The 71,842-nt window shown below is 40.4% G+C and overlaps 3 protein-coding genes and 1 long non-coding RNA gene across 11 annotated transcripts; 2 read left to right on the top strand and 2 right to left on the bottom strand.

The window, feature by feature from the left end:
* The first annotated feature begins 6,637 nt into the window (after positions 1 to 6,637).
* LOC105040283 (probable sulfate transporter 3.4) lies at positions 6,638 to 14,644 on the top strand. The gene is made up of 13 exons (XM_010916745.4): positions 6,638 to 7,052; positions 7,684 to 7,732; positions 7,871 to 8,078; positions 8,291 to 8,462; positions 8,534 to 8,599; positions 10,643 to 10,756; positions 10,870 to 10,986; positions 11,451 to 11,577; positions 11,746 to 12,032; positions 12,233 to 12,423; positions 13,854 to 13,939; positions 14,067 to 14,143; positions 14,257 to 14,644. The coding sequence occupies exons 1-13, from the start codon at positions 6,720 to 6,722 to the stop codon at positions 14,425 to 14,427; spliced, it is 1,998 nt and encodes a 665-aa protein (XP_010915047.1). The 5' UTR covers positions 6,638 to 6,719; the 3' UTR covers positions 14,428 to 14,644.
* Positions 11,311 to 26,249, bottom strand: LOC105040282 (MAR-binding filament-like protein 1-1). 3 transcript variants are annotated; one of them, XR_012140264.1, is made up of 8 exons: positions 25,858 to 26,249; positions 23,368 to 23,490; positions 22,367 to 22,632; positions 22,130 to 22,273; positions 16,819 to 18,658; positions 16,577 to 16,717; positions 16,026 to 16,165; positions 11,311 to 12,412 (listed from the first exon to the last, which is right to left on the bottom strand). XR_012140264.1 is itself a non-coding variant. In XM_073254875.1 (5 exons), the coding sequence occupies exons 1-5, from the start codon at positions 26,108 to 26,110 to the stop codon at positions 16,946 to 16,948; spliced, it is 2,499 nt and encodes an 832-aa protein (XP_073110976.1). In that variant the 5' UTR covers positions 26,111 to 26,249; the 3' UTR covers positions 16,774 to 16,945. The 3 variants fall into 3 exon arrangements, 2 of the variants coding, with proteins under 2 accessions (XP_073110976.1, XP_010915045.2); XM_073254875.1 differs by lacking the exons at positions 11,311 to 12,412; positions 16,026 to 16,165; positions 16,577 to 16,717 and having other exon boundaries at positions 16,774 to 18,658; XM_010916743.4 differs by lacking the exons at positions 11,311 to 12,412; positions 16,026 to 16,165; positions 16,577 to 16,717 and having other exon boundaries at positions 16,774 to 18,658; positions 22,130 to 22,270.
* A 12,761-nt stretch (positions 26,250 to 39,010) lies between these two features.
* On the top strand, positions 39,011 to 52,454 carry LOC114913970 (uncharacterized). 4 transcript variants are annotated; one of them, XR_012140263.1, is made up of 5 exons: positions 39,011 to 39,317; positions 41,419 to 41,589; positions 42,638 to 42,735; positions 45,973 to 46,018; positions 50,634 to 52,454. It is a non-coding gene; the product is annotated as an uncharacterized lncRNA (long non-coding RNA). The 4 variants fall into 4 exon arrangements; XR_012140262.1 differs by having other exon boundaries at positions 41,475 to 41,589; positions 45,962 to 46,018; positions 50,634 to 52,453; XR_012140260.1 differs by having other exon boundaries at positions 45,962 to 46,018; positions 50,634 to 52,453.
* A 4,673-nt stretch (positions 52,455 to 57,127) lies between these two features.
* Positions 57,128 to 60,414, bottom strand: LOC105040284 (FCS-Like Zinc finger 10). Of its 3 annotated transcripts, none has more exons than XM_010916747.3 (3): positions 60,173 to 60,414; positions 57,841 to 58,950; positions 57,128 to 57,686 (listed from the first exon to the last, which is right to left on the bottom strand). In XM_010916747.3, the coding sequence occupies exons 1-3, from the start codon at positions 60,397 to 60,399 to the stop codon at positions 57,533 to 57,535; spliced, it is 1,491 nt and encodes a 496-aa protein (XP_010915049.2). In that variant the 5' UTR covers positions 60,400 to 60,414; the 3' UTR covers positions 57,128 to 57,532. The 3 variants fall into 3 exon arrangements, with proteins under 3 accessions (XP_010915049.2, XP_029118966.2, XP_073110975.1); XM_029263133.2 differs by lacking the exon at positions 60,173 to 60,414 and adding an exon at positions 59,619 to 60,062; XM_073254874.1 differs by lacking the exon at positions 60,173 to 60,414 and adding an exon at positions 59,841 to 60,062.
* Positions 60,415 to 71,842: the final 11,428 nt, after the last annotated feature.

Raw genomic sequence — 71,842 nt, 5'->3', positions numbered from 1 at the left:
ACGTGATCTCCGTTGACCATGACTTCTGATAGGTGCAAGTGCAACCTTCCAATCTGACTCCTGAAACGTCGCCGGTAAGTTTAATCCCTGACGCCCATCACGTGGTGCGCCCCATTTTAAATGGGAGATTCTGATCCGACGGCTGTGGTGAGGCGGTGTGGGCCCAGGAAAAGGAACACCATCCAATGGAATGGACGGGGGTGGACCACATGGTCCGGTTCTCGGAATAATTGCAATGATTGCGGAAGCTGGTGCCTGGACCAACGGCTACCACTGAGAGATTCCAGGCAGCTCTCGAAGCGTATCTACGCGCCTGTCAGCGCTCGCCACTCGCCGCGTACCAAGGAATCCTATTTCTTTCGTGTCCTCTCCTCCTATCTCATGTCTGATCTCTCTCTCTCTCTCTTTTTTTTTTTGCCCTTCTTTTACTCCGTTTATTCGCTTCCTCTTTTTCTCGATTCTTTTGATCAGTTACGTTACGGCGTCTTTTCTAGTTGGTGTTCCGTGGAATGGAGTCGATGGAAATTTGAACTCCCTTGGATTAAGGTTACGTGAACCAGCTATTTGAGATTAAGAAACGAAACGTAGAACGTGGAATAAACCAAAAGAAGAAGGGTGGCCATTTCCCTTCTTCAGTTGTAGAAATTGCCTGGGAACAAACTCTACTTTGTCGAGCCTTCTGTCTAATAGGGGAAGGGGAACAAAAAGGACAGAGGAACATCGAAGCAAAAGGGCTCCTTTGTGGTTGAATTTTACAAGCAGTTTCTTTTTGAGGTTGTTAGTTCTTTGCTCATGGAGGTTACTAGAGGCTATTATAGCTTCATGCGACAGCCTTGGATATCATTCTACTTCCACAATTAATATTTCGTATTGGAATACAAAGCATTGCATGTCTTATAGAATTGTTCCTGGACATTTTTGTTCACCAATAAATATGCCAAGTAATTTATCTAATGAAAAAGCTTTCTGCTAATAGTTGCCACGTTGTGTCTGTCATGTTAATTGAGGTTTGTCCCGGTGGTCACACCTCCCTCAATTTAGCAATTATAGGTTCGAATTTTGGATCGGACATCCTCGGCAATCAGCCCCAGAAAAGTTAAAATGTGCACATACAGGTCCTCTACCTTTCTCTTAAAAATAAAATTTTCTACCGACTTTTTTTTTCCAAAATCAAATGCTTATAGGGACAGGGCTATTACCAAACTAGTTCTTGGTCACGATAGAGGATTGTGCCATCTAAAAAGCTTACATGGTGATGTCGCAGAGTCTGATATGCCAATTAGTAGATCGTTCTGCAAATCAAGCACAGGTTGTATCTAGAGATGACGGTCCGATGGATTTTTCGATATCTAATCCATCCTAAATACTAATAAATCCATTTAGTAAAACTATAGAATTTAAATTTAAAATTAAAATCGATTAATATTTGAAATTTGCTTCTTAGGCACCCACTATTCGAACCCGATTATACATAATATAATATTATATATATATATATAATATTATATTATGAGGGAATTTGAATCCCAAATTTCAAGAATATCTAATCTCTGTCATCACCACTTAGTTATAAAATTTATTTTTATTTATATTGTTTGCCAAATTATTTATACCTTCTTTTTAGTTGATATTTTTCCTCCTCTCTTTTTGTTTTTTTGTTTGTAATTTCGGCCTTGAGTACTCGATCCAACTTGAATAATCCAATCCGAATAAAACTTGATCAAGTGGGTTCAGATACTTGACAAATTTACTATTTTTTGATGGGACATGTTTAAAATATTTTAGATAAATTTTTACCAGATTTGGAATAGGCCGGATAAAAGAATTTTAAATAGGTTCGAACATGGGTAAAGCAAATTTTGCACGTACCATATCCATTGCTTTTTGAGTAATATCTTATATATATATATATATAAAGATCCATCTTTAAATCTACCATTAGAACGTGCAATGATCGTTTTAAGCTTTATACAGATAGATAATGAAAGAGTCTAAAATATTTTGAGATTTATGCTGTCCGATGACCAAAATCATGGAAGATACAACCCTAATTCTGCAAATAGGATGCTTTTTTTTTGGGCAGAAAAAGTCAAATATCAAGGGCGGTTTTCCATCTCGATATCTTTTGCCCTTATCGTTATCACGGCAACGTGAAGACTTGAGCAACAGCCCAATAGAATAAAATGCTTCCAGCACCAGATATAGGTGTCTCACCCACACAGAGCATCTCCCTCATCCATGCGATTTCGATCTTTTCATAAGTCTTAAAAGTCCTTTTCTTCCTAGTGTTCTCTTATGGGCGTATATTGCTTGGTTCGTTGTGGTGTTGCGCACCGGACATAATCACATCACAGAATATAGCTTTATTCTAGATTGAAATATTCTAGGTTGAGATATCAGTTTGCTTTGTTAATGGGTGTAGTCTATGCAATGGATATATTAACTATGAATAACTTGGCCAAAATAATGTCTGAGATGCTATTTCGATATGTCGGCCAAATTTTTTAATTTATTTTCCCTGTTCTACTAAATATACATGTATCTATTTACTAACTTGATTTTGACGGTATTAGCTAATATTATATCCATTTACTAATCATACATGAGCTGATATTTCAGAGAGAATCCGTCAACCTTTCATCTACGAGGCAGTATTTTAAGTTCATATCGGTCTCGGTCCCCCTTCAGTTGCGAAGTTATAGGTGTTCAAAATCATTGCATCATACCAAATGGTGCAAGTCAGTTCCAATATGCAATGACAAGAAGAACAGCTGGATTATAAGATTGATGCCAAAAACGTGATGGAGATTCTGATGGTTCCATCACCAAGTCCATTGGCATGAGGCGTCTTGCACAAATTCTGAATTCTGAAGCCTTTTGTTTTATTGTCCATTTATCTATAGTAGAGATCAGGTGATCCTTGCAAAGGAGCGAGAAACTTTGTTTACCAAAAAAGAAAAAGAAAAGAAAAGAGAAAAGGACGGAGAAACTCGTGATGAACACCCTTTAAGGTCCAGAATGCCACGCTTGGGAGATCTTGCAGGAATTTGGCCGGCAAGACTCAAATATCGGCATTCGTAATCATTGCATTTACCATATGGTGCCAATAGTCTAAGTATGCAATGCAGCGAAGATTTAGGACTCATGTCATTCATAGGAAGAATTTTATTTCATTAAAATATTTTTTTTTAAAGAAGCTGATATTTGGATAAATGATATCTAGAAAAGTAATTTTTATATATTTAGTTGATCATGAAAACTTCACATAGGAAATGCACTTTCAAAAGTAATTTATATTCGATTAAACATCTATTTTTATGAAAAAAATTATGTAAAATTCTTATTATCCCTCAATAAAATTATGTAGAATCTTTATAAAACATTACATACATAATCTTAATAGTTAAATTTTTTAAATCTAAAAATATTTTTCATATTTAAAAATAGCTATTGGTATTTGTTGGGTTGAGCTTTTAGGTTTTAACTAACTAACAACTTTATATTAGGTTCGTGATTCAGAGATTAGATTCGAGGTTGTAGCCACGGATGGCTGTGATCTTTTTGACTCTATCATTTTGACAGCTGAGTTGCGAGCGGCGTGGCAGGTGTCACTCATACAGTGTTGATCTTGGGTATGGTTTACCTTATCATTAAGGGAGATTCAGAGAAAAAATTTTTATAGTCGGACCAACCATAGAAGGCATTATGGTCGACTGTCATCATTTGCCACGTGCATATATTGAGACATCTATCAAAAAAGGAATGGTTATCTGATATTTATCTAAACTATTCAAATACTTCTAGAGTTTATCTTTTTTTTTTCTTAGTATTTTAACGTGCACGCGGTCATCCATCTTCTGATCGATGTTTTCGAAACATGTCTGATCATAATTTCTTTCACGATCGGTCCAACTATAGAAATTTTATCTGAGATTCAGCCATAATGATGGATTGGATTTAGAGGCAAGCTACATCTACAACCATGCATCCGTCTTTTATGATATTTGAAGATTTCTTCAAGGTTGCACATTTACATCCTCCATTTCCTATGTTGTAGAGCATTCTGAAAAGATGTTGTCGACGAATATGAGAATTGTTCTGACTCTTTTATGCAATATTTTGTACTCTAACATTTTTGGATATGTTTATACTAGACTTGTATAAGTGATCCATTGTATTAAAAAAAACTATGAAAATCATGATGGCCCTTGGTACTTTTTGTAAAAAAAACTACTACAAAATTTTGCCCATGGAAAAATAGCTTTTGCATATCCTATATAGTTTTTTCTTTTCCATAAAATTTGAAAATTTATTCTTATAAAAAAAAGCTATTTTTCTATCTCACTCGTTCGAAACATCTAACCAAATAGAAGGCAGTTTTTTATTTTTGGTTGACCATATTTTCTCCCCTCTTCTTCTTAAGAACCAAGTGAATGCTTAGAAATTTACACTAGCCATTAATGAACAATAGCAAGATTATAAGATATATGCCAAAAACATGGTAGAGATTTTGATGGTTCCATGACCTAGTCCCTTGGCACCAGGCATCTTGAACAAATTTTGAAACCTTTTATTTTGTTTTCCATTTATATGCAATAGAGCTAATATATTCCTTGTAAAGTTGATCAAAAAATAGGCTCAACCATGATGAATATTTTTTTCAGTGTGAGGACTTATATGGTCATGTATTTAGTCTCACATTAAATATATACTAGATAGATCTTAAATACTTATATAAGGTCAAAGAACCAAATAAATCTTTGCTACTAGCTTTTTTTAGGTAAAGTTCTAGGTTATAAATAGTATCAAAATAAATCTAACCTACCATTACGTAGATTGGGAGACATTAAACTGCAAATACATTGAAGATGACTATAGACCGGTCATGATGTTTATGATTGAATTTATGATACTTGTAAGTAAATTTGCATGGATTTGAATCTTTAGCTTGGTAAGTATACTACAATTTAAATAGAAGAAGTATATGAGGATCTATACAAACGTATGTTTAGTCACCTATAAGCTATAAATTATATAGATTTTAGATATTTATATAAGATCAAAGAACTCAAATATATAATATCTTTTAGTTAATATTTTTGGATGAAATTCTAAGTTGTTGCATGTAATCTTTGGATGATTGTGCCAAAGACCTTGGATCCGATCAAGCTTTCATTTAGATTTAAGGGGTTGTTTCGTGTGTTAGCAGAGGCGACTCCTATTAGGTAGCGTATCAAGTATCAACTCATGAAAAATTCTTTGTGCACCGCATGCGGTGCGGAATGCATGCCCTGCGCGCTAATTGGCTCACGCATGAGGCCGGCAAAATTTTTTTTTTTTTCATATACTGTTCGGCTCCGTGTGTGAGTCAATCACTGTACTATACGTATATTCGTGCACCATGTGCAGTGCACAAAGAATTTTTCATCAACCCATTGCCAAAGGAAGCATGCTCCGAGAAAACCTCATGATTTTTTTTTTTTTTTTTTTGTTAAAAAAGAGACCCTCATGTGATTCGATGTGAATTGACTTATATTTCTGGTATCATTTTTGTGTACGTTTGTTTTAACCGTTGATCACCCCTCTCACGTAATTGCTACACCGCAACTCACGCACTGGAATCCCTGGTTGACCCCGAAGCGGAGCCAATGGCAAGGCACAAATTCTCCATGAGTGATACTTACACACCGACTTTTGATTACACCGAAGACCAGGTGCTTTCATTAGGATGTAAGCCCCAAATAGCTTGAGGCTACAAAAGCTTGAGGCCTGCATGTGAGTGGAAGGATGTGGTGTTGGGCGTTCCAGGAAGCAGAGAAATCGAGTACTTTATGCCAATTTTTGTTGCACTTACTATTTATATTTTGGACCAGCCCCTATTGAATGGCCCACGTCATATCAATGGATGTTGGGCATATATTTTTAAGTGATAATCTATACAAAGAGAAAAAAGAAAAGAGAAAAATAGAGGAAAGATAGGATTTTGAGTTTCACACACAACAAAGATTTCTTATATAAAGTTCATCTTGGATTGAAGTTCTAGGCACAGGAGTTTGATTTTATTCACTCATCTCATCTACAAGAATATTTGCTACTTTCAAAAAATCAGAGATTTTTCTCTTTGAAGGTGTGTCTATAAATTTTATAAGTTAGAAGCTTGTTGATACTTTTTTTATAAAGATTTTTTTGTCCGTTATTGTAGACCTCTTGTACTCTTTATATATTGAATAATGGATTCTCGCTTGGTACTTTAAGATTTTTTTTTTTCTTGAAAAATTTTTCATGTAAAAATTTGATGTTCCTATCCTTTGGCTGCTTGTTTTTTCTACTTCCATGAAGTTATTGTTTATCATTGTTAATTATATTTTAAAATATTATCCATAGTTTGTTTAGGAAAAAAAGCAAGCACTTCTTTTTAATAATTTTTTCAGTTTCTTCCTTGATCAAACTACCAAACTTCCCGGGCCCTTATCCTACCAAAAAAAAAAATATGGTAGATGTTCTGATCTCCTTTTTCTCAGTATTCTCATAATTGTCCCTTCCTCTTCAGAAGAACCACCAGACTATTTGCCAACTCAGACAAGCACTCACCCTCCCACCACCCTCTCTCTCTATAAGTAGTAACACCTTTCTCGTATTCTTTCCTCAAGCCTATGCGCCCTATTCCATTGCCCTTGGCCCGTCTTTAACCTGGTTTCCTGCTCCCTCCACTGCCTGCAATGGTCGGAAGCAGCAAAAGAGTGGAAAACTTCCCAGATGTCGTTGACCTCGAGTCATCTCTGCCACCTTCAACCATACCACCCATGGAGATCCACAGGGTCTCCTTGCCACAGAAGAAGACCACTCTTCAGTCTCTAAAACAGAGGCTGAATGAGGTCTTCTTCCCAGATGATCCCCTCCACCAGTTCAAAAACCAACCTTTCTTTAGGAAGGTGATCCTGGGTTTCCAATATCTCTTTCCAATCTTCCAGTGGGGCTCCGAGTACAGACTCAATCTCCTCAAGGCTGATGTAGTCTCTGGCCTCACCATTGCTAGCTTGGCAATTCCTCAAGTATGCAAACTTGCCATAACGCCCTTTCTATCCATCTTTCTGTCTGTCAATTTATCAATATATTTATTTTGTAGCAGTAGTAGTACTCGTTTTTATCATTCCTTTGGTTTTGGGAGGCAGCATCCCTATCTAGCATTTGAATAAGCTGATAGTTTCTTTTGGTTATGTAACCGTTTAAGAAATTAATTTGGCTTTGAACAAAAATTCGTTACTTATGTTAATAGGTGTTTCTTTTAAAAAAGTTCGTTACGTGATGCAAGAATACAGGGGCCTTCTATTCTTTTTTTTTTTTTGGGGTTGGAAATTAATTTGCAAAAGAGAGTTATTTTAATTACATTATAAAACGGGAGCTACTGTGAACTATTTTTGGTTTACCTCTCATTCTGTAAATACTCTGCTTTTGAATAAAGGGCAGCTGGCCGCTTTTCCAGCCACCCTTATCATCGGGGAAAAAAAGAAAGAAAGAAAAAACTCTATTTGCTTTACTTCCCAAAGGATCAAGCGCCAAAGTAGATGGGACAAAAAAAAACTCTTAAATTCCTTTTGTTAGTTTAATTTTCTTGAGATCACTGATTCAATACTATCAGTACTACCGGTTGGTAACCTTGATAGCTCTACTTGAATTCAACAGGGAATCAGCTACGCAAAGCTTGCCAATTTGCCCCCCATCATTGGCCTATGTGAGTCTTAACTTCTACACTCTATATATGCTATAAAGTGTTGTGATGGTGGAAGCCTCACAAGAAATCATTCGGCACCCTTAACCATGTATTGCTAAGAGATTTACTAATATTTTTATATTGACTATGGTATGACAGATTCAAGTTTTGTGCCACCACTGATTTATTCTATTCTTGGAAGCTCGAGAGACCTTGCTGTCGGCCCCGTATCAATTGCATCTTTAGTAATGGGATCCATGCTAAGAGAAGAAGTCTCTCCTGAGAAGGAGCCTGGCCTATATCTTCAGCTAGCTTTCTCCGCCACTTTCTTCGCTGGCGTCTTCCAAGCATCGTTAGGTTTTCTAAGGTAAAAGGTTCTCTTGCACTTGAATTATTCTCAAGCCACTATGATATCCCATAAACGTTACTTTATTAGACGCACTTAATTTGATATGCTGCATAATTTGGTGCTCTTGGGAATATAGATGATGTAAGAAAAAGAAAAAAAAAAAAAAACTTGTAACGCAATTAAAGTATTTCTTTTGACCAAATTTTGTTATTGGGTATCATGTCTTATAGGCTGGGCTTTATTGTGGATTTTCTATCAAAAGCAACCCTCCTTGGGTTCATGGGTGGGGCTGCGATCATCGTATCGCTGCAACAGCTGAAAGGATTGCTTGGGATTGTTCATTTCACGAACCAGATGGGATTCATCCCTGTCATGCTTTCAGTTTTCGAGAACAGAACAGAGGTAGCTAAAACTTTAGCAGATGTCATGGCGTTTTAATGGGCTTAGCTAATATATAAATGTTAATATTGCAGTGGGCTTGGCAGACAATTGTGATGGGCTTCTCGTTCCTCGTTTTCCTATTGGTAACAAGGCATATTGTAAGTACTAAGTACCCGACCCTCCTTTATTTGACTAAAGCTTCTATTTTGTTTTATTTTTTTACGAGGAGACTTAAGCTTTTTTTGATCTAAAAGAAAGGACGAGATTTAAACCCAAGGGTGCTTAAATTGTGGTGGGTTCAAGTTGCTTGCCACTATAAGGAATCAAAAGTTCATCACGAAGTTCCCCTACCACTAGAAGTAAATAAAAAAAATAAAAAATAAAAAACCCCTTCCCCTTACGTGGAGATAGAGGTATAAATGGATTGGATCAAACTAAATTGTGAGTGACCCTGATCTGACTCATCCTTTGATTGGATCCTAATGTTGAATCTAGACTCAACCCAATAGAGGATCAGATCTGATTGGGTCGAGCCACAGACAAAATTTTCAATGAGTCAGATCCACTTATAAATTTGCCACAACTCAAAAAATTCAAATCTAGGTTGGCTTGGATCCCTATATTTATCATCCAACTGACTAAATGTTGGAATTAGTTAAGCTACTGTAACAAATATGTAGGAATACTTTGACAATGGATAAAGAGTACATATGTCAAAATATTACATGCTCAACAGGCCTGTAGAAAGGAGTAATGCTTAAGCGTCCAAACACTATACAAATTATGAATTTTTCTTTTAAAAAAGGTCATACTGCTTATGACTTTACACACTATTGATTAGATGATTCAATTCATTAGATGATAAACTAAATATAAATGACTGGTGTTCTATAACTGAGATGCAACATTTACCATCAATTAGACACAAGGATCCCTGAGATCCACTGGTAGCTGCAACTTGGACTCCCTCTGCTTTTTTCTGTCTTGATCTCTTCCTTCAGCATCTACTTTGGTGACAATGAAGTTCAACAATCAATAACATAAATATATTAATTATCACATAACCAACTACTATTAATCATATATATGAAGTAGATAATGAACAATATAACTCTTAGAATAATTAGGATATAAAAATAATTTTAAATCTCTTTTTATTGCTCACTAAGGGTGCAATTGAATAGCTAGAAGCTTAAATTTAACTTGATTCAAAACACTCGGGCTCGAAAATCGACTCAAAATCGACTAGGTTTTGATATGTCAAGCTTGAGCTCAATTTAATGAAAAACAATAAACTCGAGATTGACTCGATTTGACTCAAATATCAACCGAGCTATACTCAAGTTCGAATTTGAATCTTAGCCTACTAACACTATAAATATTAATGTATGTATATTATAAATAAAAATAATATTATTAAAATTGTGTGGAAACTCAAATAGGACCGCGAGATTTCAAGACAAATATCTTGCTACTTGAGGTCAACTCGAAAAACTATTCGAACTATTTGAGCTTGAGTATAGCCAAGTCGAGTTGTGCTCAAGTAGTTGATGGGTAACTTGACTTGTTTGTACCTCTATTGCTCGTATAAGTCTAGAATCATAACTTAGAGACTCAAACAGATTCAGATCCTAACAAACCCAACCAAGGAACGGACTAGAGGGAACCGCAGTATGAAGAATATCTATGTCTCGTCAATAGTATAGTGTATTTATGTTTGGATCAAGATGGATCATATCATAGAAGATTTAAAATTGATTCAGAAATCAAACGAATCCGAATGGATAAAGTCCAATCAAAATTTAGTAAATCAAACTCGACACCAGAAATAGAACGGGTCCAATTTAGAACCCAACCCAGCTCCACAGGTTCTCTAAAATGGACAGATCAAGTCTAAACTGGTTGGGTTGGGCCATGGATCAAACTGACTCATTTGCAGTCTTAGGTGGGGACCTATTCTAATCGGCTATTGGTCCTCCCAAAAACACGACGGGTGATAGAACGCACCAAACAAAACTTATGGATCAGAATAGCTTAGGTTGGGCCCACCAACAACCAAGAACGGGTCTTAAACATTTTTCCCCCTTCCATCCGCATTGCCTTTTTATTTTTTTGGGTATATTAATTATTTTTATACGAATTATAGGTTATTGTTTTGGTTTTGATATTTTTGAAATAAAGAACCCGGTAATGTATAACAGAGCCAGAGCCGGCCGAAGCTCTTCTGGGTATCAGCAGCAGCTCCTTTGGCCTCAGTGATTCTCTCCACCATCATTTCCTTCGCCACTAAAGCTCAGGACCATGGCATCAGCATAGTACGTACTCAAATTTTTAATGCATACTTTTTCCTTGGCATTTCTCTGCTGAAATTTCAAGTTCTTTCACAAGCGTGCTTCATTAATCACATTTCTGTGTCCCCGCCAAACAGATCGGGCAACTGCAAAAAGGGGTTAACCCTCCTTCGGCCAACATGCTACTTTTTGAAGGATCTTACTTGGGTCTTTCCATTAAGACGGGAATTATCACCGGCATCTTGTCTCTCACCGTAAGATAGCATAAAAATAATCTCTCTCCTATATATTTTTCAGTCAATGCTACACCACGGCTACGTTTGGAGGTTAAAAATCTGAACATCACGATTTTTTTCCCATAAATTTCAAATTTCAAAATTCGAAATCTGAGAATTTCTTTTTCCCCCAGAAAGGGTTTGGTTGTTAAAACCAATGTTCACAACTGGAAACTTTTGCATACAACTAAGAGAGAGATGAATTTGAAAAATTCTACTGGAATTAGATCTTTTCAATTTCATGGTTTTGGAAGTTTTTTGAGATTCCAATTATACAACCAACGATGCCACATTGCAAAAATATAAAGCAATTTCAAAAGATTCATTAATATCATGATTCTATGGTACACTTAAACGCATACCACGTATTTTAGATATATACAACAGAGTGACAGACCATGCCAGTGCCATAAACAAGAACAAATTCTACCATGCAATTACAGGAAGGTATTGCTGTTGGAAGAACATTTGCCTCTCTAAAGAACTACCAGGTTGACGGAAACAAAGAAATGATGGCCATTGGAATCATGAACATGGCTGGCTCTTGTGCATCATGCTACGTCACGACAGGTATTTGATAAATAAACAATAAAAGAACAAATTAATAACTCAAGGCAGATCTAATCATGTTTAGTATTTGTTTATAAATATATGCTCCCAAATTCCTCCAATGAATCATATTATACTTAATCATGCTAATATTTGTTATCTAATTGTATTTTCTCTGACTGAATGCAGGATCATTTTCTCGGTCAGCTGTGAACTATAATGCTGGGTGCAGGACAGCACTCTCCAACATAGTTATGGCAGCAGCTGTGCTCATAACAATGCTATTTCTCCTGCCGCTATTTTACTACACGCCCAAAGTTATTTTGGCTGCGATCATTATAACAGCAGTCGTCGGTCTCATTGATCTCCATGGCATGATCCGGCTGTGGAAGGTGGACAAGCTCGATTTCCTGGCTTGCATATCTGCTTTCCTTGGTGTTCTCTTCATCTCAGTGCAGATTGGCCTTGCGATCGCTGTAAGCCCTATTCATATTTCATCAGAGCAACCGAACACCATATAGCACAGATTCACTTAAATGTTTTATCAAATAAACTAAAATAGGTCTTCCAATTTGCTTAGTGGGAGAATATAAAAAGAAATGTGCACTAAGAGAACCAAGTTTGGGTGTGAAACTGTGAGTGAGTGAGTGAGAGACTTTTCCTATTTGATCTGCAGGTGGTGATCTCCATATTTAAAATTTTGGTACATGTAACCCGGCCAAACACTGCAATCATGGGGAATGTTCCAGGGACTCAAAGCTATAGAAATCTAGCACACTACAAGGAGGCCACAAGGGTTCCTGCTTTTCTCATTCTTGGCATCGAGTCCCCCATCTACTTCGCCAATTGCATGTACCTACAAGAAAGGTGAGTTTTCATGTGTCATATTTGTATTCAAACTTCAAAGGTTTCAACCTATGCCTTAAACAGTGTCTAGAGTTAAAAAGTTACGTTAGCCAATTAGATTGGTCAAATGCCTGTCATACATGCATTCAAAACTTCAAAGGTTTCAACCTATGCCTTAAACAGTGTCTAGGGTTAAAAGTTATGTTAGCCAATTAGATGGATCAAATGCCTCACCGATAGCTTAAATTGGCAGGCCTACACATAGAACTGGAACAGTGAAACCATATGGCAACTCAATAAGGCCATGAATCCCTAAAGTTATAAGCTTTTCCTTCTATAGTGTGGGTAATTTTTCCAAGCGCACTCCCTAGTTCCGAATCTTCTGGTTACACAGCTCCCTTAACACTTGATTTCAAGGTTGATGGCGTACAGATGACATATGAATCCCATGAATTAAGTGCTACATTTCCTTTGAAACTCTAATAATATTTTCTCAACTAGGACTTCTTAACAAATTAATTCTAATAAGTAAACAACCGTCCCATACCCATACCAACAAGAATCTTTAAGATCTTAGATTATATTTTGTCATCATCATCAATTTTGAGCTTTTAATTCACCTTCTGTATTAGCTTTTCAATAAACACCGAATTACACAATTTTATTGTCAACTGGACACCAAAAACACTGCAAATAATCCAACCTCTCTTAAACTATTATACCGTTGAAATGGAAGTACATACCACAATCAATCATCAATTTGTTTATTTTTGAATCAATTAATACCTGTTATGATGGATGTTCTTATTCATTATAGTGAGAAACTAAAGATATTTGTTAAGACACACAAAATAAAGACACTGAGAGAAACATAATATTGCTCAACTGAGTATAAAGATTTGAATTTTAAACATAAGTGGAGGAATTGTAATTGATCTAATGGCTATTTCTAAGCCTTGATATTCTAACAGATGAATGCAGCAGAAATCATGACCTATGCTTAAAAAATAATTTTTAATTAAGATTACGGCACTCCCAGGTGGTAAATCCTGGCTCTATCCCTGGAATAAAAACATCCTAATTAGCTGAAAGTTATACCAGACCGGATCGAAATTGAAGGTACAAATAGCAAATTTGAATTGACTGAAAGTTAAAGCTTGAGAATTAATTCTAGATTTCGTTTTTCCTTCTCCCAAAATGATCAGATCTTGCTTGTGCAAGATTCAAGTTGCATCAGCTGCTTCCCCTTTTGTATAGAAAATTAGAAGATGGCATTAGAATAAGGCAATACTTCATAGATGCATTTAAAAAGCTATAGCCTGTAAATATACCAAAAATATCACAAATGCACTTGGAAATAACACATGAAAGCATGAAAACAAATTTTCTGATGATCATTTGTAAATGATTAACTCTTCTAATATATCAATACTAATTAAATCAATGGTCAGGATCTTGAGATGGGTGCGAGAAGAGGAAGAGAGGGCCATAAAAATGAATGAGAGCTCTATCAAATGTATTGTTTTGGACATGGCTGGTAAGCGATCACCTTCAGAAGCAAGTCTAAATCCAAATGAACCAATTGAATGCAATTACAACAGAGAACTATTTGTATCATCATTTTTTTTTTTCCAACTGATTTATAAACTTCAAAATTTTCTCAGCTGTGACGACAATAGACACAAGTGGCATGGACACACTCTCTGAGCTGAAGAAGACATTTGATAAGAGATCTATTGAGGTAAGGAAAATTCTCTAATCACTAAAACCAAATTTAGCAATGTACAACCTATCAATGCATTCAAGCAGGGAAATAGAATTAGCATAATTTCTTCTTCCTGTTTGATGTTGCAGCTTGTCCTAGCGAATCCAGTGGGGGATGTGACAGAAAGGATGAATCAATCAGGGATCTGGGAACAGTTTGGATCTGAAGGGATTTATATGACTGTTGCAGAAGCTGTTGCCGCAGTCTCTTCCATGTACAAGGACCAGCTTAGATCACATGTGTTTTCTATAGAACAATAGTTCACCTAGAAAGCAAGAGAATAGCTTATGAAGCAAAGTAGATAGCTGAATGGTAACTAAAAGTTGCTTGGTATCTGAGGCAGGCGAAAACAAACTTACATACTAGTGAGTGACAATACTGACCTCTTGTAAGAAGAGATTTTGAAAAAAGAATGCAGATACCAAGTTACAAATGGGTTTTGAAGAAAATAATATCAGTTCAATTTAGTTTTGTATCCCTCAAGCAATCTTACTGTTTACTGCTGTAATGTCTGCCTGGTTTCGTTCATTTATACACACATTTGTTCTAGCTGAGGCATTCCTGGCCTCTGAAGACACATTAAATACTCAAAATCTTTTCATAAGAATTTTCTTTGCAAGCATCATCATTCTGAAATCCCAGAACAGAGACATCATGCTTGTTGGAAATATCAAAGATATCCGTTGTCATCAACCATACAGATCCTAAAAGGAGAACTCAATTTTTAACCCATTATCAAAACAGACAAATAAGAACAATACGAGAATTCACAGTCTCATCACGATTATTCTTGAACTAAAGATGTCACCAACTGCACATCGAGGATAAGAAAATTGATCCAACATCCTAACCAACGTTATATTTGGTTTTGTAATAATACCTTATATTTCCTCCCCGGAAGAAAACCCAAAATTAATCACCAAAATCTGAGGAAAGACTAGGGGAAAAAACAAAATAAGATCGATATGATCCCTCATTATTGCCAAAAGAAAACTTTTGCTGACCCATTCACCAAGACGGGAATGATGAATATCCTCGCGTCGTACTTCATTGAACCTATCCATTTCTCCTTAAGGAGGCTGCTTCTTATCATCACAAACAGAAGGCATCTATAAATCAGATGAGCGCTCAGTTTCCCATGATATACCTTTGTTACAACTTTCTTTCCCTTTCACACACATACCCATGCAATGGAACAATATCAGGATAGAATCTTTCCGTGATAAAGCAGACTTTACTCACAATCATATTAACTTGGTCAACAAAGCAGACAGGAACTAAGAAGATGCAGAACAAATGAATGCACTGCTTTATATATAAATTAAATTTTAAGGTCGTAAGATCACTGATCAATAAAAATATAGTTCATGGATATCATATATGGTACATTCATGAAGAACTGCAAAACAAGATACTAAAGAATATCGAATCAATTTAAAGATTTCCTATACACCAGTCAGTTTGATTATACTAGCCAGTGGGTTTCTTGCAAATTGGATATTTCTGAGTAATACAAGAACAAAGTTTGCTGCATCCCAACTGGGTCAGTCAGTAAAGTCCAAGTTCCACCTACATCACTTTGAACTTTGCCATCACAATAAATTAGGTGGCGCCAGAAACCCCATCCTCGTCTCAAAAGAAGAAGAAGAAGGTCTGCTACTAGTGTAGAGTGACTATGTACTGTGACATGAGCGAATAAGGAAAAAGCTTTCTTAAACAGGTCTGTATATGGGGCACATCAACTTCCAATCACATGCTGGCATATTAATGCACAAAGGTAAATGTAAGTGCATTAGAAATTATGTGGATTGTGTATTTTCATGAAGTGAAAGATCTCCTCTTGCATTTACAATGTTACCTTTGTGTTTCTTCTGATGAAAAATAGGACATGTCAGTTGTCCCCCGCATCTATCCCCATATTAAAGCACTCCATCCATGCTCGATTTTATATCTGGTCTGTCTCTCCCTTTCTCAACTCTACCAGAATGCTCCATCAGCCTGCAGTATTCTAAATGAAGCATGTTAGGTCATTGACACCCATAAGCGAAACATGAGTGGTAATTAACTGAGTATTCAATATATAGGGAAGGAAAGCATGCAACTGGAATTGAACACCAAAAATTAAAGTTTTAGCACAGACTCATTACAAGTTACGACACCAAACAGTTACAAGTTCAACCAATCCTCATCGATACATCAAAGACTCTTAGTGTAATTCTCACTAGCTGCATGTTGGCATCTTATCCAACATAAGAAGCTGTATCAATGTGAATATGTAATTATTATAGGCATCTTATACATAATTAGTATAGGATATGTTAGATGATTCAGGTGAAATTTGTACAACTGCAATGATCTCAAGGGGGGAATGAGGAAAAACACATTAAGTTCCACAAGTTGGTAACAGACCTTTTGAGGTTACGAATTTCTTCTACTTCAAATTTGCAGTTCAGTCTTCTTTAGATCACTGTAAGAAAGACAATCTTCCAACATTTTGACAGCTCAAATCCTGATATGCAGTTTTGTACAACAGAAATATGCCTTCGACTCCTGCCGCAGTTCAGTGACTTTTACACAATAGAATGCCATTTTAAAAAAATCAGAACTGGCAGAAAAAGAAGACCAGAGTTCATTGAGTGAAGTTCTCTTACAATTACTCAATTAAAGGATGACACAACATGATGCATGGTTTGGAATGTAAAATTTCAAATCATTGAACTGAAACAGCAAAAAACAAGGGGTTGCCTTCCCTGATCTGTGTTTTCATTAAGAAACTTCTCATGTTGACCCGCCCTTTTTCCTCCGACTTGTCACCTTTTTCACAGTAAAAGGAGTGCCAGATGCAACTTCATTGGTTTTTGGGTGGTGCTCGTTAACAGCTTCCTTGCTCATACTGATCTGCCTCCGCAATCGTAATATTTCACCCTTCGCAGATCCTAATTCCTCCTCAAGCTTTTTAGACCTCTTTTCCAAGATCTGTCTCTCACTCCCAAGCCTTGTGATGAGGCTTTGGGCATCCTCAATATTTTCCTGGGCTTCTCTTGTCAAATTCTTTTGCTCAGTAAGTGATTTGACCAGCATCTCTTTCTCTGCTTCAAGGCTCGCATTTCTTGAATTAGTGTTCTCTAGTTCCCTCGAGAGCAACAATGCACTCTTATTCATCTCATCAAGTGATCTGGTAGCCTCGTCTAAATCTGTCTCAAGAGCTCTTCGTGCTTCTGAATCTCTTTGTATTTGTCTCCCCAAAACTTCAAGCTCCCTGTTCAAAGTAGCAACTACCTTCCTTTCCTCTTTCAAGTCATTCACTGTGGTTTCTAGTTTCTTATATATCTCTAACAATTCTTTCTTTAACCCCTCACGATCTTCCATCACAGCATTCAATTCACCAGATTTGGCATTGCACTCTTCTTCTGATCTCTTAAGGACCTCTTTGATCGAGACTAGTTCATCAGAAAGTAATTTTGATGTAGACTTTGCCTCATCCAGGTCATTGACTAATAGTTTCCTTGATTCATGAAATTCATCCTGAATATTTGAAACCTTAGATACAAGTTCCTCATACGATTTTTTGGCCACTTCTAGTTCCTTGGTCAGATTAGAAGCCTCAAGTCTTGATGCTTCCAATGTGTCTTGGGTTATTCGAAACTCGTCCTTCAATTTTTTCATACTGTTTACTTCTCTTTCTAGAGATGCTTTTACATCATCACGTTCTTTTGACAACTCAGTGATCATCGATTGGTTGTTGCTAGCTTCCTCCAATACAAGATTAAGCTTTTCTTCAAGCTGATGAAGCTGTTCATCTTTCTTAGATAAGAGTTTGGAATCAAGGGCTGCTTTTTTCTCACAAGTGGACTTGAAATCATTATACTCTTTGATAAGATCATCAAATTTTCTTTGATAGTTATTTTTTTCTGCCTGTAATGACTGATTTTTTCCATTCAATGAATCAATTAAAGATATCTTTGACGTTAATTCTTCTCCAGTTTTGAAGATCTCCTCTTTCAACTGTTCAATGGTGGAATTTGCATGTGCAAGATCCTCTTTGGTCTGATTGATCATAGAGCCCACATTCTTATATTCTGATTCCTTTTCAGCGAGTGATAATTTGAGATCTTCTATGCTCTTTTCCTTATCATTTATCTCCAAGCTAATCAGGCTTATTTTATCCTGCAAAACATCAATTATATCCATCTTTTCTTTAAATTTGGCTTCAAGTATCTTCTTATCTGCCCCAGTTTGCGTGATACTACTCTCAAGTTGACCTATTTGTGCTTTAAGATCCTCAGCTAGTTGTTTTTCACTTTGTACTTCTTGACGCAAACCTGCTATGGTTCCATTTGCAGAAGCTAGTTGATTTACAAGAGAGGCTTCCTCCTCCTTAAACCTTGTGACTTGTTTCTTTCGTTCTTCTTGTTCCTTCAGTAGCCTTTTCCCAAAGTTTTCCTTCAGTGAAGATATCATTGCTTCATTTTCACTCAGCTTTGTCTTCATCTGCATTTTGAATAATATTAGAGAGAAAAGGCCATCTGGATAAGTAATTACAATAATGTTTGTATTATACTGTATATATTGAACTTGTTGTCAACAGTCTTACAATACTTAATAAACAGTTGTAGCCAGCTGCTACCTACACAAAAGTTACTCTAACAAATGCATTTTATGATAGACTACTAGAGGATAGCCCATCTGAGGATGAAGCTTGTGTTCATATGATTTTAAGATGTTGCAGTTTTGCATTTTTGTTCTGCTATTATGAAACCAATAATGCTGCTTTCATCACTTCAAGGGCTACACTGTTTGTTGCACAGACATGGATATCCTCCAGGATGATTTGTTGCCTTCAAAAGCTATAGATGCTCCAATATAGCATAAATTGATGAGACTGAACAGAAATTATGATGGTAATAAATAAAGGAAAGAGTGTAGATGAGGACTGTGATAGCTGACTCATTCATACATTCAGCCATCCAATACTTATTGGGTAATTATAATATAATACAAGCATAACCACTATGATTGGCAAAATTGAAAGTGGAAATAAGAAACAAAATAACTAGACTAAATGGATCTAGTATAATCCCCCTCCTCTAGAGGGATCATCTAGAAAGCAAGTAGCTTTGGATGGATTCATATAGAAAAGCTAACATAGATGTTATGGATCTAATTTTTCTCTTTGGGAATATATCGATCTTCTACAAAGAAGCCAAATGAAAACAAAATTTTATGTTCGGTTTTGAATTAGAAACATTAAAAACGATAAACCAACATCGACTATTACCCCTAGCATTCCAAGCCAACGATGCAGGTTTGATTCCGCTACCCGCTCTATGTTCTTTATTACATATATATGCCCTTTATTATACATGCATCATCGATTTGGATATGCATCCTTGTTTTTTTTATTCCCTTAAAATATTTTCTGTGTAATCATTTTTTATCCAAACAAGAGAAAAGAAGAATACGAAAGAAGAAAATAGGAATGAAAAGCGTCCATTTTCTAATGGATAGGACAGAGGTTTTCTAAACCTTTGGTATGGGTTTATCCTATTCAATGCAATTTATTTCCATCTATTTTTTTGATTTACATGGCATATGTTTCCTTCAAGGTCCTAAACCGAGCAAACTGGAGGAAAAGGATTCAGGCAGCCAACGCCAACTAGTTTTGAATTAAGGCTTAACTAAGTTGAGTTGAGCATATTTCTTTCAGGGTCAAAAGAGAATAAGACACAGGTCTTTCCTATGGAAACAACTTTCTTTGGGAACCAAATGCATTCAAGGTTCTTTTTTTCTTATAATGAGAAAACAGTTCAGATTTATGTTTCTTTGTTAAGCTTTTGGGTCAACTAATTAGTTAACAATAAGAAAAATGAAATAAGAATTATGCACTTCTTTACATAAAGTAATCTAGAGAGTTTTGTGTACTATAAATCACAAAATTTTAAGTTTTGCATGTTTAGAACATCATCCTTTTGTCAAACGCAAGGGTTTGATTCTCGTAAAAAATACATAACTGCTTTTGGCTCCCCCTGACTCAGAGAGGTAGTCCAATAGACACTTTATCCACAATATTGATAGCAGGATAAGAAAGAAGTCCAGATGAGACTAATATGTTAGCCTGTGACATTGACTTAGATATTGTAAAAAGAAAGAAATTACAATGCAGATTTGTTAGAAAATTCAACAACCTACAAAATTGTTAATTCTCTTAGGAACCAGTTTAAACTTTAAACTTCAAGTCAATCTATACGATGTCTAACCGACCAAAGTAAAGAACATTTGGTGGTGGGTGGTAAGAATGAGACATGAAATCATAATGAAGCAAGATTGCACCATAAGGATCCTACACTTGAGGCAAGTTTCTGCACAGCACAGGAAACTGATGTATGAGCATGTATTTTTTTCTTAAGTTGGTTTTAGAGTCTACTTTCTATCTTATTTTGTTTATATCATGATTTTTCAGTATCTTCAGGCCAACTTGTCCAAGTAACTAAGTTGACAAGTGACTAGTTAATTCATAATGCAATTTTTAAAGCATGCGTTTCAAGTAAGTTATGTATATACCTTAATTTTTTTTTTTACAATATTAGATTTTGTCTAAAAAGGTCTTACCAAGAGTAGACTTTCTCTAAAGAAGTAAAGGAATTTTGGTTCCACTAGGATTAATAGTTCATTTTAAGGTACATGCCTATATGTAATGGCTGTGATGAATTTACCATAGACTTTGAAGCAGGGGTTTCATTCGTCTCCATGGTAAAAGTTCATGGCTAGAACTCCCTCCAGGTTATGACAGCAAGGGGGCTTATTGCCAGTTTTAAGCATCAGCAGTGGTGACAACTGCTACCATGTATGTTCCTCACCAATTAAGTGTCCATTTTCATGGAAAATCTATATCTAAATTCTAAGCCTTTCAAGTCACGACCAAACCATAGTCTCCTAATCTCAACCCAACCCCACCCAACCTCATCATCTCATATAAAGTTTCTCTAATTATGTCTATTCTAATGGCTCAGCTAAATCAATTATAGTTCAAAAGACAAAAATCCATCAACCTGAGACCTTGATTTTTTGCTTAAGAAACTCATTTTAAGCCCTACATTAACCTAAGATATCTGATCACCAAGGTTTGTTGTACTGGTACTAGGTACCATCCCAGTAGCTCACCCGTACGGTACACCAAATACTGACATGGAGCACTGTTATACCAGTACATTATGGGTATCGTATGATACATTTATTACCAGTCAACAGAGGTCAGCACAACAAACCTTGCTGATTACCTATCTGTAGCTCTAGACCCTAATTCACCGATCCAAAACCTATCAAATATTAAGTTTGGTATCAAATGTCAGTATGCTTGGTGGAGTCACCAAAAGCTTGCTGTCCAAGATCAAACTAAACAAGTTAATCCATTGTTTGGCTTATATTAGAAAACATAAACTACAAGTTTGCTTGGAAATTCGAGCAACTTGTAATGTTAAATATTCTTGTAGGAAACCTTTGTAAATGTTTCATAAGGTATCTCCCACATTTGCCCAGCCCACCCGAACAAATAAAAAAAGGAAACAAGGAAAGTAAAGACTGCCAGTTTCTGCAATATATCATGCATTAAAATTTGGCATCAAATATGGCACCCATTTTGAGTACTCTTTTGTCATTGTGTGTTACATATTCTCTGGAAATTAGAATACTCAAAATCCACTAATACTCATTAATAGAGACCTACTGTGCCTGTATGTAATGCTGGAGACACATTTTAGCATCTACATTGCGACTCTCCTGTAAACATGCACATGAACACAAATACTATTTGTATAAATTTGTTGCAAGCGTATTTGCATATCGATCATGCAAAGTATATTGTCATGCATAATCTTTAAAATCACCAAAAAGCAGCCAATTTGTAAATACTAGTAAGCTGTAAATATAAGAAACATCTCTATTGCAGGTTTGAAGATAGTTTACAGATTCGAAGGTCGAATCCATGGCTGTCTTTTCCTTCTGAGATGTTGCATATAATGCACCGAGAACCCCAGACCCAACTATTCCAAGACCATTCAGGAGAGATACAAATGAACTACCAGGTGCATTCTGGAGATGTACTTGCTGCTAGGAGGAAAAAAACATACACCTTTCAGAAACAGTAATTTCTGATGACTTGGTCAGGTTTCAAACTCAACAACAGGGATAGGATCAAGCTACCTCTGTTGGGTTAGGCTCTTGGGATGAGATTTCCTGCTCTGGTGTTGTAAGAGATTGCAACATTAGGGTGTTAGGCTCTTGGGATGAAACTTCCTGCTCTGGTGTTTTAAGAGATTGCAACATTAGGGTGTTAGGCTCTTGGGATGAAACTTCCTGCTCTGGTCCTGTAAGCTTTTGCACCTCTGGCTTGTTAGGCTCCTTGGATGAAATTTCCTTCTCTGCTTCTTTAAGAGCTTGTACTTCTGGGTTTACTATATCTTTTTTATCTAAAACAAAAATAAAAATAGAACAAGAAAATTATGAAGCAAATAAGAGACTCAAGTTAAAAAGGTACAATGCATATATATCATAAAGAAGAATCCTGACAGTGCTTCTTTAGAACTACCCATTTAAATTATATTATGAGTCAGGGTCATCCCCTCCTCTGAGGAGATTAACTAACCTCATGCAGGCCTATGAGGCAAACTAGCAGCAGACCTCGGCCATCCAGTTCACTAACCAATAACTGAAAAGGCAAAGTCAAATGTAACAGTACCTCTGCCAACAAAAATGGGCTTCAGTGATACCATTGAGGTCCAGTAGCCTTCCTCAAAGAGGAGGGGTACCCTATCTCTTGTATTATATTATTCAGTTAACTTATAGCATGCTTGAGCCATATTATACTATATAGTTTAAAAACTAAACCGTATTTTTCATATTTTTTATTTCCTAGCCAGTAAGCCATATGTGACTTCAAGAACCATATTCATTTGTTTAAACCATAGCATGCTTGAACTCTATTATATTTCCAATGACTATTGTATAAATCAACAACTAATAAGCAAGCACTTGACAACAAAAAACAGTGTGTCAACTTTATCTCAAAGAATTCCACCAAAAAAAAAAAAAAAAACTTTGTATCAAAGACGAATAACCTTAATAAATGAATTATCTCCAGCATTTTCTATTCTACAATACTAAAAATTATTATGCACAGATTAGATAAAATTATTTTTTCTTACATATCCCCTTATCTTGTCTTTTTACTCTCGCCAAATCAAATGCTTGGATACGCGGCCAAATCTGACTCCCACGTCCATGTTTATGGAAATTTGCTAGTGCCTGATGCTGCATGTCTTGATTTCCTGAAATCATAATAATAATATAACAATGATGAAGCAAAAACTAAAGATGTAGCAACAAAGATTAACCTATCCTGACTAGAAAAAAACCAAACAGCAAAGAAATCTTGTGAAGGAGATACTATCAACTCGCATGGAGCTATTTGTGAAAAAAATGGGCACCCACAGCACTCTAGTATTGACACTTATTTTCTCCATTATTTTCACAAATAAAATTGTGCTTTTTTTTTTTTCCAAATATCACACCACTATGTACCAGATCAAAAAAAATATGACTTGGTTAACCATACTCGTACATAATAGGCACATTCACTTTGGACTCTAAAATTTCAACGGTCAACTCTGCAAGTGGTGGGAAAAAAAATTAACCTGCTCAGCATTATTTCCACTTGAACAAGAGAGTGACTTGAGATTTAGGGTGATGGTGGCCTTTCCATAATGGAAGCCATATTTTCTTTACCTTTATTTAGTCTTGGCATTTTGAGTACTATGAGAAAGTCACAAAGAAACATTGTATGGACTTGTACAGTAGAAACAAGAATAGATGTGAAGAAACCACAATATTCTTGAGAATATGATGCTATAATTCTAAAGAACTAAAGAAGGGAAGCTAGAAGTTGAGAATTGCACAAGATATGATATGTCTAAATGGGAAATATATTAAAAGATAACTTCAAGTAAAGTTTTGGAGCACGTAAAGAGTGTGCCTCAGGAAATGAGGAATTTCAAAGATATGCAAAAGCAATGAAGAACGAAAAGGAAAAATTAGTAAGACTAGATATGCAACATATGGTAAATCTTGTGATAGTTGAGGCCCAAATGAAAGTGAAAAAGAAACTGAACAAGCAACTCTGATGAGAATACAGACTGAATATATAGATCAAGTTATGTGGGTCCACCACTGTGGATAATGCAATTTTATTGAAACACTGCAAGATTATCAATATTATCACAAGAGGAAAAGCAATAAATTAAACAAAACTAAATTATGAAGTTAAAATAGAGACGACTTTGAAAATTAAAAGGGTGTGAGAAAGCATAGGTGCTTGGGCAAATGAAATGGTCAATCTGAACATAAAATACATCGAGGGAACATTAAATATATATATATATATATATATATATATATATATATATATATATATATATATATATATATGACATTAATTCTAGGGAAGTAAATTGGCTAGTTGCAGGCAAGATACTTGTCTATTAGTCTTCCACGCTTCTTCTACCTCTCCTCCATTCTTACATATAATAATCCAAGATGGAGAGATAGATGAGGATAGCTAAGAGAATAAAATGAGCAAAGTGGACAAAGCAAAATTGCACCACTAATGTTCAAAGCAGAGTTTAACGTTATTAAGGCTCTGAAGGAAAAAGCTGGGTAAGGCAGATGGAGGGGTTTATCTCAAGTCAATGGATAACTGTTATGGATTGAAGAGGAGCATAATATAAGATTAATGCCAGAGGTTAGTACACATGTGCTTTAAAATTAGAAAGATCGCAAACGGGAGATGTTTAATAGGATTGAGTGAGAAAAAGAAACTTTTTACCCGTAGAGTAGGTAAAAACCAACCAAGAAAAGGGGATTCTTGAATCAGGTTGAAGGGTATATAAAAGAATAGTGGGAGACTGTAGAAGACACGGATACAACAAGCAGAATGGATTTTACAGAAATTTGATGATTTCGGGAATTCAGCTTGGGTGCCAAACAATAGCAAAGTACCATCCACAAAACTAATGCAGGATGGAAAGGGTGAGTCACGGTATATGTGCTCAAGTGCAATCGGATTACGGAGAAACGAATTATTAAATGTTTCTATAACCAACTTATTGGAGCGTAACCTAAAATACATTAAGCTGGTAACTTCGATTAAAAAGAAGAAGAAAAAGAAAGAAATTGGACTATAACCGTGTGTAGAACTATTTGGCACAAAATTTATATTATTATTAGAAAAAAGATCTAACCATCTCATAATGCCGTGAAACACATGGAGATATTTGTCCCGAAGCAAGATCAGAAAACCAGGTCACGGGCTAATTCTAGTTGATGGATTTATCAGTGTTTGAGCGCAACTTTCTAAAATAAACTTTCTATCTGAATCAAGAACGGGATTTAACAAGAAAAAGAAGGAAAAACTTACAATACATCTAATGAAGAGCACTAAACTAGCAACTAGACAAAAATTCTTCCCTTAGGTTACTCAAATTTCGTCGACACAAAACATCTCTCTGAAAATTTGAAAAGAATTTAAAAAAAAAAGGGCACCAGTAGACGCAATTATTGTGCAATGCCAATGAACCAAGAATCGATAAAAATAAAGAAGACAACTAAAAGAAAAGGCCCCAAGAACGAACTCCACTGACCTATTGCCAGATCTTCCACGGCTATCGCTCTAAGCGGCAGGAGGGGAAGAACCGATAGACCCACCAAAAGAAAAGTTCTCCTATTAGAGGAACCGCCGTTATCGCCCTGAGACGAGGCCATGGCCACCACTACTTTCTTCTTCGCAACCTTTCGATGAGAACACGGCAAGAGAGAAGGGGAGGACCCGGAAGAGAAGAAGGGTAGAGAGAGGAGTGACTGCGATGAGATCGAGCTCTCCGATACAATCCCCATTTTTCCACCGAATTCCTGGAAATGCAAAACCGTTAGACTGCACTCTTTCTTTCTCCCAATCGGCCGTTCCCTCGTCTCCCCTCTCGCATCTTCTCAGTCACCCATCCGTAGATTTTTCTTTTTCCTTTTCTTTTTACCTTTTTTTTTTTTGCCCCTCTTTAGCGGCCCCGACTCTAATGAGAGTAAAAATCCCCCTCTCACAAACGCTCCGCTCTCGCAAATCTAACGCGTCCGTCTTCGGATAGCGAAAAAAAAAATTGATCGTACGGTGGATGATTCAAAGTGGGAGGACTGTCCCTTTGACCGGGTCTCCACTGCGGCTCTAGGTGGCCAAGCGTGCAGTCGAGTCTAAAATATGGGAGCACTTGTTGTGCCAGGTCAGCCAATACTATTTTTTTGGGGTAAAAAAGACTTTTTCAAGGAAAAAGAAAAAGAATAAGCCGATGAGGAAAGCTAGCTCACCAGGACAAGGGATTTCTATCCATGACATGTGGATTGAGTTTGGCCACGTACTCCTTGCACGCTGGCGCCTTTCAAACTCGTTCATGGAAATGAAACTTTGGTGCAACTCAAAAGAAAAGTAAAAAACAGCACCATTAAACATAAAACTATAACTATAGGCGTGAGGGATGTAATTAGTGCTTCACCTTAGATCTTGTAAAAAAAGGTCAAGAACACTAAATGCTCATTTATGTCGAGACTACATGATCTTGATAGTGAATTATGGTTGCATAATTAAAATAATTATAACTACAATAATAATATAGATGTCTATTATTATGCAGTTATTGCATAATAACAGCAATGGCTAAACAGTGAGTAATGGACATCAAGCCTCTCCTTTAAATAGAAAGAACCAAAGCAATCTTGGGTAAGTCATTCTAAATATATTCTTGTTGGGGGATACCCACCGACCGACCGACCGACTATCGGAGGGCCCGACCGGCTGGCGGCCCGACCGACCGATCGACTATCGGAGGGCCCGACCGGCTGGCGGCCCGACCGACCGACCGACTATCGGAGGACCCGACCGGCTGGCAGCCCGACCGACTAACCAACGGCCCGACGGACGACTCTGACTGGCCGATCGTAAGTCGGGCGACAGGCCGACGGACGCCATCAGCGGCTAACTGCGGCCATTCCACGGTCCATTCCCGACCGACTAAACCCAGAGGTCCGGTAGCCGACCCACACGAAGCTCGCCGACCGACGGAGGAGTCCGACGCCACTCTGCTGGCCACCGACCTTGGGTCGGCCGACTCCACCAACCACCGTACGGCCGCCAGACGTTGTCAGCTCTGACACGGACATGCGGCACAGTTACCTAGGGGCATTGTCCCGCCGAGAGCCGGGTCAACCCTGGTGATTAGACGGATACACGGCGACATGACGTTTTCACGGCGGCTCTGACAGCCTACAGTGAGTTGACAGTTCCTCACTTGTCCGCGCCATTAATGACGGCGCCATACCGTGCTCCACTATATATACCGGGGAAGGCAACAGTGCAAAGGGTCGATCCGCCCGTCTCTCCCACATACGCAGGCTTGCTCCCCTCTCTCTCTCCCTCTCTCTTTCCCAGAGCTCTCTGTCTGCATTTCACTGTTGCCCAGTCACCTCTCTGACTTGACCGTCGGAGGATCCCCGCCGGAGCCGCCTCCGGTCAGTGCGGACTTCCTTTTGCAGGTGCACGCTTCCCGACGATCGGGCGACGAGGCGATTGGCCGCAACAGATTGGCGCGCCAGGAAGGGGTCAGCATGACAAAGACAAGAGCTCAACGATCGAGAATCACTGGGTCGGCAAGGCGCTCTTCCCGCCGGGAAGAAGCCTCCCCGCCCCCACCGGCGGCGGAGCCTAGCTCTCCGTGCCCTGCAGTGACCACGGAGGCCCAGATTGCGGCCATCGTACGGCAGATGACCGTACTGACCGACGCAGTCAAAAGCCTCCAGCAACAACCGGCGGCCCGACCTATGCCTTCCAGGAGCAGCCGCCGACGGCCGCGCCGACCCCTGTCGCCTCCATGCGAGCGCTCTCAACAGCGCTCCCACGAGAGGAGGAGGGGCGACCACGGCGCGACGACCGACGGTCTCAGCGGCCCTCTCCTTCCCCGTTGGAACGGGCGAGGAAGGAAAAGCGGCCACGCACACCGTCGGCATCTCTTTCAGAATCCTCCGGAGGCTCCACCCCTGGGGTCTCCCAGCATCGACGAGCGGACGACTACGAGCGACGGTTCGAGGAGATCGACCGCCGGCTCGCCCAACTGCAGATGGACGGCCAGAAGTCTTCGAACGACGTCGACTTCCAGACCGCCCAGCCTCTCTCTCGACTGGTCCTTGATGAGCCGATTCCCATCGGTTCAAAATGCCGAACGTGGAGCCATACGACGGCTCCACCGACCCAGTCGACCACCTCGAGAGCTATAAAGCTCTCATGACGATTCAGGGGGCAACCGACGCTCTTTTTTGCATCGGCTTCCCCGCCACACTTCGCAAGGCTGCCAGGGCTTGGTACTCCGGTCTTCGATCGGGCAGTATCCATTCCTTCGCGCAGCTCGAGCACTCGTTCGTGGCCCATTTCAGCACCAGCCGAAAGCCGCCGCGAACGTCGGATAGCCTTTTCTCCCTCAAGCAGGGGGAAAACGAGACGCTCCGACACTTCGTGGTACGATTCAACGCGGCCACGCTCGAGGTCCGGGACCTCAACGAAGACATGGCGGTTTCAGCCATGAAGCGGGGCCTGAGGTCGTCCCAGTTTACTTATTCTCTGGACAAGACCCTCCCCCGAACATACGCCGAGCTACTGGAGCGCGCATACAAGTATATGCGCGCGGACGAAGGAGCGTCCGACCGACGCTTGGTCGAGCCCAGAGGTCCGAAAGAGAAGCGAAGAAAAGGTCGGGAGCCTGCCGAACCAAGCAGGCCCCCGGCCAATAGTCGGCTTTCTCCACCCCGACAGACCCAAAAATCACCTCGCCGACAGACTCCGAGGCCGGTGCGTCCCAGGTATGACTCCTACACTCCTCTCTCCGCTCCCCGTGCGCAGATCTTGATGGAGATCGAAGGGGAAGAATACCTGCGACGGCCTCCGCCTCTGAAGGCAAAGGGCCTCGACCATCGGAAGTACTGCCGGTTCCATCGGAGCCACGGCCACGACACCGAGCGATGCATCCAGTTGAAGGATGAGATCGAAAATCTCATCCGCCGGGGGTATCTCGGCAAATTTCGAAAGGGTCCGCCGACCCGACCGACTGCCGATCGACGCCCCCAGCCGACTGAAGAGACGCCGACTAACCAGCCGACGGCTGGAGTCATCAACATGATCTCCAAGCGGCTGGGATCGGGGACGTCTACAGGGGGGAGCCGACGAAAAAGCCGCGCCCGGACGACGTGATTACCTTCTCAGAAGACGACGTTCGGGGCATCCAGACTCCCCACGACGACGCTGTTGTTGTGTCGGCGACAATAGCCAATTATGATGTAAAACGAATTTTTGTTGATAATGGAAGTTCGACAAATATTTTGTTTTACTCAACCTTCTCCCGAATGCGACTGCCGACTGATCGACTTAGTAGGGTCTCCACGCCCTTGATCGGCTTTGCCGGAGACACCGTCACGACAGAAGGAGAAATCACCCTGCCCGTGACGGTCGGTACCGAACCACGGCAAAGAACGGTCTCCCTCATTTTCGCGGTCGTCCCAGTTCCTTCGGCCTACAACGCCATACTCGGGCGACCCGGATTGAACGCCCTCAGGGCGATCGTCTCGACGTACCATCTCCTTGTTCGATTCCCGACCAAAAACGGAGTCGGGGAGATGCGCGGAGATCAACAGCTCGCCCGACGATGCTTCCAAATCTCCGCCCAAAGCGACGAGACAAAGGATCCCCTGACAATCGACAAACTGGATCAACGGGAGGAGGAAGAGCGGGATTCGCCGGTCGAGCAGCTCGAGGCGATCCCGATGGGAGAAAATCCCGACAGAAAAGTTTGGGTCGGGTCTCAATTGCCCGACACCGAACGCCACCGACTGGCGGAGCTACTGACGGCCAACGCCGACATATTCGCATGGTCGGCAGCAGATATGTCGGGCATCCCTCCAGAAACAATTACTCACCGACTCAACATCGACCCGACAATGAAGCGGTGAGGCAGAAGAAAAGGTCCTTCGCCCCAGAAAGGCAGAAGGCCATTGACGAAGAAGTGGACAAGCTGCTCGAAGCAGGCTTCATTCGGGAATCCACGTATCCCGATTGGCTCGCCAATGTCGTCATGGTCAAGAAAGCCAACGGGAAATGGAGGATCTGCATCGACTATACCGACCTCAACCGAGCATGCCCGAAGGATAGCTTTCCACTCCCGAAGATCGACCAGCTGGTGGATGCGACGTCCGGATTTCGACTGCTCAGCTTCATGGACGCCTTCGTCGGGTACAATCAGATCCGGATGGCGCCTGAAGACGAGGAGCACACCGCGTTCGTGACCCCCAAGGGCCTCTACTGTTATCGGGTGATGCCCTTTGGATTGAAGAATGCCGGCGCCACCTACCAGCGACTCGTCAACAAGGTCTTCAAAGACCAGATCGGGCGTAACATGGAGGTGTACGTGGACGACATGCTGGTAAAGAGCACGCAGATCCTGGACCATGTTCAGGATCTCGAGGAGACCTTCCGCACCCTTCGACGACACCGAATGAAGCTCAACCCGACCAAATGCGCCTTCGGGGTGACCTCGGGGAAGTTCCTCGGATTCCTCGTTTCTCAGAGAGGGATCGAGGCCAACCCTGAGAAGATAGAGGCGATCCTCGACATGCGTCATCCGAACACCAAGAAGGAGGTCCAACAGCTGAACGGAAGAATCGTCGCTCTTAGCCGATTCATTTCCCGATCAGCTGAAAGGTGCCTCCCGTTCTTCAAGACCCTGCGCCAGGCGAATGGTTTCTCTTGGTCGGATGAGTGCGAACAGGCCTTTGAAGACCTGAAAAGGTACCTGGCTTCCCCGCCGCTGCTCGTAAAGCCGCAGGTCGGGGAGACCTTGTATCTCTACTTGGCCACATCTTCTGAGGCGATCAGTTCGGTGCTCGTTCGGGAAAACGAGTGCCGAACCCATCAGCCCATCTACTACACCAGCAAAGTGCTCCACGACGCCGAAGCCAGATACTCGGAGACGGAAAAGATGGTTTTCGCCCTGACCGTCTCCGCGCAACGGCTCCGACCATACTTCCAGGCCCACGCCATCGTGGTACTCACCAACCAGCCCCTGAGGGCCGTACTGCGCCGACCTGACACATCCGGACGACTCGCTAAGTGGGCGATGAAGCTTAGCGAGTTCGACATTCAGTACCGACCGAGGCCTGCCTTGAAGGCTCAGATCTTGGCCGACTTCATCGCTGAATGCCCGACGACCGACCGAAGGTCGGGAGCTGAAGGCCCGGGACGAGATTCGGTCTCTGAGCCAGACCCGATCTCCACCTGGGTACTTCACATCGACGGAGCCTCCAACGCTCGGGGAAGCGGGGCCGGGCTCCTGCTCACGAATTCGGATGGGGTAGTCACCGAATACGCCCTCCGGTTCGACTTCAAGGCCTCCAACAATCAAGCCGAATACGAGGCACTCCTCGCGGGCTTGAGGATGGCGAAGGAACTGGGCGTCGACAGCCTCCGGGCATTCTCCGACTCTCAGCTGATCGTGGGGCAGGTCAAGGGCGACTTCGAGGCGCGAGATCCGACCATGATCAAGTATCTTCAGAAGGTAAAGGATCTCGTGGCCCGCCTCGAGCATTTCGAGATCTCCCACATCCCCAGGACGGAGAACGCCCGTGCCGATGCTCTCTCCAGATTGGCAACGTCGGCCTATGATTCTTTGGGTCGGACGTTTGTCGAAAACCTCCAACAGCCGAGCATCGATCGGGTCGAAGAAGTACAGCAGCTGACGTCTGAACCAAGTTGGATGGACCCGATCGTCCGGTACCTGTCCGACGGGACCAGTCCCGAAGATCCCGCGGAGGCCAAGCGACTCCGATGGTCGGCGTCGCAATATGTGATCATGGACGGCCGACTCTACAAGAGGTCGTTCTCCCTCCCTCTGCTCAGGTGCTTGGGACCGACCGACGCTGACTACGCCCTCCGAGAGGTTCACGAAGGAATTTGTGGGAATCACTTGGGGGGCAAGTCCTTAGCCTTCAAGGTCTTACGACAGGGCTACTACTGGCCGACCATGAGGAAGGATGCGGCAGAGTTGGTCCGAAGGTGCGAGCCATGCCAGAAGTATGCCAATATTCAGCACCAACCGGCCAGCCAAATCACTCCCATTGTCGCTCCATGGCCCTTCGCTCAGTGGGGAGTCGATATTCTCGGCCCCTTCCCACCGGCGTCAGGCCAGAGGAAGTTCATCGTTGTCGCCATCGACTACTTCACGAAGTGGGTCGAGGCCGAGCCCTTGGCGCAGATCACCGAGCGGAAGATGGAGGACTTCGTCCAAAAGTCCATCATCTTCAGGTTCGGATTGCCGCACACCATCATCACCGACAACGGACGGCAATTCGACAACCAAGACTTCAAAGACTTCTGCGCCAGGTTCCACATCCGTCATCGACTAACTTCAGTCGGCACCCACAGTCCAATGGCGAGGTTGAGGTGACGAACCGAACCCTGCTCCATGGACTCAAGACCCGACTGAACGAAGCCAAAGGTCTCTGGGTCGACGAGCTGGGCTCCGTCCTGTGGGCTTACCGAACGACCCCCCGCGTCCCGACCGGAGAGTCGCCGTTCAGTTTGGCCTACGGGACAGAAGCTATGATCCGCTCGAGATTGGCCTGCCATCTTCAAGGGTCGAGCAGTACCGCGAGCCGGACAACTCCGAAAGCCGGAGGGCCGACCTAGACCTTCTCCCCGAACTGCGAAATGAGGCTCAAATCCGAATGGCCTCATACCGACAGAGGGTCGCCCGGTACTACAACGCCAAGGTCAGACCAAAGCTCTTCAGGCCTGGCGACCTAGTCTTGAGAAGGCGGAGGTGTCGAAGCCCTTGGACCAAGGGAAGTTGGCTCCCAACTGGGAAGGACCCTACAAGGTTGCTGACACCTTCGGGCCGAGGGCTTACCGGCTGGAGACCCTTGAGGGGAAGCCCATTCCCCGGACTTGGAACGCCGACAACTTGAAGCTGTATTACCAGTGAATTCTGTAATTCAATCGTCGGAATACAAGTTCAGTTTGAAAAATCGGAGTTCTAACTCTTTGACTACTGATCGGCGCTCAGCCCCGACGCATCGACGCGGACCTGGCACCAACGACACATCGGTCCCTTACACGGACCGATGCATCCACGATGACGGGAGTTCATACTCCTTCTACGGTCGAATTTTCGGGCAGAATCCATCGGCCGACTGGCCGATCGGGCCCCGAACGAAGAAAGGCTAAAAGCCCACGCGGCTATTACCGCGACTTCCGACCAGGCTACGGCCGGTCGAGGGATATTCGGCTTACCACCGTCTATCACATGATGCGACCTCAGTCGCACCCACTACTCGCCGACCGACCTACGCCGGCTGAACGACACTCGGCTTGCCACCGTCTGTCAAAGGACATGAAACCCGATGCAAGAGCATGGGGACCCGACTTACTATCATGCCCCCGACACTGCGCCGGACGATGATCGACTAAGTGCATCTACGGAGGTCCGGCTGCCGAACCTTTACCAGGTTCGGTCGGCTCCGACTTAACAGATGCGCCCGAACGGCGACTACAATTATTGGAAGCCGACCTAAGGTCGGGACACAAGCTACTTCGGAGCTGTGCAAGCCGGTTAAGTCCTACCGGCTTACCCGAGTTGGCGACTTCTCTAAGTTGGTAACTAGGGTTCGACATTACAGCAATAAGAGACATTTCAAACAAAAGACGCAAGAAAAGACAATTTCATTCATTGATCAAAGGAAATTACAAAGTCGGGCCGAAGCCCGATTACATGTATTTTCAAGAAGAAACAAAAGGAAGGCGATCGGCTGGACCGATCATCCGTCTTGGTTAATCTCTTCGACCGACGGAGGATCGGGAAGGATCGACGTCTCGACCGTGAGCGGCGCTGGGTCAACGGCAGAAGGATGTCCTTCAGTCGGCAAGGGACCTTCGGTCGGCTCCTGCTCCGGGACGGCTTCCTCCGCTGGGATGACGCCACCCGACAGATGGTCGGCCTCCTCTTCGGTTCTCTCCTCTTCGGCGAGTAGCGGGACGACTCGGCTGACGTCCACCTCCGGGTACAGGGCATGGACGGCATCCCGACCGTCCTCGAACCCGACCCGGTAGGAGGCGAAGCCCGACTCGAGCATCTCCTCCTTGTACCGGTCGGAGGCCGGAAGTCCTCAACCGCACGATCGGCCGACTCCCTCGCCGACCGTGCCTCGTCCTCAGTGTGGGCCAGCTCCTCCCTCGCCAACTCCGCCTCGGCCCTAGCAATTTCGGCGTCGATCTGGGCGATGGACAAATCCTCTTCGGCTTCCGCGAGCTTCCCCAGGCTGGCCCGAAGTTGCTCGCGTTCCCCTTGGAGTTCGGAGGTGGCACCGTCCCGTTCGCGTCGAAGACGACGCACGACCCGACCTTTGTGCTTGGCCTCCTTCTTGGCCGACTTCAGTTCGGCCATAAGCCGGGAGACCTCGTCCGTCAACTTGGCCTCCCGGTCGACCGACTCCTGCAGTTGGTCGACCAGCCTCGCTCTTTCGGCCTCGGCCGCCGCCGACCTTTCCTTAAAGGCTGCCCGAACGTCGCCGAACCTTCGGTATCCGGCCTCCAACTCGGACATGGTGAAGATCAGCTGCCGACGGAAAAAAGCTTTGTCAGAATTATGTGGCAAGCAAAAATTCTTCTAAGGAAAAAGGTGACGCGAAGCCTACCTCCACCATTGTCGGGTAGAACCGCGACAGCATCTCGGTCACCTGCCGAGACCGCAACGACTGAACGTCGGTAGGGAGGAGGATCCCCTGGCACAACCTCCTCGCAAGGTTGTGGTCGGCCAAGGCCGATGCACCCTCGGGGTAGTATGCGCTGGGGGGCATTGATCTCTCCTCCTCCGAGGGCTCCATCGGGGCTTTCCCCCGATCAGCTGCCCCGACCGACGGGGCTGGCAGCGATGGGACGCTGGAGTTCAACCCGGCGCCCCCCGTTGCGCCAGCGGACGCCTCCGGACGATGTTCGGCTTCCCGAACGACATCCGGCTCCACCCGCGGCGGCGAAACCGCCGACACTCCTTCGGCCACTTCCTCGGTCGGCCTCTCCTCGACTCGGACAGTCGGAGCCGCGAGGGCTATGATCGGCTCCGACCCCTCGGTCGCCGACGCTTCCACGGTCGGCGGGACTGGGGCTGGTCTCTTGGAAGGACGCGAAGGGCCAGCCCCCGACGCTGGCCTCTTCCTCGCAGTGGCAAACTGACGAATCTCGGCATCGGTCGGCCTCATCCTCGGCGGTGTCCCTGCAAAACCGACCAATGTCAAAGGCCGGACCAGAACTACCCTAAAGCCGAACAAAAAGAAAAGCTGGGGGATCGGGCGATACCTATTCGGGGGACCAGACTCAGGCCGGCATCATAGAGAGCTTGCTCGGTAACAAGCTCCCTCTGCTTCGGGACCGACATGTCTTTGAGTCGGTGGAAGTCCTCCCGGTCGTCCACGTCGACCCGACTGTTGTCGTTGGCTCAGATCGGGGTACACCCCAGCGAGAAGGAAAGCCCCAAGAGGAGGAAGAGGAAACAAAGAAAAACTGGTTCTTCCATCCATGAATGGACGATGGAAGACCGGTTATGAAGGCAAGACCCTTCCGGGGGTTGAAGAGCCACCACCCTCGGGCTTTAGGGTGGGGTCGGAGCACAAAGAAGGCCCGGAAGAGGGAAACGCGGGGGTTGGTCGGCAAGAGCTGACACAACAGCGCGAAAGAAATGATTAGCCGGACAGAGTTCGGCGCCAGTTGCGCCGGACAGAGTCCGTAGTAATCAAGCAGATTCCGGACGAACTCCGGAATCGGGAGCCGAAGACCCGCGCGAAGGTCTTCGACATACAGCGCCAGGTCGCCAGGCGGAGGGTTGTTGACCCGACCGCCGGCCCCTGGAGCAGAGAGCCGAAACTGCTCCGGGATGCGATAGTGCTCCCGAAGCTGATCGACGTTCGGCCCCGAAAGCGAGGAGGCCTCATCTTCCGGAGCCGATCGGGTGTCGTCGGTCGGGTTCCCCGACCGAGCTCCCTGAGTCGGTTTCCTGGTCATTGTGCAGGGACCAAAGAGGAGAAAGAGAAGAAAGGAAGGAAGAAGGGGAAGGAGGACCACGAACCCGATGGACCCTCCGGAAGTAGAGAAGAGCTCTGCCCGCGACGACCGAGAAATCGCCCGGACAGAGTTTCCCCCAGCAAATGGCAAATGTGGGTCAGGGTCCGGGAGGTCCTATATATATAGGGCCGACCGACGGCCGAGATGCTCCCGCACCGACCAAAGACCTCCAGATGCGCGACGCGTGGCGCCCGCCGGTTGGCTGAGGGTTCGGCGCGCTTCGTCCCGAGACGCCCGCACCGCCCGCATTAAATGCCGGAGCGGGCGCCAGCCAACCACCTTGACACGCGGCGCACGGGGGTTGGCTCCGCAGTCGGCCGCCCGCGCCGCTCCGCGTTCCGATGGGACGCCTCACCCGCGATCGGCGCCGAATACCCGATCTTCTGACACCGACGTGACGACTGACGACGACAAGACGCGGCGTCTGACACCGGACGCCGGTGCGACTTCTGGCATCGACTAGACGTTCGGATCACTTGGGATTCGTGAGGTGTCAGACAACGGATCAGCCGGCGGTACGGTCGGATCTGCACATGCGACAAATCCACTCCCAGTCGCCCGGTCTTGCTACCCGAATGAAGGCATCGGCCAGCTCTCCACCCGACTTAGGAGTGGAGGGGGGCAACTGTTGGGGGATACCCACCGACCGACCGACCGACTATCGGAGGGCCCGACCGGCTGGCGGCCCGACCTACCGACCGACTATCGGAGGGCCCGACCGGCTGGCGGCCCGACCGACCGACCGACTATCGGAGGACCCGACCGCTGGCAGCCCAACCGACTAACCAACGGCCCGACGGACGACTCTGACTGGCCGATCGTAAGTCGGGCGACAGGCCGACGGACGCCATCAGCGGCTAACTGCGGCCATTCCACGGTCCATTCCCGACCGACTAAACCCAGAGGTCCGGTAGCCGACCCACACGAAGCTCGCCGACCGACGGAGGAGTCCGACGCCACTCTGCTGGCCACCGACCTTGGGTCGGCCGACTCCACCAACCACCGTACGGCCGCCAGACGTTGTCAGCTCTGACACGGACATGCGGCACAGTTACCTAGGGGCATTGTCCCGCCGAGAGCCGGGTCAACCCTGGTGATTAGACGGATACACGGCGACATGACGTTTTCACGGCGGCTCTGACAGCCTACAGTGAGTTGACAGTTCCTCACTTGTCCGCGCCATTAATGACGGCGCCATACCGTGCTCCACTATATATACCGGGGAAGGCAACAGTGCAAAGGGTCGATCCGCCCGTCTCTCCCACATACGCAGGCTTGCTCCCCTCTCTCTCTCCCTCTCTCTTTCCCAGAGCTCTCTGTCTGCATTTCACTGTTGCCCAGTCACCTCTCTGACTTGACCGTCGGAGGGTCCCCGCCGGAGCCGCCTCCGGTCAGTGCGGACTTCTTTTTGCAGGTGCACGCTTCCCGGCGATCGGGCGACGAGGCGATTGGCCGCAACAATTCTCTTACCAAAAATTCTCTTTCTCCTCCAATATTTTTTTAAAATTTGACTAATTTAAATATCGAAATATCTCTACCAAAATATCTCTAATAATAAGTATATTTCATTTTTAGATTAGCTCTACTTCATAAGAGCATGGACGATCACATCAATTAGCATTTTTACTCATCCACAACTCTTTATTCCACTTTGGGAGATAACCAATCTCTTTGACACTTGGTACTACTACTAGCTTCAATTAAACTTGGATTCTAGCAATAATAGTGAGGAAAAAAAAATCAAAATTATGACAAAACAGCATGTCTGGTTAGAATTTTGAAACATTTATAATAATTTTTATAAAAAAATTTTTTAATCCATCCGTACACTCAATCAATGGAAACTTGAAATCATTTTTTCTTGTAATTTGAATTTTAGAGATATAATCTAATATTTCTTTCATGATCATTTTTCTCCCACTTCTCATCTACTCTTTATTGGATTCATGATTGCCCCTGTGCAATTACAAATCTCATTTTTTTGATCTATTTTTCATTGTGATGAAGTTGGTCATACTTTAGAACTTCACATCTTCTTCGAAAAACCTTACCAATTTGGTTTACTTTTTTTTTTTTATGAGACATGATGGTTTGGATTTATCATATTTATTCAAATGGTGCTGTTTTCTCACATAAAGAATTTTCAATAAAAATAAAATTTTAATTTTTACTTGCTACGTTGGAGCACATCTCATTTTCGGATCAATAGATTGGTGTTCGTAGTTTAAAAATTATTGTATTCACATAATAACTGAAACCCAAAAATAAAATTAATATTTATAAAAAATCAAATATTTTAAATAATTAATTCATGTAGTTACACCAATCATGAAAAATGACAAAGTAATATTTGATAGTCCTTGAATTTTACCAATCATGAAAAATGACAAAGTAATTTGATATAGTCTGATTTTAAAATCAAGATCTGGTCGAGAATGGAGGCTTTGTCATCGATCATTCTCCGATGATCAGCGCTATCCAACAAACGGTAGTAATTGGAAGATCCAAGTCCAGATAGGTGCGGTGATTATACGCCATCTATTTCACATATACCGAAAATACCCTCGAATGGCGGGAAACCCTCTTTGCAAGAGCCGATAAATCGGACCGACCGTTTATTTTTTTCTCCCTTTGTATCGTGTTCTTCTTGGGAATGTTCTCCAAGGTTTCCTCAAAACATCAAACCCCATCCCTTTCTTTATGCCTATCTCCAATCTAGGAAAAGTTCAAGAAACCCTAAAATCTAGCATCTCCGAGATGTTACGAGGATCGACGTCGATATACCCTCCGCCTTGCGATTTCCCGATTGTTTTCATTGAGAAGGTCATCCGGATCGACGTCGATATACCCTTCGCGGCTTCCGATTTCCAGATTGTTTTCATTGAGAGGGTCATCCAAATGTTGGAAGAGGTTAGGTCCATCTCATCCGATACTTTTTCTTTTGTTTACATTGATCTTGTTTTTTTCATGTAAGTTTACTTTGATCTTTGAACGCTATCTCTTTGATTCATAAGAAAATGGTCTATTTTTTGGTTGTGATTCTTATTTTAGTTTCTTTTTTCTTTTCATCAAATCCTTTATCTCTATTCCATTTGAACCAGAGGAAAAAGCCCGATTGACCTATTTTATTCAGGTTATTTATCTTTCTCTAATTTATCTCGAGTTGAATCAGTCTATCCAGAACATACTTGTATCGCTACTGATCTCCGTCGACTCTCCTTCTAGGCTCTTTCCGTCTTTTTACTGGAATCTTTTTGACTTAGTCCTTGAATCCGGGCAAGGTTGCCTGTTTCTTATCCTAGCTTCATGCTATCTCCTCTTTTCGATCCATAAGATTTTCATCCGACTCAAACAAATATGATATTCGTGATCATTCTTGATCTTATTCGCTCGTTATTATTGTCTGAATAGGATTAGTATTGCATGTATTCTTTATCTTTCACAATTTAGTTAATTCTTGGGAAATGTTTCTTTTGTTGTGTAAAGAGTTTTATCTGGAAGCACTCTTTCTTCTTTCTTGATCTTACACTCTTAATCTTTATTTTATTTATTACAGAGGAGAATTTGTTATTCAACAATTTTATTTGGTTTTCTTTTAAATCATCTCGAGTTTAATTGATTTTTTTCTATGCTGCATTATTTAGTTTAATTGTCACCCTTTTTTCTTCTACTGCAAGTCATGTTAGGCTGTTATTTTCTTCTTTTACTTTTCTGTTTTGAGATAGGAAGAATATTTGTCATATAGTTTATCTGTGGGAAATGTTTCTCAGACTGTAGAAGCTGCGGTTACTATGTGGAATCATTAGGTAATTTTGTTTGGTATTTTGCTGTTTACGTGTCTTTTACTTTTTTTTTTTTCAAGTTTCTATTCAAAATGTGATATAAAATTTCCATTTTGTTTGGGTGTTTTATTGAAGCACCCCACTGGAATGGGGGCCTACAAGCCTCTCACTTCTTCTCAAAAAAATATAGGTGACGGGATGAGCAGAGAATGCAGTATCATATTGCCCATTTTGATACATAATCGTATTGCCCATTTGTTTTTTTGCTCTTGTGGTTTTCTTGGTTATACCATATGCTTCCACATGAGTTTTTTTTTTTTTTTAAAAAGGGTTTTATACAATAATTTAGTAATCGCAGAATGAATATTTTGCATGATGCTTATGGTCTTCACACTTTGTGGCATTTGCGTTCACTGCATTTTGATGCAGAATAGTACGGTCAGCGTGGCATTGAACATTAAATATCTTGCATTACTTAAATATCTTTTTTTTTTTAATGAGTATTGGATATTTCTTGGATGCTTAACTTGGTTTATGCTATCATTTTCTTTTTTAATCCTTAAGTTTTATCTTGAATTTTGCAAGGTGATGACACACAGAATCAGTTGAAGGTGATAGTATCTTCAATTCAATGAAAATTTTGAAATGTGAATTCAGCACAAGGAGCAATGCCAGCAGTGCATTGGTCTTATAAATTTTAAACACCGAGTGACTTGTCCTTCATCCTCTTCTTTTCTTTTATAAAACAAATATTTCAACTCTTGTAGATGGAGTCCTCACCATGAATGTGCATTTATAGGGAAGCCTTTTTTTTTTCCTCACTTAAGCATCTTCTTTTCTTCTGCACCAGAGAAGCAGTAATTTGTTTTATGATTACTGCTAGTCACTTAACGTGCCACTGCTGGAAAATTTTGGACCAAGAATACCAGTGCTACATAATTGAGTCTGAATGGGCATCCATCATGAAATGCAGAATTTTCAAGGTAGAGTACAAGACCATGATTGAATACTACCTATGCATAAAAGGTTCTGTTGCCATTACCCTCATGTTCCCGGTACTAATAAATTCATATTATCACTGTTTACTGTGTTATGCTGCAATTTATTGAATAATAATGTTTCATTGCTTGTTTTAAATATAGTATATACTATATAGCATGACCCGATTGCAATAAAGAGACATTATTGAGGTACTGATCCAATTCACATGAATGATACATGATGGAAAGAGTGGCATTCCCTCAATCAATGAATCTGCTCACATCCTTAATTCTGCAAAAACAAGGTGCTCATTGGGAAATTATGATGGACAACAGAACTGAGAGGTGGCTAGGTTGCAGAGAAGGGTGTGAGGAACGATAATGGAGAGAGCATGGGAAGAGCCTTGGAGCATTACATGGGTCAGTTATTATAGATTATTTGTTCTTTTTTTGAGAAAAAAACTAATTTTCTTGGTCCTTTTAGAGAAGTACTGGTTTGCTTAGTGGGATTTAAGTGGTCATTTATTATCCTATTTGTGCTGCATATGGTGCTAGACATGGTGGCATATACCTCATATTGTGGGACAACACGTGATGATACTTGAACATTTGTTTATTCTACCTGTACTACAAAGAGTCTCGGTTTTAACTTCATTTCTTAGTATGTAATGGTCTGCCTTTGTTGGTTTATCTCATGCAACTCTAATGGAAGTCGCAAGACCTATCATCCTTAAAGTGTACTTTCCTGCTTTTTCTAATTTAGTCCTCCATAACTGTGTATATTTGACTCATGTAAATCTTGCAGTCTTTTCCAACTCAACTCCTCCAATTTTAGGGTCAATTAGTCATAAAGAGAAATTTTAGTCAGGCAAGGTTGTATTAGCCTATTTATTTAGTAAGATGAGACCAAATAGTGTGAACTATATAACTGAGGTTGCTTTTCTGGGTAAGAAACTGATCTATTTCCTTTTGTCGGAGTTGATCAAATTTTTGAAATTGTTACTAGTTAGCCATACTTTGTTATGTGCATGTGTATTTTTCTGTAGATTACATGAAAAAGCATCCAAAACCTGGAGAGGAGGTTTGACATCTAAGGTTTGGTTAATATTGGGAGAATTGAGGTGCCAAAAGATTAGCTTTATTATCATCATATTGTGCCAAAAGCTTATTGTATATCAACTATGCAGATACCCTTATTGTATATCAAGAGAGCTTCACAAAGCAGTGGATATTATTGATCCTATAAAGAGTTTTCACTTTCAAGTATCCAGTGGAGCAATGCTATACTCAAAATTGATGTAGCTCACAACCTGGCAAAAGAAAAGAAAAGTTTTGCCCACAACCTTACCCTTTTTATCATCCTTTACTCATGTTTCTTCATGGACTATGTGATGTATTAGACTTTTCATTTTCTTGTTTTGTTGCACAACCCCAGTTATCTGACTTACTCTCTTCACATGACATGCAGGAAGAGCATATGCACACATGCAGCTTCATTTGACTTGCAATCTGGTAATCTGACTGCTTGCGTAGCTGGAGCAAAACAACTTGACCTTTCCATTGCCGGTAAGCAGAGTAAAAAATCGACTGAAACATCTAGATTCAGATAGTCATGCTATTTTATAAGGAAAAGGAATAGTAAGTCATACTGTGACTTTCCATAAATATTTATTTATAATTTGTCGGACTACTGATATCTTCTGTTTCCAAGTCATGAGTTATCTATAGCTTCTTTAAATACTCTCTGTACTCATTCTGGAAAGTTGGTTTCTGTTTGGGGTAAACACTGAAAGTAATCATGACAACTTTTGGTCTATTTTTGCAAAATGAGGGAATGCTTATTAAAAACCATGTATTTTCATAGGTAATATTTGCAGAAAGAGGTTTGGTAGGTTCTTTTTTTACTGGAATATGTTAATGGTATTATCCACTAATTATACTTAATTATAAATTTTTGTTTGACTTGAATTCTGTGTATTGAGAACTGAAATTTACTTGGATAGAACTTTTGTCCTCTGTTAGATTTATATCTCAGATATTCAGAACATATCATTTTATTTTTTTAATCATTATTGCAAGCTGCTGTGCCTTATATAAAATCAGAAACTGGTAGTGGAATAACATTTTTCTGTCCACTTACTTTTGCAACTATTTTGTGCTCCTTTACATCGCATTCTGTTTCTGCTTTGGCTGAATTTTTATTCTTTTGAGATGGATGCATTTGCCTATATCAAACCTTTATTACCCCCGCATTTGAAATCATTAGATGCCACAAGAACTCCAGAGGGTTGCTCCTTGTTTACATGAAGTTTAGCAACTGACTAGTATGTTTCTACTGGTCAGTCTTTTGAGCATAGTGGAGTGCTCCTATCTTGACCTAAAATGGCTTTGCCAGGACTTCAACACCATTTTGTTAAAGGTCAGGAGAGAGATTGGAAACTGATCTTATAAACTTCTCAAATTCTTGTGAGTCACGCTTTTATTCAAATAAGGCTTGAAGAACTAGAATAAAGAACTTTTTTGTCCTCTGTCCAACTACTGTTTTTAATGACAGTGGCCAAGCTTCAAAATTTGATGAAGATGGCTTCCATTAAATCAGCTATGCATAAATCTAATTTCTTGAAAGTCAATAAAATTCCTTTCCATGTCTTTTTTTAATAGAGAAAACAAGGTGAAGTTTGATAGATAAAAACTCTTAAATACTCAACTAGTCTATTCTTGGTGAAACTGAGAATGATGTTGTTAAAGAGTTGGTTGCTTTCGTGGTTGTGTCACCCACATTTACAGTACATACAGATAAATGTAAAGACAATAAGAACGCAGACAGGTGTGGATTATGCAATTTGGTAATCGTTCACACTAAATATTGTAAAGGCAAAATGTATGCTTCTAAATGTGAAAGCATATGTTTCAGGTTAGTTTGATTGGGCTATGCTCTGCAAATGCTTTTTCACAGTCAAACTTAATCTGAGTAAAATAAAGTACAATGTTCAACATTAATTATGCCTCAAACTATTTTATATCATGTTTTGCAGTTGCAGCATGTTTGATAATTAATTTTCATATCCCTTCAGCACTTCAATTGAAGCTTTGGTAACAGATTGCTGAAATGGCTGCACTGAATCCAAAGAAATGGGTTTTACATGCCCTGGGCAGTATATTTATGAAGTTTTGTCTAATCTGAACATCACATATAGGATGGCCAAAATGATTTTCGGTACTGCTGACAGTGCTTCCATGATGCTTTGGGAGGGTATTTCATCTGCTTTTGAGGCCCTCTGGTTTCACTGAGATTGTTTATTTCATTATTTTACATTATTGTATTATTGGACATGCTTATTATGATTGTCTTATTCTAAATCATGTAGTATAATAATGAAGAAAAATCTTCCTCTCTGTTTTTAAACATCAGAAACTATGACTAAGACTCGAAAACCATACACATCCATGAACAACATGCTGAGACAGGTCTAGAGGTGTCTTATCCCCCAAATGACAAGCAATCCTTGGTGTCCGAAGCAACTGAGAGGAAAGAAGAACCTTTGGCAGGTGAGGATCCCTTTTCTATCAATGGGAGATAGGAAACATGAATCAAATCCTTTTCCAAGGAGGGGACTTTGCTTCGACTAGTGGAATGGGCAAAAGCTCTTCAATCTTGGCTATCCTTCCTAACGACCAAACCTCGGCTATTGCTTTCTTATTGCCTGGAAATCTCAATTATTGCAACTTTCTTATTCATAATACGAGATATGAGCTGCTTATAGCAGCTGCAACTGATTGTCCTCGTCCAACCAGGTATTAAAACCTCCAACTTGAACGAACATCAGCATACTGATGCAATCCTTTCTCAAGCCTCTGGTCATTCATGCCGCCTTTCCACTCCTAACTTTGGTTTCCACCAAGCCAATCAAATCTGCCTCCGGCACGCTCTTATATAATGTTTTGCCTCTCTCCGCTTCTGGACTTTATTGATCCCTATTACATTCTGGATAAGGACCTTCATGTGGAACTATTGTTGTTTTCACATTCCGACCTGAGGATCTTAGGGGCATTGCTTTTTCTTGCATTGCTGTTTTTGATCTTGACATGAAAATGGTGCCCTTGATCTCAGTGTTCTTCCCTTGCAACTATAAGGGAAAGGCATTCGAAACACTTCTGTATTCTGTCCAAAATCTGTCCCCGATCAACTCTACTCCATGTCTCCCAGCTGAGTGTAAGCAAAATGAATTTTTGAATGTTTTGTTTTTGTAAAACAGCAGACCACATGGTCCCAGCTGCATGGCCTAAAACTATGCAAGCAAACCTCCGTCCGCACAAGGAGAAACTGCTTTGAGTATGTAAAAAGTTCATGAAGCATTTAATTGTCCCCTAAATCTTTAAATCCAGCACTTGCTTTAGTCTTTGTTGTGGTCACATAATTCCCTCCCTACAACTCATGACTTAAGAATTCTCGCAATGACAAAGTCTACTCAATATGGATTAGGCATGAATGCAACCTTTGACAAAAAGAAAATCTTTCAAGAAAATATTCAACTAATATTATCAACTAATTAAAATGTTATATTATCTTTAGCGATGGTGGTCAAGGTTATGTCAAATATTATCATGCAAGTTACATTTTCTGTGTATACGCACATTTTTAGGCCACTTTCATATCTCCTGCTGCTGAGCTCTTGCTTTGTGATGATTTCAAATAAATCTGTACTTTATGATAGATGCTGTGTTTATTTAATTTATTCTATCTCAGCAGCAAATTATAGTAATCTGGAATTATTATTATTATTTTTTTAAGTTCATCTGCAGGAAAATAATCCCACTTGGACTGAAAGTTTCACTAGTCTTTGAGAAGGTACCAAAATGCCTTTTCTGGAGTTTGTAATGCTGATGCTTTTTTAGTTGTATGTCTTACTTTTCTTGCTGAAAGGATGAGTTTTTTTGTACATTGTGTTTATAGATTTACCAACCCTTAAGGATTAACAATGTATTTTGTTTCATTCAAATACTGCCTAGTTTTGGAAGACAAAATCAAAGAAACTGCTTCATTTTTCCATTCTTTTAACATGTTTCTTACTGATACATCAGCATTTGTATTGTTGAATTTAGAATGTGGTCTATTATTCCTTTAATTTGATAGCAGAAACAATGGCTGTTATTTTTCCCACTGTAGCCCTGGGATGCAGTTTCCATGAACAAAATAATGACTGTCATAGCAATTGTTATCAGCCATTATAATGGAAAATATTGGTAAAATAGGAACACAATTTCACAACTCAAAATAAATAGTATATTTTAACTGACATGAGATTTAAATAAATTTTTTTGTCCAGGTGAACAGTGAAAATTTCAGGTAACAGCTGTTGTTCCCATTTTATAACTGATGTTATAGCAGGGTGATGGCCAAGTACTGGTCATTATTTGAAAACTTGCTATGTATATACAAAATGCAGTGGGAGGCTCCAATACTGATGTTGTGTCCATTTTAGTGTTCTAACAGCTGTGATTTTAAACCTTGTGTGAAGAGGACTTCTCCTTGAGCATTGCCACCTGCTTTTCTCAGGCAATGCCAGACATGTCAAGATCCACATTGAATCCAAATTTAAACTATTAAAAACATTGTTTATTATTTAGCCCATATGATAGGCTTATTTTAGTGGGTCCATGTGGCTCACTATGATTTTGCATTTGATGCGATCCACCAAAACCAAAAATGAATTCTCATAGCCGATTTCCAGTGCCTTATGTTTTCACATCTTATAATGTTTGTATGTGAGGCATCAAGAGCGGTTCTTTGCTGGTCTTTTGGCTCAGGATTCACAATGGAAGAATTCAGAACATTGGGTGTTCAATCCATCAAATTAACTTCAGAGATATTACCCCCCGAATCTCATATGCCCTGGAATTTAACCTGTATGTCATTTCTTGTTCATCACTTTTATCTTTTCCAGCTGCATTATGTTCTTCAGCATTTTTAGAGGTATCATTTTCTATATTGCTTCTAAAAGTTGCTGTCATTAGTTGAGGGACTTTTTCTGTTAGGTTGGGGAACCCTTCTGTTGTACTTCTTGATCAAGTATTGGCCAGTGTTGTTCCTAGTGGTCCATTTTATTATTCGTTTAATTCCTCTTACAGTGATCATTATCTCTGGGGATAAAAGAAAGGGCTTAGCAATGTTATTGGTAGTTTACAATATATAGAACACATTCATATTTGAGTTTGTTGACTGTGGGAAGCATATGGTAGGATGATTATTGAGGGATAAGTATTGTTACCGCCACTTAAAATTTAAATATTCTTGTTGTTATGCTATGTATTGATTATTCCATTTTTACATAATAACAATGTAGGGGTAACATGATAACAAAGGGCAGTGCCGCAGTAGTGTTCTGTATCTCCCCTCCCGTCGACCTTCTTCCTAGGCCTCCTCTACTTCACCACCTTCCTCCCTCTTATGTTGCAAGCCATTAGCGGAGATGGTGGTGGATCAGGTCTTTCATCATGAGCTCTGTAACTCTACGATTGGTGAGACTAAGAGCTAGATCAGATGTAAATGCTATTAGGCTATCATGAATGCTTTTATCATTTTGATGCTTTTTTCGGAGATCTTGTATCGTGATTGAAGCAAGTTCCATTGGGTTAGGGTTCACATATGATGAGTTCCCTAATATATAATGGGGAATGCAATAGATGCCACTGATTTTTATGTACATGTTATAAATATATAAATAAATAAATAAATATTAAAATATATATATATATATATATATATATATATATCTTTTTAATATATATATATATATCTTTTTTAATAATGAAGTAGGGCTGATAGACAGGGAAATGATGTGTTTGAAAATTTTAGAATGGCTAATGTGAGGAAAACCTACTGGCAATATGAGGACCAACTGCAGCTTGCTTTTGAAGAACTTTAAGATTGTGGTTGGAAGTAGTTGGCTGGTTTGTAAGTTGCACAAAGAACTCTAAAGCTTTAGAATTTGAATGTTGAATGATTTATGGGGTGGAATTAATGGTTAGGAGAGTGACGCTGCTATTATGTCGAGCCACAAATTTAAGCTTCTAGTTTCTCCTAAGTGATTTGGAGGCATAGAAAATGTCACATTATAAACACTATGATGTAAGGGTGACATTGATCCTTGACAATGTCTTCAAACAAATTTAATGGAGGACCTTGATGTTTTAGTGATAATTTATTCAAGTCTTCTAATTGAACCTCTTAGATCTTTTAGGAGAGGGCTAATGAGTGTAAAAGAAAGGTAAATATGATATTTTTACAGTTAAAGAATGTCCTCAATATGTCTTGATGTGCTTGACATATAATCATAATCGTAATCATCAAGCTTTTTCCCAATTAAAGAATGTCCTTAATATGTTTTGCTGTGCTTGACACAATCATAATCATAATCATCAGGCCTTTTCCCAACTATTTGAGGGTGGGTTTATAGATCCTCATTCACTGAGTTCCTATTCGGCCACCTTATTCCAAGTTTCATTATATCCTTCCCCATAACCTCCATCCATGTTATCTTAGGCCTTCCTCTCTCTTTTTTTTTACTATGTTCACACAAATTGAAGTACCTATCCTTACTAGAGCCTCCTCAAATCTTCATTGTATATATTTGTACCATCTCAACTGATTTTCCATCACGTTATCTTTAATTTATGCAATTCATACAGCTCCTCTGTATGTTCATTTCTCATGTATCATTTCTAGTTTTACCAGAGATCCATTTTAATATTCTCATTTCTACTAGATTCAACTTGTTTCACATACTTTCTTTATTGCCTGATGCTTTGAGCCATATAACATGCAAGCCTTATTAATCTATAAAATTTTTTTCTTGACTCTCCAAGTTTACGATCACATAATATTCCAGATGCACCTCTCCACTTCATTCAACAACTCTTAATTCTATTACATGTATCTTCATAACTTCATCTATCTTGCTATGCTAAATATATTAGAGACAATCATTTCGGATGTTCTCATATAGATAGATAGACATAATAATTATGCTAGAATATGATTACAAAATCCTTAAAGTAGGATTCAAATGCTATTAAATTTTTCTTTGGAAAGACGTTGTGAGGTTGTTGGTAAGGAAATCAATTGAGTTCATGCTTTGGTTACACTTACATGTGCTTCTTTACCCGTTTATCATATTTCCTCTTGCTTGCCTTTTCTTCTCATTCTTTGAATGATCAGATGGGAATGTTTCTTCCTTCGCTCCCTCACATCATCTGCAGGAGATATTGTCTTCGTCTTTTCACTTGTTAGCAATTCCAGTAGTTTCTGATATAGATCCTGTTGATTTTTTTAAAGTGATGTCAATCAAGGACTGATGCAATTAATGTGATTTGTCAAAGTTCCTTAATGAATATCACTCGGGATTGGTCTTCCCCTTGTATTTCAGAGAAGAGCATGTATCCCTAGGAATCAGTACAATCAGTACTGATTCAAAGATTTTAAATCAATTGTATCTACTGTTTGCTTTTTAGCTTCTGAAAAGCCAATATTCATGTGATATATTAACATTGATAACCGTTATGCATCATAATGTACTAGATTTATCAAGAATTTGGCTGTTGCTCTTGAGTTTTCCAGTTCCCTCCCTATATAAAGGAACTGACAATGTATATTACTAAACCTTTCCTTATCTCAACTATATATCATTTGCAATGTCTCTTATAATTTATCTTTAAAAATGGATCTCTTCTAGGACCTAAAACACTAAAGCTGTTGCCTACACCAGAATTGTCTTTCCTTGCTTTAATGGATTGCATTATCAGTGAATTAGCCATTATGTTATTCTAATCCCTTCATTTCAACTTAAGTTATATTATAGGTCATTTTCTTTTCAGCAAGTAGCAGTGGTCAATTCAATTATAAGCTGTAGGAAGTTCACCAATGCTTTTTTTTAACAAAGACAGTTCCGTAGAAAAGCATTTTAACAGATGATGAGATGAACATGGTGGCTCATATTGCTGTTAGGAATGATATTCCCATGGTAAGAGACCAGCAGCTGAGCAAAACATCTGCTGCCTCATTGTATATGTGAAGTGATTCTGCAAACCATCGTGTTACATATCAGTAACCTGGAATCCAGGGTAAAACATTTTCCACTGCAGGCACGAAGTTGTGTTTGGCGATTAATTTGCAGAAAGAGATCCTTCTAGTTGCTTGAGTGACCTAAATATGCCAGTATGTAAATGGAGGATATCTTTGTAGGGCGGGATTATTTTTCTTAATATAGGCAACTTATTTCATGCAGTCAGTCTTGATCAATATATTTAGTTTCTTGTATTGATGTTTTGTATTATGACAATAGTCTTTTCCTTTTAATTCCATCCATGGGATTAATGACATACATCGGTTTTGCATTAACATTGCAAGAGCTTACTGAAAAAAAACCATAGAAAGGACATTTCTAGTTGATGTTATTTCATCACAGATTGATGTCAATTTATGTGAGACGTCAGCTAGAAGCTGTTAATGCAATACCTTGGGGTTCATCCTGCCTTGATGCTGCTTCCTGACCTCATCAACCTGTTGTAGTATTAGAGGATCAAGTGTTCAACAGCAGGGGGGAAACTGAATGATGCTCAGTTACAGAAATCAGACAGTCAAACCACCATTTGCAGTAAGATGCATTGCATTTTTGATACTTGAAATCAGCCATTTTCTTCAGTCACACCAACATTTTGCAGCAACTCCACCAACTCTGCAGCTAGAAGAACAGAGTCATTCAATGATGGCTTGAAAGAATAAAAGTAAATTGCAGTCAAATTTTGCCTTTAAATTATTGCACAAAGATCTGTATCAACCGTCCTATTAATCTTTTTTCCTTCTCATTCTTGAATTCAAGCAAAAGTTGATCTTTTATATCTGCTGATATTTCATGACATGGTCTTTACCTTTTAACAGAAATATGTGTATATTTTTTATGCAAATATCTTCTTTAAACCAGTCAGCCAGGTCAATTAAGGTGCTACTGCAAGCTTTTTTATCAATTAACTGACCATTGGGCTGACTTACGGAAGTGATTTTCTTTCCAAGGTGTGCATTAATTGGTTGTAAGCTGCAGAGTTTTATCCTCTTTTTAACAGCAGAAATGGTTGTGGAAAAGCATTTTAGTAGATTATGGATGCTGAGGATGGTGGCACGGGCTGCACTTAGGAATGATATCCACACAAAAAGAGACCAGCTGCCTGACAGAAATCACCTGCCACATTGTACTTCTACAAGGTTAAAGTGGTCTTGCACGCCTGACCCACTGTCATGACACATCAGTCAAACAGGAATTCAAGCTAAGCATATTCTTCTGTTGGCACAGAGTCCTGCTTTGGCAATTAATCTACAGAATTTCCTCCCTTCTAGTGATTAAAATGGACTTCCGAAAATGCTTGTAATGTATATAAGGGCCTCTTTGCAAGTGGAATTATGGTACATGTGAAAATTACGCGGTTATAAAAATCTTTAACATGCTTATTTGGTATTCCATGTCAAGTGAGTTGTATTCTAGCCAGAAGCTGTTCATGCAGGTGCTCAGACTCAAAGTTTCTTTCTCTTTGCTGCTTCACTCACTTCATCAACCTTTTTGTGGTAGTAAAGCATCTAGTTCTCTAAATCAGAAAAGTTGAACTGATGCTTAAGGTACCAAAATCGGACAAGCACTTGGGTAGCAAGAAGCGCCCTACTTGTGTACGTAGAATCAGTTATTTTCTTTTTCCAGCCTAGCATTTCGTGCAAATTTTATTGGACCAACAAACTCTCTGCTCCAAGGAGGACAAATAGCTATTCAATTAAGGCTGGAAAGTGAACTTCAATCAACTTCTGTTCAAAGATCTTCATCAATGGCAAAATTCCAGCGGATGCTTGACCGTTCCTACTGATCCAGAACTATGGTTGATTCATGGTTAATATGTGAACCGATAAGCAGGATTTGCTGATCAAAGAGTGTTCAAATGAGCCTTAACTTCTTTCTTTTCCTTCATACTCTGGATAGGATCAAATTATGCAAAATGAAGCCGTTCATTTCAAACGTAGCATGGCTGCAACCATGCAACTCTTGAAGGTTTCTTAGGTAAGCAGTATGACATTTAGGCCTCGCCTTCAGATCATCTCTGGAGCATTTGATATGGCAAAGCCTGAGTACTGTGCAGCAGTCAGGTGTATTATACTGTTTGCTTTCTGTAAAATGGCCAGCAGTCGTGTACCTTCAGGCAGGACTGTGCTGATGCATGTAAGACCGGAACGGACAAACACTGAAGTTAGGCGCAGCAGACGCATAATAATACAAAAGATTGAATTTATCTTCATAATGCCTTAATTATGTGCTTATCTTCCCCTTAGTATAGAAAATACAGGTCATCATAGTTATAGGGTTCAAACTAAGCTTACGTAGCCGGAAGACTGGTAGTCTTACGGAGGGTTGGAAATTAAATTTACGAGTCAGGAGTTGTTTCAACCATTTAAGCATAATGGGAACATAAATTTGGAAAAAATACTGCAAAACATATGCACCATTTTTTTTCTTTTTACTTTTTTCTTTTTCTTCGAAGTGCCACTCCAGCACAGGACAAAAATTGTAGGGCTTCTGTTAGCTGGGCTTAAAACTTGCAGAACTCCTGCTTTCTTTTTTTTGTGGGGGGTGTTGAGCACCCCACAGCGGCAGTACTCAAGCCCAACCCAGCCCATTGTACATTAAACTCTTGACAAAGAACCGTTCAAGCACGTTCTATACTATGCTTCACTTGCTTTATGCTTATAAGCATCGCATTGGTGACCTCTGATTGATAATTTTAGTTTTTTTTTTCCAATGATAACTATGTAAGAGGGACGAGACTGTCTAATGGGACAAAAGAAGGCTCCATCTCTTTTTTTTTTTATTTTGAGAATTTTTTTATAGTTTTTGGCACAGTTTGGGGAAAAAAAAAATCTATCTCAGTTATGATTGATAAGAAATTTATGTTTTTTCTTGGCAATATCTTTTGTTTCATCGACTGAAAGTTTATAATCTATTAGAAGGATTAGAGAGATAAAAGAAAAGCTGCTTTCACGTAAAGAAGATAACATCTAAGATACCTAATTTGTCTCGGGGTTTAGGCTTGGGGTTTTCACTTTCATGCAACCTTGTCATCTGACTCACCGAGTAAATAATATATCTTAAAAGAAACACATGAATGCACAAAGAAGAGGTAGTAAGACAATACCAGCAGCTCGAAAGGTCATATCAACATCTCATCTGGATCATATTCCTATTTCGGAAGCGATGGGCTTCTTTTGGCTTTGCTCGGCGTATCCCGAGTAGTGGCTTGGGTGTCACTTCTAAAGGCATCGTTCTTTTTTTTTTCCCTTTTTCTTCCTTTAGCTTGAAACTACCCATTTAGCTCACGCAGGAATTCACCAAGTCGACTAATCCAACACGGCTCCCGTTACAACATCACAATTATCTATTCTCTTCGACAAAAGCACCATGATGCCCTACGAGTGTTTGGTTATTCCATTTTATTTCCTCAAACATCCTGTGAAATGATGGTGGGCCCATGAGTTTAACAATTCCAGTCAAAAATATATTAATTATATATATTTTTTTTACTTAATTTAAACTATTTCATATTGAACCATGAAATAATTTATTTTAAGCCCATCATGAGAAAAAATTTTATTTTATTCTAGGTTAGAAAATAACACCACCTTATTCTTGATAGGCTCCGCTGATTTCCAACCAAACATAAAATTAGAATAGAGATGATGAATAAATATTTTGAAGAATTAGTATTTCTATTCCAAAAATATTATTTTGGCTATCAAATACTACCTACAGGTATCGCTATGCCAACCACCTACGCCTATCGCCTAGGCTTAGCTTTGCCTTTTTGCCCTTTTTGTCCGCAGGTAACCACCGCATAGGATCTTAAAGCCCAGATGCCCATTATTGCCACTGGAGTTATTTTAAACTTTGTTTCTCCCTGCTGTAACTTTGAAATCCAACAGCCCAAATAAAGAAATACATTTTCATTTTTCGTATGTATGGATTGTAGAAAATTTGTACAATTAAACAGATAAAAATTTTGGGAGGTTCAAAAGAAATTAAAATTAATTGAGGTCTTTTTATCACATGACTTTAATCACCCTCATTTATTAGATATCGACTTTAGTTGCAGCGCCAATAAAAATCCGCCAAATTGTGTAGGAGAACTTTATACGATCAGGATAGTGGAAAATGTCCGAGTTAGTAAATGGACATCTAAGCATCCATATAACAACAAATTGCCTTGAAACATCATTTTTGTTAAAAAACAAGAAAAAGAAAAGCGTGATTTACCGAGGTCACTGACAATTAATTGCAGGGAAGACCACTCGTGCGGTCTCTAATCATCCAATTTCGGGCTTGTTTCAGCCTACCTTTCTTTTGAGGTGATGTCATCCAACCATTGTATGGACTCCATAAATATCCACCCCAGAGGACAGTCTACTGATTGAACCATGACGTAGTCTTTTCCACGAGTCCATACTGCTAACGGATGGTCCAAATAGCGCTCCCACGGAAAGCAAACCAAGGGTGAAGTTATAAAGGATAGGATTTCCGTTATTTTACTCGACAGCCAAGGGTAGTAGCTTCGATAATGCATCAAATTCAACCCAGCTTGTTTGATTTGATGTGAAGGGATACACGGTCGGCTCCCAGATTGCTTCTCAATTTATCGTTGCTCCTGGCCTTCGACGACTCATGAACCAAATCCAGGCTTGCGGACAACCAAGGGTGGCCCGTGGCCAGATCGTAGTATTTGAACTTCCCTGGTGATGATATTTTTCTAAAACACGGTTTGATAGGTCCGTATGCCAATTGCGAAAACAACCACGGAATAACCAGGATGCTTGCCGGCACGGTAAAAGAGTTTAGAGCACGAGGAAAGTTTCAGGTCTGCGCTCTCTGGCTGGCTCCTGCCCGTTTGAACAATGGAGATTTGGCTTGATTCATTTATTGCTTGGTTAATGACGCACAACAAACAAGTATGCAGTTTCGCAAAGCATCTTCACTTATTACACATATTTCTACAATATCAAAGACACGTTTGGTTGGAACAACTTAAATTCATGAATGACTCTCGTTCCTCTAACTATGTTGATCGAAAAAAAACCTCCAAAAATTTAAAAAACTAAAAATATTTTAATTGCTCAAAATCTAATGCCGACTCTTATCTCATTTGGCTTTCTTGTTCTATTCAAAATTTATTTCGATTTCAATTGCAAATCAAATACATCAAAGGATATATTCATTCCGATTTGCATTCCAATCCATTTCAATTTCGATCACAAATTAAAATTTTTTTAAATATATATATATATTTTTTCTGTTATCAACCCTTGCTGAGATGCAGACCCAGAATGATCTCATCCTACACCGTTACCTTCATTGCCTCTCGGTCTTGCGTAACTAGGGAACTTATTCTAAGAATGTTTTCACCAGATGCAGCTTTATAAACCCGCTGCTTCAGCACCATCCAAGCATCATCTTTCTGTCCAGGTGGGAAAGAGAAAAGTGCATAGAGACCATGACTGAATCAGAAAACCACATATGAAACACTTCTAAGAGTGAAAGGACACAGGATTAGCGGCAATCAAATCAGAGAGATGCAAGAGACCAAGTTAATTGAGCTCAAAAGTTCAGAAGGCAGAAACAGACAAGGAGGGTAATTGGACAACGAATGAGATGAAAGAAATTTTAAAGGAACTATTGTGGATCTGTACCTCAATCTCGATTGAGATATCTTCGGATCCGACCGAACTATAGAAGATGGACACCCGACAGGGATGCAGATGTGACAGAAAATCGGACATCCCGTCAGCAACGATTCTCAACTCTTCGGCTTCAGATGGTCTATCTTAAATCGTCCTCGACCGATCAACTCCAGATCACCTAAAGATCGACATGCACACTACAGCCTTCATGACTTCGACTTCGGATGACCTGCTTTAGTTCATACTTAACCGACCGATCTCAATTAGTATGAGGACAAGTGCCTGCTCCACGAATTTCAATACCTCAACCACGGACGATCTGTCGTAGCTCGTCCACAGCCGAGCTAATTTTCATATCAGATCTGACTCTCTTTCAAACTGAAAAAATTCAAATAGAGTAGAACTCATCCATAATCAAATTTTCGTAAAAAAAAAAATCTTTTTCGAATCTGTCTGTGCGATAAATTTCGAAATCATCAAGACTCCGAAATGGATACGACTCAAACTCCTCTTCTATAAATTAAGAGACTCCGAAATCCTCCAAGATACAAAATCAACTCCTCACTTTTTTCTCTCATTATTTTTCATCTCCTGACTTGAGCATCGGAGGATTTTCACCAAAGAATGCCCCCTTTGAGAATTTTTTTGTAAATATTTGGGCAAAATTTTGATAATGGTTTCACTTCGACCACGTCTTCCTTGACGACCTCAAACGGGAAGATCGGCAGCAAATTTACAGTTTGACAGAAGATAATGTGACTCGGGTGTTTGAAAGAAATGTTTTCTTATAAGCAGGGTAAGGCAATTAAGCTCATTTGGTCAGATCAGCTAACTACAACTTCTGAGCTTTCTGATAAAACTATTACGGTCAAGAATCTTATCATTCTATAACACAATAATTCAGCAGAATCATCAACTGGGATAACCGGTGGATCAACAGAGAAACATCCAGTTACACAGTAGAGACCTAGAGACGAACACACGGTTAAATTCCAATATAAGGTATGTGAGAGAGTGTGCGTGTAAGGGAGAATGACATCAGACATCACCATAGAATCAATATCAGTTTCTGAAATGGTTTATGATAACCAGAGTCTCTGTAAATTAAGTACTCCACGCTATGAATAATTCCATCAACGTTTCAATGCAAAGACAGTATCCAACAATAAAGAAACAAGCAGAACATAAGCAAATGAAATATATAAGATACCTAAAAATAGCTCATACTCATTAACTTATAAAGTTCTTGGAGATATTACATTAACTGCTGCAAGGGAAGGAAGAAAGGAAAAAAAAAAAATGGGGAGATCATGCAGTCGCCAACAATCCTTCCGATTAAAACTATAATAGAATGAAAAGATTATCCATGATCCAAATCTCTGGGAAAAAGAGAACAAAAAGAGGGCAATATCCAGCCACAACCCACCAATATCACCATGAGTGCTGAAACAACAGCAGCAAACAGATGAATGTACATGGTGATCATCCATGGCCGCTACAGACTCACACAAACAGCTCTTGATAAACAGATGATCGAATTGTTCACCTTGGAGTCTCACCACTCAAATACTAATGGGTTGGCACTCCTCAATCAATCCCCCCAGCCTACGACGCCACGCCCATCCCGGCGAGGAAAATCTCCTCATGGAATGACGAACCAGAAGAATCGGAACAATCCTCAGTTGCTGGCTTCTCCGTTTCCTCTTCAATCAAAATTTCCTGCTCCCGGCAATTGCAGCTACAGAATGCTTTCTCTCCTCTGCAATGCATAGAAGAAAATTTTCAGAAACTGATAATGCTAACTTCGTAAAAGAGGCAGTTAGATTCATGTTCATGTGATAAAAGAAACAAATAGAGTGCTTAAAGGAGTAAAATTACGTGTCAAAGAAAACAGAGAGCATCAGAAGACTAACCTATACATGTAGATGTCCTTCCCCTCTAATTTCTTCTTGCAAAAGAAACAGCGGCTCAAAAAATCATTAGACGGAGAGGGTGGCGAATCCATGGGGCACTTGACCAGCCAAGAAGAGCCTCCCCCCTCTTTTCCAAGCTTATTCTTAGAATCCGGTGAGTGAATTGGGTGGCTTTCAAGAATGCAATCCCCATAAATATGGGTTGTCTTAGGGTTAGGACCATGGGAAATTATGCAGGTATAGTCCTCCGATAGCTCGATCTCGCTCGCAGAGAGAGAAGAGATGAATCCACGAGACGAGCCAAAGGATATCGGGAGAGACCCCGAAAGATTGTCAAAATTGGTGGGCTTGCTAACTAATCGAGAAGCATCCAGTGTGGAATTCTTCAAATCGGATGGAAAAATTTCGGAACTGGACTTGGGATTTCGGTACATAAAACGAGTCAGGGGAAGCGATGATCTACCGATATCGGCGGACCAAGATTGAGTTTTTCCCAACTGCCCCGGCTCCAATTCAGCTCCTTTGGATCCTACGGCCGGTTTCGAGCAACCGGATCGGGAGGAAGGCGATCCTATGTGAGCTTGTGCAGAAACCCGGACGTTCTCAGGCAGGGAATTGGGAGCCGGTCCCAGAGGCTCGTCCCTGCTGGGATCCAGGAGGGTTTTGGGGGTTGGGATGTTAATCCTCAGCTGTGATCCGAGCAGTATGTTCTTGCTCTCAGACAACCCCAGCACCCTGCCACCAGCCTTGGACTCGTCGTTGAGAGAATCCACGAGGCCAAGGCCCACCCTGGTGCAGTCCCAGCTCCTTGGCTGCCCCTCAGGGCCTGGGGATCTAGGGGACCTCACGAAGGAGCCGCCCAAATTGGAAAAGACCTTGTAGTCCAAGGGAGAGGTAGGGCTCCTCGCCGATTCGGAATCTGGGGAGCCCTTGGCGCTGAACCCCACAAAGAGGCCGGGGACGCTGAAGAAGGAGGTGCTCCTGGCCTTCTGCACCACGCCATCGGGCATCAGGTGGCCTTTTCTTTGCTCCCCCTGCACCGGCCTCCTCCTCTGCCTCAGCATTATCTCAAACCTACTCCCCTCCTCCCACCTAGAGAACAAGAGAATCCTGTGCCCAAAAAATTGGTTGCAAAGAAAACCTTTTAGTGGAGTGGAATAAACCAGATAATAAGCATACGTCGATCGAAAGGAATTTAAGAAAGAAGGATGATCACAGTCCCACAGATAAAGACTACAAATTGAAATTGTCCACATATCTTGCTCTGAAAGGGTACATCAATATAAAGATTCATTCCATAAATGATCACATCTCTAGAGATATGTTCGGATGATGATTCATGTTTAATATGGAAAAGAATTCCATGAATGCTCAGAAAAGACATCAGAAACAAGGAAAAAACGCAAAAGTTTTAGAAAAGAAGACAGATTGAGATATATCGAGGAATGCAGGCATCAAAACAGAGACTTGTAACACCACAGGAGCCATGCATACAAGTAGATGACGGAGGAAATAGACAGTCATCCAATTGTTCATCTAAAGACAAGCACTGGTAGAAGGAATATCAAAACGGATGCATCAAAAGAGGGCTCAAGATCGTATCACCACAGGAGCAACTTTAAATCAGCAGTAAAAGCAAGATTATGACAGATTTGGAAACATAAAAACTAAGAATCTGAAAGATCAAAGGGGGGAGCAAAAAAAAAAAAAAAAGTAAACAAAACGAAAAGGAAGAAGCAAAAAATAAAAAAATAAAAGAAAATGGATTGGAAATAGACCTGATGCCCCCAACACCGAAAATGGAACCCAGAAGCCGCACCTCCACAAATTGGCTAAAAAAGAGACATTAAGTCATAGAATAAATGGAAAAGGAAAAACAGCAGATTTCACGAGTTCTCGAAGGCTGAATCCAAGAGGGCATATGACAAGAGACCATGAATGCATGAAACAAAAAGAGGGCCTGCTACCCAACAGACCAGAGGATGGAGCAGAAAACCCACCTCTGCCTTCTCTCCTCCTCCTCCTCCTCCTCCTCCTCCTCTCTCTCTCTCTCTCTCTCTCTCTCACTTTATCTGAGATGCCTCTCAGACGGAGGCTGAGGGGAGAGCCAGGTGCAGTAAAAAAAAGGTTGACAAAGGTATGAAGCTTACACGGTACTGCTCTCCCCCCACTCCCACTATCCTCTCACTCTCCCTCTCTCCTTTTTCTGGCTGCTTGCATCAAAATCAGAGCAGCAGCGTGGCTTCTGAAATACTCCTCCTCCTATTCATGACTGTCAGAAAAATAAATAAATAAATAAATAAAATACGTATTGAATACGGTTGGTACATACAACATAATGCTCGAAAACAGGCTCTGGCGAATGGGACCCCTTTTTGTACTCCATGTTATTTTCGGAACCGTGTACAATGCACCAGAACAGAAACGGGAAATCAAATCCTGCAGACCGTCGATGGACGCGTATGATCCTCTTTCCCTTCTGCGCTTTGCTTTGTTTTTTACCGGTGGGAAACGGATGTAAGAAGGAAAAAAAAAAAAAAAAGAGGAGGAGAAACCCATGCCCACAGATTTTACCCAACAATTTAAACCAAGCAACTGTTGTCGGTGATGGCGTTCTCGAGGATCACTACCGACCACCATGAGTCCATAGCTGGGACCATCAGGAGGGCTACCGGTGCAAAATCACGAACACGAGCCAAATGGATGGTAGAAGATGAGAAATAGTCCCATTCACGAGTGGGCCCAGAAAGTTGGACGGTGCAGATGATTCGTCAGTGGTGGGACCAGGGTGGCAGCGAAGGGGCATCTTTTTCCGTTGGTTGAACAGGAAAGGAAAGGTGACGACAGTGATATCAGAAAAGGACAAAGCTGACCGGAAGGGCCCCACACCAACTGACGCGTGTCTTCATAACCTTTACCTTCCTTTTTTAGCTCTTAGGTCTCATCGCAAGGGATTGCTCTTAGTAAAGTAGGGGAGGCGTCTACCGCGCCCGTCCAATCGAGACGACATGATGCTCCCGTCGAGGGTGGTCCATGGATCCGGACCTTCGCGAGCATCTTCCAGGAGTCGATACTTAATTTCTGCTGCAAAATTCGTGCAAAAACAAAGGAAATGGTGCGACACGAAGATGATTTGGTTGAGCCATCACCTGCTTCGCCAAGGTGATCTGAATCCGAGGAACTTTTTATGTAAAATGTTTTCTTGTGCCAATAGTAAATAATAAAGGTTGCACCATTGAAGATTTCCCGGTATAATTTGATTAATTATTGATTAAAAAAAAAAAGAAAAAAAAAAAAAAAAAGGTGGAGATGGCTTTACATAGCTCCAAAAAAAAATAAATAAATAAATATTGCGAGATGCCACTCCTATAAAATTTAATATATTTATTGAGAGGCAAACAATACGTTGAACTGAATGGTCTGATTCGTTGTTTATCATAAAATTTAAGATGATATCTTTTCATTATCGATGTTCTATCGAAAGATTTTTTTTTTAATTTTTTAAAATATATTTATATAAAAATTATATGAAATGATCATTTTATCAAAAAAATTAAAAATTTATTAACAAATATACTGGTAGTATCTCCGATGAATGAGGAATTTTTATTATATTTTTGCAAAATTAGTTAAATATCATTTATTTTGTTTTGGTGCATGTACCCAGACATGGGTTTCATTCCTTCCTTGGATACGTGATTAACTGGAGCAGGAAAAATGCTTCGGGGACCTCTACTGGTTCACATGGAAAGCCTATCGGACCCATCTTTTACCGGCATGGCGACTTGTACGTGTAACCGCTCAAGCCACGAGGCAAAGAAACTTTTCTCCAAAACAAAAACAGGGAGCCTCTTTGGGGCCGTTTAATCATTATTGATTTATGAGCACGTAAACACGTCTTTTGTATGATGGACTGCTCCAAATCAAGCATTAGATGTGCGCATGCAAGATACCTCACGAACATTCTTTTGTGCATTAAGATTTTTACCGAGAACTCTGTTTGATTTACAGAAAAAAAAAAATTCATAAAAAATTATTTTTCAAAAATTTACTTCTTAAAAATATATGATGTTTGAAATAAAATTTTGATATATTTGATTGATTATAAAAAAATAATTTATTTTAGAATAATTTTATGTTGGATTGGACATCTATTTTTTAAAAAAAATATATAAAATATCTATTATACTCTTAATAGATATAACATCATATATTTTTTCTCCCAAATTCTATATAAATATTAATATTAAAATATATATATATATATGTGTGGATATAATATTAATATTTTGATGTAATAAATTTGGTAATATATATATATATTAATATAATATTTAATATAAATATTATATTAATATAAATATGAAAAATATTAATATATTATAAATATCATATTATTTATATAAGTATAAATATCGTATTATAGAAATATAAATATTAGCATAGTATCAATATAATATTATATTAATATTTATAAAAATAATATTAAAAAAATATTTTTTAAAAAATAATCAATTTTTATCTCATCAGAAATCTTGAAACCCATTTTCTCCATGAATTTATATTTCTTACAAAACATAGAAAGTATCTTCTATGAGAAAAAAAAATTTTATATTTTTTTTTCTTAAAATTTTATTCAAACAAGAAGATTCTCCTTCGCTTTTTAAAAATTATCATTTCACTCGCCACTTCTCACAGATTAAACATGTCCTGAATGGTATTCGAGCATCTTATATCTCCCTCATCTATTTTCTTTTAAAGAATTTCTTATGTGTTGTTTATTGGTTTCACTTTGATATACAAGCCAAAGATAAATTTGATTTTAAAAAAGAATTGGAAGGAGGGATCCCATCTAAATCATCAATTTATTGAATTAAATATTAATTTTATATTTAATAAATATTTTTATAATTTAATAATTTCTTCATCAAGGATAGAAGACTACTTAGCACCAAGAGATCACTCACACTAATAATCATTTAAGTTTCAAGTTGTACTTCAACCAAAAATCAATGAATGAATAGTATGTGAACCATCCAAGCCTCTACCATGTAGATGCAAATAGGTACAAAAAAATCAGTTCACTTCACTTTCCGAGGTGTTTCTTCTCTCACCCCGAGGCATACGTTGGATAATTTCTTTTTTTCTTAAAAAAAAAGCAAATTTACCTTAACGATCCCATTCCCATTTCCCTGAGTGGCTCAATGGGGCAATGTTTATTTTGTCAGAAATACCTGTTCCTTCTCCACTTGTATTGGGCTTCGTTTGTTCATCCTCTAGCAAATTTGGTTCTGTGGCAAAAAAAACAAAGACAAAGGCACAAAAAGTATCCTATTTGCACCTGGTGTAAGAGAAAAGCACTAAATTAAATTTTAGTAAAAATTTATATTTTATAAACAAGATGCTGTAGTGTAGTTGAGTAGATGCAATTTATGAATATTTTTTTAATATTTTTAAAATATTTATATAATTTATTATAGTTCGAATAATATGGAGGACACCAATAATTCAACATGAATTTTGAGTTAAGAGAGACTCATATTTATAAGAAGAAAAAAATTCTTCCCACGCGAGGCACCTATTAAACGATAAAACCATGAGGCCCATAGATCAGAGTGGACAATACCTCACGTGACGGATTGAATCTTTATCTGCAATAATGATACACCAGGTAGGGATCGAGATTCACCTCGGCTGACTGTGGGGTTCCTCGGACTGTACATATTGGAGTCTCCCTTGACTGGGGGGCTCTGTTGTGGTTCTAATAATGTGGAGGACACCAACAGTCTCACATTGATTGTGAGTCAAAGAGGACTCGCATTTATAAGGAAGAAAAAATTTTTCCACGTGAGGTGCCTTTTAAAGGGCAAAATCATGAGGCCCATAGGCCAGAACAGACAATACCTCACGTGACGGGCTGAGCTCTTGTCCGCAACACAACTTATTGGAATAATCGAATCTGCTCCCCCAATTCACAATCGGTCAACCAACTATATGTCGACAACTGATGATGGGCCATCAAAGCGGGATTGCTGAGTGAGTTTCAATTTGACTACAGCACCTACGACCCACCATCCGACTTTCAATCGACCTAATAGATACGGACTACCGACTATCAATCGATAAGTCGATGGACTGTCGGTAACTTTCAATCAATTTTTTGATGATGATGGTCATTCGATATATTAAAATTACCGACATACAGTCAGCATACTCCGATCACTGACATACAGTCGATAAATCAGAAACTACTAGTGCAAAAGGCACGTAATGGCTACATACATGATTATTAATAGATGCTAACTGCCTACCCCATGATCACATGGTGCCGGAATAAAATGAACCCACATGCTTAACTATTGCAGACGGTTACCAATAGTTTGTCTATACAAGGGAGGTAAAGGAACAGCGATAGTAAGATACTTCTGGACCGATATTCTACCATACTTTAAATTCAACTTTTTGTTTGACTACTGCCTACTAACTTAAGCATCGAAGGATCTCCACCGAACACAACACCGATCAGTGGACTTTCTCTTTGCATGTAGCTTTTCACCAACGATAGGTGCAACTAGAGATTGACCGCAACAGATTGGGGCGCCAAGAAGGGAAAGAAAAGAATCCAGTTATGGCGAAAATAAGAGCTCAAAAAAATCCACCGGCTCCAGTAGGCAATCTTTCCGTCGAAAGATCTTCCGCCTTCATCTCCAATGGTAGAGCCCAATTTTTTGCATCCGGTTGTTACTACGGATGCCCAACTTACTGTTTTGATACAGCAGATAAAAATACTGATGGAGGCAGTGCACAGCCTCCAGCAATAGCAAACACAGTAGCAGCAACAGTAATCGATGGCTGAAGAGCTGGCAGCGCATACAGTGCCATCTAGGCACAGTTGCCACACCCCTCGATGATCTTCTTCTCCATCATCGAAATGACGACCGACTCGACTCGACATTCCCATAATGTCGAATCATCACCTTTCCGGCACTCCATCATGCCACCGTCATCACCGATGGTCTCCTTCCCCTTCTCACCGCAAAACAGTACTAAGAAGGAAAAAAAAGCCGCGCTCACTTTTGACTTCTCCATCCTCAAACTTTTCAAGGGATTCTACCCCTGCCTTTTCTCAGCAACGATGGTTTAATGACTGTGAGCATAAATTCAAAAAAATTGATCGCTAACTCGTCCGACTCCAGATGGATGGCCGAGGGTCCTCCAATGACCTTGGTATCCACATTTCTCCATCTTTCTCTCAATGCATCTTGGACGAGTCGATCCAAGTCAGTTCAAGATACCACAAATGGAGCCTTATGACAGCTCTACAATCCTGTCGATCACTTGAAGAGCTATAAAGCTCTTATGATGATTCACGAGGCAATCGATGTTCTCTTATGTCTAAGCTTTTCGGCTACCATTCAAAAAGTTGCTCGAGCCTGGTATTCCGAACTTCAGTCGAAAAATATCTATTCTTTCAAGCAGCTAGAGCATTCATTCGTAGCCCACTTCAGCACCAATAAGAGCATACCGCAAACGTCTGACGGTCTCTTCTCTATTAAACAGAATGAAGGAGAGACTCTGACAAGCTTCGTAGCGTATTTCAATACCGCCATGCTTGAGATCCGAACCATAATAAAGATATGGCTATCTCGACCATGAAGAGAGATTTGAGAGGATCTAGATTTACCTATTCTCTGGATAAGACTTTCCCTTGGATCTACGCAGAACTTCTTAAGCACGCATATAAGTATATTCACACGGATGAAGATACTATTGACTGGCATCAAATGGAAGGAAAAGGTCGGAAGAAAAAAAGCAAAAGAGTGGAGCTCCAATCGAATCAAATCGACCATCGACTAATAAAAGAGCTTCACTCACCGACGGAGTTCGAGACTGAATAATTTTGATTTCAGATATGACTCCTATACTCCTCTCTGTCCCTCATGCACAGATTCTGATAGAGATCGAGGGAGAAAAGTACCTTCAATATCCCCCATCAATAAAAGCACCGTCAAGAAGTCATGACAAAAAGAAGTACTATCGATTCCATCGTGATCATGATCATGACACCGAACAGTGTATTCAACTTAAGAATGAAATAGAAGTCTGATTCGATGATATTATCTCAAAAAATTTGATGTGATCATCTGGCTCAAGCTCCTACTGACCGACAATCTCAACCTCAATTGAGGAAATGAACGATAACTGACCAACGATGGGAGTCATTAACATGATTTTGGATGATCGAGAGACTAGGAGGCAAGCTCTGAAGAAGAATCAACTAAAAAGCAACTATTTGATAATGTAATTTCTTTTTCAGATGATGATGTCTGACGAGTACAAACTCTTCATAATGATGCTGTCGACGTCTCGATGATAAAAATAAATTATGATGTAAAAAAAAATTATAAATAATGAAAGCTCAACTGATTTCTTGTTCTACTTTACTTTCTTACAAATAGATTGTCGACTGACCGACTCAGAAGAGTCTCAATCCTCTTGATCGACTTCAATGGAGATGCAATCACTATGGAGGAAGAAATTACTCTCTCTTTGACTGCAATACCGACCCACGATAAAGCACCATTCTTTTAATGTTCACGGTTGTCCGGGTTCCTTCGACATACAACGCCATACTTGAATGATCGGGACTCAATACGTTGAGGGTGGTGGTGTCGACTTATCATCTACTTATCTGAGTTCTGACAAGAAGTGGAGTTAGAGAAATGCATGGGGATCAATAATTGGCCGGACGTTGCTTCATGATTTTTGATAAAAGCAGCAAACTTGAAGACCCTTTGTCGGTTGACAAACTAGACTAGAGGAGAATAAAGAAAGGGGCGAGCCGATTGAACAACTAGTTTCAATCTCGCTGAGAGAAGATGATCCTACAAAATCATTCAAATTAGATCACGACTACCTAATCCAGAGTGAAAGCAACTGATAGAATTACTGAGAGTAAATGCTGATATCTTTGCTTGGTCAACTACCGACATGTCAGGGATTCCTTCGAAAGTAATAACTCATCGGTTAAACATCAATTTGAAAGTTAAACCAATGAGATAGAAAAAAAGACACTTTACCCTTGAGAGACATAAGGTCATTGTCGAAAAAGTCGACAGGCTCCTTACAGTCAATTTTATCAAAGAAGCCAACTATCCAGACTGGCTCGCCAATGTTGTAATGGCAAGAAAAGCTAATAAAAAATGATGAATTTATATCGACTAATCATCCTAAATGAAGCATGTCCGAAGGATAACTTTTTTTTATTAAAAATTGATTAGCTAGTTGATGCGACGTTGAGGCACCGACTCTTGAGCTTTATGGATGCTTTCGCGGGCTACAATCAGATTTGAATGGCATTTGAAGATGAAAAGCACACTACCTTTACAACCGACAAGGACATTTATTGCTACAAGGTGATGTCATTCGAGTTGAAGAACATCGGAGTAACCTACCAACGACTAACCAACAAAATGTTCAAGTCATAAATTATATGAAATATTAAAATCTACGTCGATGATATGCTAGTGAAAAGTACTAAAATCTGTAATCATATCCGAAACTTAAAAGAAGCCTTCGATACACTTCGACGATATCGGATGAAGTTGAATCTAACTAGGTATGTGTTCGAAATGACAGTCAGAAAATTTTTTGATTTTCTCATGTCACAATGAGAATCGAAACTAATCCTGAGAAAATAACAATCATTATCAACATGAAATATCTTAGCTCCAAAAAGAAGATACAACAACTGAACGAAAGAATTGTTGCATTTAGCCAATTCATCTCGAAGTCGGTAGAAAAGTGTCTGCCTTTCTTCAGGACCTTGCAGCAAATGAAGAACTTCTTATGGTCGGATGAATGTCGATAATTCTTTGAAGATCTGAAAAAATACTTGATGTCTCTCCCACTACTCACAAAACCAAAAAAAGAGAAAATACTGTATCTCTATTTGCCCACATCATCAGAAGCAGTCAGTTCAGTTCTCGTCTGAAAAGATGAAAATCAATCCAATGGCCTATCTACTATACCAGCAAGGTACTCTACAATGTCGAGATAAGATATTTAAGGATGGAAAAGATGATTTATGCTCTATTATATCGACACAATGACTTCAACCGTACTTTCAAGTATAGTTGATAGTTGTCTTGACAGATCAATCTTTGATGATGATTTTGCATCGACTTGATACCTCTGGTCGTATGACAAAGTAGATGATCAAACTCAGTAAATTCAACATATGGTATCATCCATGACCATCAATGAGGGCTCAAGTCTTGATCGATTTTATTACTGAGTATACTGTACCCAATGACAAGTCTGATCATAAATTTAATGACAAGTCGGAGCAAGTTGAAACTTCAAAGATCGAACCTGAATTGATATGGGTACTTCATGTTGATGGAGCATTCAATACTCGTGGGAGTGGAGTCAATCTCATTCTCATCAACTCTGAATGGACAGTAACTGAATATGCCCTTCAGTTTAATTTCAAAACATCTAATAATCAAACCGAGTATGAAGCTTTGCTATCCGGCTTGAAAATTGTTAGGGAGATTGGAATAGACAATCTGAATGTCTTCATCGACTCACAACTGATGACTAGATAAATCAAAGATGAATTTAAAGTTCGAGATCCAACTATAATGAAGTACCTTCAGAAGGTGAAAGATCTCACTCAAACTATCAAATATTTGGAGATCTCTCACATTTCGAAAACTAAAAATGTACGAATTGATTACTTTCTTGACTCGCAACAACTTCTTCCAATCTACTCGATCGAACATTCATCGAATATCTCAAACAATCGAGTATCGCTAAGATTGATAAAGTATTATAAATAAATAATGAACCAAGCTGGATGGATCTGATCATTCGGTACTTGATCGATGGTACTCTATCCAGAGATTCTACAAAAGCCAAACGATTAAGATGGATGGCTTCATAGTATGTCTTATTGAATGGACAACTCTATAAAAGGTTATTCTCTCTTTCATTGCTTAAGTGCTTGAGACCTACTGACGCCGACTATGCTCTTCAAGAAGTCCATGAAGAGATCTACGAAAATCACTTGGAGGATAAATCATTGGCTTATAAAGTTCTACGACAGGGATACTATTGGCCCATTATGAAGAAAGACTCAGCTGAGCTTATTCGGAGATGTGAAGCATATCAAAAGTATGCCAATATATAGCATCAATTAGCTAGCCAGCTGACGTCAATTATTACTTCATGGCCATTCACACAATGGGTAAATGACATACTCGATCCCTTCCCCCTGACAATCGGTCAGAAAAAATTCTCAATCATCGCGGTGGATTGTTTTACTAAATGGAAGCTGAACCCCTGGCGCAAATTACTAAAGAAAAGATGGAAGACTTCATTCAGAAGTCTATCATATACAGATTCAGATTACTGCACACCATCATCATCAATAATGGTTGACAGTTCATAATCAGAAGTTCAAAAAATTTTATGTGAAACTTTAAGCATAAGCTCACTTCTATCAGTCATCTATAATCAAACGGTGAAGCAGAGGTGACAAATCGAACAATCCTACATGGTCTCAAGATCTGACTGAATGAATTTAAAGCTTATAGGTGGAAGAGTTATACCCTATCTTATGGGCTTACCGAACGACTCCTCACATCCCAACAGAAGAGTCCCATTCAACTTTACATATGGAATAGAAGCAGTGATCTCGTTAGAGATTGAATTGCCATCAATGAGGATCGAATAGTATGCAGAGCCAAGCAACTCAGACTGTCGAAGAGCCGACTTGGACTTGCTCCTGGAGGTTCAGCACAAGCTCAAATAAGAATGGCTGCATGTAGACAAAGAGTGGCCCGATATTATAATACAAAGGTCAAACCAAAGGTATTTCATCCAGGAGATTTGATCCTAAAAAAAGTAGAAGTTTCAAAATTTTTGGATCAAGAAAAGCTATCTCTAAATTAGGAAGGACCCTATAGGATAATTGAAATCCTTCACCCAGATGCATATCGACTAGAGATTTTTGATGGAGTATCTATCCCCGAATATGGAACACTAATAACCTTTGGATGTACTATCAATAAAATTATCCACATGTACAATATATTTAGAATGAAATGATCGGTTCTCAACAAACTCTCTGCTAGAAATATGACTGACGATTAATTGGCTAAAATATTTTGACTCAACTTTGGTCGGATGACTCTATATATCGACATCAAGCAAACAACTACATTATGCCGACTCAGCTATAGCTGAGCGAAATATTATGCTGACTTAGTTACAACTGAGTGGAACAATATGCTGACTCAACTACGGTCGAGTGGAACGATAAACCGACTCAACTTCGATCGATCGAAGGATATTTGGCTAGCTCCCATATATCAAATACTTAGAAAAATTTATACCTAAAGTTTAGTTGGCCAATATCGACTAATAAACAAATTCTATGATAATTTGGCTAATAGTCGACATGCTAATTGCTAGTCAGCTGTTCGATTGATATTCATCTACGTTGATAATAACTATTTATGATGATGTCACATTCAGAAGTTCAACACTTAAAAAATTCTTTCATTCATCAATAAGGATTACAAAATTGAACTAAAGTCCTGTCACAGAAAAAAGTCTGACTGCAATTCGATAACAAAAAAGAAAGGAAAAGCCTATGATATCTACACCGATTACCAATCTATCTCTTCCTCAACTGTATCAATAGTTGCCATAGCTCCGATCTCCCGACCTTCAACAGTGGCCAGCTCTATTCCGATGATGTTGGTACGATTCCTCTATAGTTGTGGCACGCTCCACAATAGTCGATGCAGCTTCATCAATTGGAGTAGTCACCTCATTGGCCAGTTCTACTTCTACTCCTTCAGAGGCTGAGACGGTGATGCTGCTCAGTCTAGATCCGAATAAAGCTTTTCAACCACATCCTTATGTCCTTATAACCGACCCAATAGGCCGCATTGCCGCCTTCGAGAATTTTATTCTTAAAGTCCTCAAACCCCTTGTAATCTTCGACGGCCTGCTCCCGCACTCGACTGAGAGCTTTTTGGGCCCACTTCATTTTTTCTTTTACGGCAGCTGACTCTGCATCGATCAGTGCCAACCGTGCTTCGATGGCCCGATGCTTCTCCCACTCTTCCTCTAGCTCCTTGAAGAAAATGTCACATTCCTTCCAGAGCCGATTGATCGCATGTTTCTTCCTCTTTATTCTCTCCTCTTGGGACTCGATGGATTGTTGGGCCAACTATAATTCAGCTGGGCTGACTTTAAATCAGCCTTCATACGAAAGATTTCTTCTTGGTACTTCATCTCCTGCTCAGTCGCCGCTTGAAGATGCTCTATATCAAAGGCTTTGTCAGCATTCACGGATGCAACCTTGTTAGCCCATGACCGACGGAGATCCGCGATCGCTCGCATCCTCTCTCTAGCGCGACATGTCGTGCGTTAGCTAAAATGGAAAAGAGAACAAGTTAGAAAATAAATAAGTAAAAGAGAGGCAGATGGAAGATAGATTATCAACTTATATTGAAGATAGTCGGATAAAAGATGAAAATATATCAGATACAGTCCGACTCCTCCTATTCTCTCGATCGATCGAGAGAAGTGCAGCCTCTACCAGCTTCTTCGTCAATGTCAAATTCGATAAGGCCAATTAACCGACGGGAATCTACATATCGAAGAGCTCCTGAAACCTGTCGAAGCTCCATCATTAGCCAAGTTGTCGGTGCTTTCCCTCATTCCTGAGTGGACGATCGATTGACCACAATCCATTCGATCGTAGGAGGCACCTGAGACACTGTCAACCCTGATTTGGGTGTGAGAGTTGCTTGAGATATCATCAGCACCATGCTGGCAGGTGGTGCTTCGACGATCGTGACATCGTCACCCCTGTTGGTCTGCTGACGGGCAGATTTGATTCAATCGATGGGAGTACCGACGGGGCTGATAGAGCGATGACGGCTTAATGCTGGCACCCGAGATGACTACCGATGGAATGTTG

The sequence above is a fragment of the Elaeis guineensis genome, chromosome 3 (genome assembly GCF_000442705.2).
Source record: "Elaeis guineensis isolate ETL-2024a chromosome 3, EG11, whole genome shotgun sequence".
NCBI lineage: Eukaryota > Viridiplantae > Streptophyta > Magnoliopsida > Arecales > Arecaceae > Elaeis > Elaeis guineensis.
The sequence above is the reverse complement of the archived record's forward strand: the minus strand, read 5'-3'. Positions and strand labels throughout refer to the sequence as shown.

Excerpts from the sequence above, each read along its gene's own strand:
- LOC105040283 (XM_010916745.4), top strand. The coding sequence starts at position 6,720 with ATGGTCGGAAGCAGCAAAAGAGTGGAAAACTTCCCAGATGTCGTTGAC. Across the intron at positions 8,079-8,290 it reads GCATCGTTAGGTTTTCTAAG|GCTGGGCTTTATTGTGGATT; the intron begins GTAAAAGGTTCT and ends CATGTCTTATAG. Across the intron at positions 13,940-14,066 it reads TATTGTTTTGGACATGGCTG|CTGTGACGACAATAGACACA; the intron begins GTAAGCGATCAC and ends AAATTTTCTCAG.
- LOC105040282 (XM_073254875.1), bottom strand. The coding sequence starts at position 26,110 with ATGGGGATTGTATCGGAGAGCTCGATCTCATCGCAGTCACTCCTCTCT. Across the intron at positions 23,491-25,857 it reads CGTGGAAGATCTGGCAATAG|GAAATCAAGACATGCAGCAT; the intron begins GTCAGTGGAGTT and ends TTATGATTTCAG. Across the intron at positions 22,274-22,366 it reads AAGAGCCTAACCCAACAGAG|CAGCAAGTACATCTCCAGAA; the intron begins GTAGCTTGATCC and ends TTTTCCTCCTAG.
- LOC105040284 (XM_010916747.3), bottom strand. The coding sequence starts at position 60,399 with ATGGGTTTCTCCTCCTCTTTTTTTTTTTTTTTTCCTTCTTACATCCGT. Across the intron at positions 58,951-60,172 it reads CTGTTTTCGAGCATTATGTT|GATTCTCTTGTTCTCTAGGT; the intron begins GTATGTACCAAC and ends TTTTGGGCACAG. Across the intron at positions 57,687-57,840 it reads AAGGACATCTACATGTATAG|AGGAGAGAAAGCATTCTGTA; the intron begins GTTAGTCTTCTG and ends TATGCATTGCAG.